General features: G+C 47.3%; 1 long non-coding RNA gene across 1 annotated transcript; it reads left to right on the top strand.

The window, feature by feature from the left end:
• Nucleotides 1-33031: 33031 nt before the first annotated feature.
• Nucleotides 33032-39653, top strand: LOC141112184 (uncharacterized). The gene is made up of 2 exons (XR_012236538.1): nt 33032-33599; nt 37466-39653. It is a non-coding gene; the product is annotated as an uncharacterized lncRNA (long non-coding RNA).
• The last annotated feature ends 32436 nt before the right edge of the window (nt 39654-72089 follow it).

The raw sequence follows: 72089 nt of genomic DNA, 5'->3' as shown, positions 1-72089 counted from the left end.
GGTGATACCTCACATGCATGGTGCAATTGCTGTTTACATTTGACGCCAGACCGACGCTTGCGTTTGCCTTTGCGCGAGAGCAGGGGGGACAGGGGTGCTTTTTTTTTTTCTTTATTATTTTTTTGCTTTTTTATCTTATTTTTAAACTGTGCTTTCATTTTTTTTTTAATCATTTTTATGATCTCAGGGAATGTAAATATCCCCTATGATAGCAATAGGTAGTGACAGGTACTCTTTTTTGAAAAAATTGGGGTCTTTTAGACCGTAGATCTCTCCTTTGCCCTCAAAGCATCTGACCACACCAAGATCGGTGTGATAAAATGCTTTCCCAATTTCTCCATGGCGCTGTTTACATCCGGCGAAATCTCAGTCATGAAATGCTCATAGCTTCCAGTTTCTTAGGCCATAGAGAAGTTTGGAGCCACTCTGGTCTCTGATCAGCTCTGTGGTCAGCTGGCTGAATCACCGGCTGCATTCTCAGGTTCCCTGTTGGGACAGGAGAGCCAAAGAAAAACATGGAAGACGGTGGGGGAGGGGGGGCATTCCCTCCCACTGCTTGTAAAAGCAGTCTAGAGGCTAATTAGCCGCTAGGATTGCTTTTATATGAAAGCCGACCGCTGGCTGAAAAGAATGATACCAAGATGTTACCTAAACCTGCAGGCATCACTCTGGTATAACCACTCAAAGTCCAGCAAAATACCAGTACGTTGCTGGTCCTTGTTGGGCATATATTGAAAACTTTTTTTTTCATGCAGCCTGTGGGCTGAATGAAAAAAAGAGATTGATCGGTGGGTATGCCCACCATTAGAATACCTCCCTTCATCCACCCACTTCTAATGATGGGCATACATGCACCGTATATATATGCCGAAGCATGGGGGCATCCTTCCGCAAAAGTTAGGAGCAAATCGCTGCTCCGCCCTCTACTGCCCCCACGCTTCGGCATATATTCTGAAGTATGTAACTGTGGTGGTGAAATCACCTCCGACAGCGCTGGAGTCACGGCTTTATGTATCGTGGGAGCAAACGCTGTTGCTGTTAAGATAAACAACTCCGCGCTGCAACTGAATGGCGTACCTGCTAAGCAAATGATGGTTAACAATAAAACAAAGTAACATTACAGTATAACAGTAAGACTTACCATACCTGCAAAGCAAATACAAAAAAAAAACAGTAAAAAATAAAACATTTAACGCAACCTGTGCCTAAAATATATATATGCCGAAGCATGGGGGCATCCTCCCGCAAAAGGTAGGAGGAAATCGCTCCTCCACCCACTGCTGCCCCCACGCTTCGGCATATATGCTGAAGTATGTAACTGTGTTGGTGAAATCACCTCTGACAGCGCTGGAGTCACGGCTTTATGTATCGTGGGAGCAAACGCTGTTGCTGTCAAGATAAATAAATCCGCTCTGCAGCTGAATGGCCTACCTGAAAACAAAAAAATGGTTAACAATAAAAACACAGTAAACAGTAAAGTATAAAAAAATTGCATATCTGAAAAGCAAACATGGTAAAACATAATAACAATAAAACATTGCAGAATAGAATACAGTAAAAAAGAGCAGAACAATAGAGAGAGAGAGAACAATAAAACGACAACTATTTTTGTTTTTTTTTATTTTATATTTTTTTGTGTTTTTATTTTTTTTACTTTTTTTTTTAACACTTTTTTTTTGTAACTATAACTTTTGTAACTGGTACCAGGTTCGGGTCTCTCAAAATGCGATGGCATCTTGGGAGACCCTGTGTTAGTGTGCCTAGTCTGTGCAGTGCTGTACCCTACGCTAATACTCAACTAGTGAATGGTAGCGTTCAAAACATTCACCAATGCAAAGACCAGGATTGTCAGGACAGGAGGGACAATAATACCGGGTGTCACGCCTATATCCGCGCTTGCTGCAGACACGACATCTTCTTTGGGGGGCTCGTTGGGTAGGGGTACTCGGGAGGACAAGCGGAAAATGCCTCTCATGCAGCCGGCTTACTGCATTTGGTTGGGGAAGGTGAGGTGGAGCACCATCTGGAAACAGAAGGGCTCTGACGATTTCTTCCTGGAATTTAAGGAAGGATCCAGTCCGTCCTGAAGCTCTGTATAGCACATGAGCATTCAGCAAAGCCAATTGAAATAAACAGACACTTTTTTTGTACCAGCATCTGGCCTTAGGGGCAACTAGGTACAGCACCAACAACTGGTCATTGAGGTCCACCCCTCCCATGTTAAGGTTATATTCGTGGACACAGAGGGGTTTCTCCACAACACCAGTCGCCATAGCAATTTGGACCGTCGTGTCTGCATGAAGGGAGGTAAGAACGAAAACATTCTTATTATCCCTCCACTTCATAGCGAGCAAGTTATTACACTTAGAGCAAGCTCTCTCCCCCAGCCTAAGATGGGAATCTACAAGCCGCTGGAGAAAGCCCCGGCGATTAGGTCTCCCGGTGCCACATGCTCTAATCTGTTGATAAAGTGGCACGCTCGTGTAATAATTGTCCACATACAAGTGGTACCCCTTTCCGAATAAGGGTGACACCAAGTCCCACAAAATCTTGCCAGCGCTTCCTATGTAGTCAGGGCAATTTGTCGGCTCTACGTGACTATATTTGCCCTCAAAACCATAAAACTACATGTATAGCCTGTGGCCCTGTCACAGAGCTTATACATCTTGACCCCGTATCTGGCACGCTTGCTGGGAAGGTACTGTTTGAATGACAAGCGGCCAGAAAACTTAATCAGGGACTCATTAACGCAGACAACTTGATGGGGAGTAAACAAGTCTGCAAAACGTTGGTTGAAGTGGTTTACGAGGGGCCGAATTTTGTAGAGCCGATCGTATCCAGGGTCTCCATGAGGACAACAGAGTTCATTGTTGTTGAAGTGCATGAACCGCAAAATCTGCTCGTATCGTGCCCTGGTCATGGAGGCAGAGAACAAGGGCATATGGTGAATTGGGTCAGTGGACTAATATGACCGCAACTCACTCTTTTTAGTTATGCCCATGTTGAGGGAAAGGCCCAGAAAGATCTTAAATTCGGAAACCGTAATTGGTTTCCAATCTCTGGCAAGGGAGGACTGGGGAATAGTGGCAATGTGTTGACCAGCGTACAAATTGCTTTGGTCCACAATAGATCTATAGAGATCTTCGGTGAAAAACAGTGAATAAAAATCAAGTGACGTAAAATCAACTGTTTCCACCTGAATGCCGGGTTGGTGAATGGGGGAAGTACGGGTGCTGCAGAAGTGGTGGGTTCCAAATTAGGATTGGTGAATGCAGCAGGAAGGGCACTATGGGCACGACGGGCCTGTGTTCGTCTTCTTGGTGGCAGCGGGACACTACTTGTGCTTGCCACCTCACCAGCTTGAACTGCACTTATGGGACTCACCATGTCACCAAGTGTTACTGCGTTGCTGGATGTACGACCAGGGTGTACTAGGCCGCTGGTTCTTGCCAGTTCACCAGAAGGAATAGCGGCACTAGTACTGCTCTGCTCCATACAAGGGACCTGCGATTCTTGCACCTCAACAACAGCAGAAGAAGATCGGGTTCCGGTACGCCTGACCTTGGCAGGGACCACAACTCCGTCGTCAGAGCTATCGGTCATGGAGCCGCTGTCCTCTACAGGATCGTATTCTGAGCCTGAATCTGACAGATGAGTGACTTCCTCTTCACTATCTGTCATGCTCAGAAACGTGTAGGCCTCTTCATTGTGTACCTTCGATTTGCCATTTTGGGCTCTAAATTTAGTGGTACACTAGTGAGACTCACAGGCAAAAAAGCTCCTGACTGTTAGCGACTGTATCAAAATGCTGCCAACAAAAACTGTTAGCGATCGCAGGGATCATGCCTGACTCTGCGAACGCTGCAGTTATGTGTGTTTAGTGTTTTGTAAGTGACAGTGATCTATCGATACTGCACTTGGGTGGGCTGGGCTGGGCCGAGGAGCAAAATGCAGGTGCTAGCAGGTATCTGGGCTGATCCCGCTAACACTGCGTTTTTGGGAACCCTAAACTGATGGGGACGCTAGTATAGATCTGATCAGATCAGATATTGATCCGTTCAGATACTATACCACTAAAGGAGGTGTATGCTACGTGCGTGGGTGTTAGCGGTACTGGCGTTAACCTGACGCTGCCTGGGGCTACGCAGACCTTATCTGGCCCTAAAACTTAACTTATATCACCGCCGGGCAATCAGGGGGTTAAACCTTTATTAGGTAATAAACGGCGGGTGCCCTGAAACTATAAAAGATAAACTAAACTAACCAGCGTCACCCGTAACAGTTATACGGTGATCACTGGTGAAAGGGTTAACTAGGGGGAAATCAGGGGTTTAAAACCTTTATTAGGTAGTATATGGGGGTCCCTGACGCTATAAAAAGCTGACGGCGAACCTATATACTTACCTCTCTAACTAGCGTCACCTGTGACACTAATACAGCGATCAGAAAAACGATCGCTTAGTGACACTGGCGACGGGGGGTGATCAAGGGGTTAACCTTTATTAGGGGGGGTTAGGGGGGTATCCTAGACCTAAAGGGGGCTACCACTAACTGTCCTACCACTTATAACTGTCACAAACTGAAACCAATGCAATAATCAGGAAAAAAAAAAAATTGCTATTGGTGTCACTGTGACAGGGAGTACAGGGGGGTGATGGGGGTTGAAATGTGTGCCTAGAATGTTCTACTGTTAGTGTAGTGTTTGGTGCAAACTTACTTGATGTCTTCTCTCCTCGGCGCCGGAACGAAAAGACCGGCTCGAGGAGAGATGACATCACTTCCTCTGCCGCTGTTTACATTACAGCAGCAGAGGAAGATTGTCATTGGCTGGGAGCGATCGCAAGGGGGTGGCTACGAATGGATGGCCTCCCCCTCACCTCTGATCGCTCGGGGACAGATGCCGACCGCCCGCGGGAGGCAAGTAACGTACCCATACGTTACTTTGCCTGCCCGTGCCATTCTGCCGCAATATATCTACGTGAGGCGGTGGGCAAGTGGTTAAACCATTGCTGGAAGTGTTACAAGATAGATGCTCACGTGATCTATCGCTGGGGATTCCCCTTCAGCCTTTCCGTTACTAAAGGAGGTCAGCAGGTTACTTTAAGGAACAAGTCGGATCTAGGCCATTTTCTTGCCCGCCTTGGCCTCCCCAAGATGGACATCCCAGAGTGGCGTTCTTCCCCGGTGATCCCAGCATTGACTCGCCCTGAACCTTGGCAACAAGCACGTCGCAGGCGCCGCAACAAGCAATGAAGAGACCCCACTGCCTCTGCCCAACAGGGTCCTCTCTCTTCCTCAAGTGTACGCTGAATGACTGTTCCAGTGCCTGAAGACTCTGCCCTCCCCTTTCCCCCATTTTTCCTAACTCTAACCTTTGTTTTCAGGATTGCTATTGCTGCTGTAGATCATCCAAATGCACATCCATACCATGGAAGTGCTCATTGACTGGAGCACCCCTCTTGATGGGTTCTCGCCTGATGCCACTCCATTTACCCCCCATAGGTGGACTCTTGGAAGTTATCCTCCTCGGACGAGGACATCCACGGTGCGTGGACCACCTGCACCTTATTGGGCTGACTAGACGTGAGGTGGACCTTGCACCGTTGATTTTAGGAATACTTACTCGCCTGATGGGCACCTTGTTCATTACTTGTTTTGTGTTATGTATGTGTTTTTTTTCTTTTTTTGGGTTGCACTCATATGTTTTCTCTTTTCAGCACCTCAGATCTTTTTTTTGGGTCAGTATGCTGCGGCGGAGTGGCGGTTGCGATACATAAACACTGCCCATTCATCTCCCTGGACCACTATGCAGATCCCAATGGCAGATTTGTCTTTCTGAAAGGCACTCTGTTCGGTCGCAGACTGACCCTCGTGGCGCTGTATGCACCAAATACCAGGCAACTGGCGTTCCTAGACAAGCTACTAGATTCCCTGTCCGTGTTTCGTGAGGGGCAGCTGGTGGTCGGTGGAGACTTTAATGTCTGTCCCGACCCACAAATGGACACCTCCTCCGGTCGCTCCACACACTCTTTCACATTTCTTAAACATGTCCACAAATCATTGCACACCCAACATCTGGTTGATTGCTGGAGAGTGCTCCATCCCACCACAAAAGACTTCAGCTACTACTCTGTAACTCACGACGTGTACACGCGCATAGATCTTTTATTGGTCGATCAGGGTTTTTTGGAGTCTCTCTCCAGTGTGTCGATTGGATCAATTGCGATCTCCGACCACGCACCCATCTCCGTCTCCCTAACCCCTCCATCTTCCGACACCCGTCAGTGATTTAGTGCTTAAACGAGAACCTGCTAGATGACACAGTAGCTCAGAAGCAGGTTTCAGAAACTATTTCCCTTTACTTTAAGGAAAACATGACGGGGGAGACGGGAATGGCATTCGTATGGGAGGGCCATAAAGCGGTGGTCTAGAAGCTTATCGCCCAGGGATCCAGATTGAAAAAGGCATGCACTGGGGAACTTCAGTCCCTTCTGGCCCAACTAAGAGCCGCGGAACTGAAACACAAACGCCAAATGACTCCACCCCTATACGCAGAGCTAGTGTCCCTTAGAGAGAAGCTTTCGCTTCTGTTGGAAACACGCACACGGGAAAGATTTGTTTCTCATAGATTTTATGAGTTTTGGAAAACAAATTTGTTAGACTCTTGGCTAGAGCCCTTAAACGTGGCGCATCCGGCCACGTCCACAAGCTACAAACCCCCGTAGGACCCCAAACTGTGTTGTCCTCCAAAATCGCTGACTTCTTTAAAGAATATTATGCCCAACTTTACCAACTCCCCCCTACACTCACAGGTCACTCTCCCTTACAGAAATCAGAATGCATTTCAAAATACCTAGAAGAAGCACTGGCCCCCCAACTATCGACGTGACTTAGTGAACAACTAGACCAGTCTATAACTGTAACGGAGATTGAGTCGGTAATCAAGGACCTTCCACAGGGGAAGAGTCCTGGCCCTGATGGGTTTACTAATGCATATTACCGCAAATTTTCCTCACTCTTGTCCGACCGCATGCGCACTTATTTTAATGCACTTGCCCCAGGCACTTCCCTCCCGAAAGAGGCACTGTTGGCGCACATTACGGTCCTCCCGAAGGAGGGGAAAGACCCCTCTGTCCCCAGCAGTCATAGAACGATTTCGTTAAACACTGACTTTAAAATCTTTGCAAAAATTTTGGCGAATCGTCTAAAACCCATCCTACCGACAGTAATTCTTGCGGATCAAACGGGTTTCATAACAGGGAGGGAGGCTAGGGATAATTCCAACCGAGCGATACAACTAATTATTTGGGCGAACTTGCAGCGGTCCAGTCCTCCGTCTTCTGCTATCCACGGATGCCGAAAAGGCGTTTGACCAGGTGGACTGGACCTATCTGCAGGCAGTACTGTCTAGATTGGGCTTGGGCCACAACATGCTCAGGTGGATAGGCTCTTTATACAGCTCCCTAGAGGCACGGGTTAGGGTCAATGAGACGCTCTCTAACTCCTTTTCCATACAGAACGGGACAAGGCAGGGGTGCCCCCTGTCCCCACTAATATTCGCTCTCACCCTAGAACCACTGCTCAACATGATACGGCTAAATCCTAACATTTCGAGGTTCATGGTGGGGACGACGGAACGTAAATTATCGGCTTATGCCGATGACGTATTGTTTTATGTCAAAGACCCGTTGATTTCCCTCCCCAACATCATGGCGGAGTTGCGGAGATTCCATTCCCTTTCTAACTTTAAGATCAACTATAGTAAGTCGGAGATCCTCCCCCTTGCTATTCCCCCTGCGATGCGATCCCAACTGCAAGCCTCATTCTCCTTCACATGTTGTAGTCCCTCCTTAAAATACCTGGGCATTTATCTCCCTGCTACATTCACACAACTATATACATTTAACTATGCCCCTTTACTTAACACGATTAAAGCTGATCTTTTGCACTGGGATCGCGACAACTTTTCATGGATGGGCCGGGTCAGTGTCTTGAAAATGAATGTACTGCCAAGAATTCTCTTTTACCTGCAGATGGTGATTTTATCCCTTCCCAAGTCCTTTTTCTCAGCCATCAACATTCTGTTCTTGAAATTTATCTGGCAGGGACGCACACCCCGCTTGGCCCTCCGCAGCACCCTAAGAGTCTGGGGGGGTTGGGGGTCCCCTCCATAAGAAGGTACTACGAGGCGACTGCCCTGTAAGGATTTTAGACTGGCACCATCACACCGCCACTAAATCCTGGGTTCCCCTTGAGAAATTTTTAGCCGGCCGTAACTTGTCTCAGGCTCCATGGCTCCCCCAGGAATGCTCGGGCCTCTCGGTCTTTGTGTCGCCGGTCTCTGTACACGTGCTGAGGTTGTGGGATACACTTAATCACAGCCTGTGTCTCCACTTACACCCCTAGGGGGCTTCCCCTGGTTTGGTCCGGGGGAACACCTGTCCTACTTCCGCACATGGGCAGGGGACGAAGAGATGAGGTGTGGAAGGTTTGTGCATAAGAGGGACCTGGTCTCCTTGGACTGGCTCCGCACTCAATTCGGTCGCTTCTCAATGGACAAGTGGCGCTACAGACAACTACATCACTTTATCCGAGGTCTGCCACACCCCATACGACCTCCATCCTCACTAACCCCATTTGAGAAGCTATGTAAGTCCATGGACCCCATTCCTCACTCTATTTCTGTGCTCTACGGGTTGTTGCAGTCTGCGGAGTCCCAGAGTAAGCCGATTTATCTACGAGAATGGGAAAGAGACCTGCAGCATACATTCACAGAGACTCAGTTGAGTCATCTGTATCATCTTACCCATATAAGTTCAGTAGATACTAAGATGCAGGAAAATAGTTTTAAATTGCTGACTCGCTGGTACAGGGTCCCAGCCACATTGGCCAAAATATACCCAATGGCCTCTGCCGCCTGCTGGAGGGGATGTGGGCTTCAAGGGACATTCCTACATGTTTGGTGGGAGTGCCCGAGGCTCTGGCCCTTCTGGCAGGATGTGAGGGCCCAGATAAAAGTTATTTTAGATATTGAAATGCAGGATTCCCCTATGGAGTTCTTGCTTCATGTGCCATCCACTCCTCTTAGCCGCTACCGTAAATCGATTCTACTACACCTCCTAAACGCCGCTTGGTCCCCATTCATTGGAAGTCGAGCCATGTTCCGGGGTGACCCGATTGGGTATGACTGGTCAATACTATAATGGAGGCGGAGAAGTGGATGGCAAAATGCAGAGACAAATATGATACATTTTACAATATATGGGCCACTTGGATAAATTACACCACTACCACAGTACAGACGCCGAGTACTGCTCCCCCTGGGCCTGCAGATTAATGTACTGTTTTTGAAGATGAGACCGACATGCCGGGGACCCTTAACCCCCCATAGCAAATACAAATCTCTATATACAGTTGTGCTGACTGTTCGCTTGTTAAATGCTCCCAATTGTGTTTTTCCTTTCCTTCTTTCCTCTCCTTGCCCTTTCCCCTCCCCATTTTATTCAGAGTTGTGAAGGGCATGATGCTCATTGAGCTGTCTCTGATATGTGGAAACACAATCCGGACTTGATACCATGGTTTAAATACACACATGCCCCCCTTTGTTGTTGGGTATAAGTTGATGATGTCATAGGATGCTGGCTATTGAAGGTTTTCTAGGCCTCTTTGAACTTGCGACCGGGTGCCCGACCCCAACCCTTTATGTACCCTCCCTTGTTCTTGTACGTACTGGCTTTTTTATGTTCTTCTCTCTACTGTATGTTATATTGAAAAATAAAATAAAGATTATATAAAAAAAAAAATAGATGACAGGTCCATTACCAAGTGGGTGTGCATTGATCTTCACTGAAACATAAGGTCATCGTTTAGTGTTGCAAAAAAAAAATCCGGCCTCCTCCACCCCTATAGCTGGATAATGCCTCTCATTTTTCGGTGGTAATGGTCTGAGAGCCTTCACCTGAGAGTTAGAGGCTGGGTGTCATGAAGATCCTGCCAGTAATCGGCGATCCAGACGCACGGGAACACGGCCACGGGTTCTACCACGCATGCGCGCACATTCACGGGTGCTGTCACGCACGGGCACGCACGCACTCCCGCTGGTGTCAGGCGGGCTATTTAAACCGGCCTGTCACATTCAATCCCCGCTGTCTGCTCTACAGCGTTCCGTGTGCCAAAACCTGATCTGGCCTGTGTACTCTGTTATCTGACCCGGCTTCCTGTTAGACCATCCTGCTATCCGCCTGCACCAGACCCTCTTGGCTTGCCTGACCATCCTTCTGTGTATTCCCTGGTACCTCTGCTGCTCGACCGATACTGACCACCGGCTTGTTTGACCATCCCTCTGCCTGATACCAGTATCCAGTCTGTTTACCTGCTGCTTGTTCCTGGTTCCAGCCCAGCGTTCCAGGCTACTACCTGCTGCTTTGTTCCTGGTTCCAGCCAGTGTTCCAGACTACTACCTGCTGCTTGTTCCTGGTTCCAGCCCAGCGTTCCAGGCTACTACCTGCTGCTTTGTTCCTGGTTCCAGCCAGCGTTCCAGACTACTACCTGCTGCTTGTTCCTGGTCCCAGGCCAGCATTCCAGGCTACTACCTGATGTTTGTTCCTGGTTCCAGTCCAGCGTTCCAGTCTACTACCTGCTGCTTGTTCCTGGTTCCAGTCCAGCGTTCCAGTCTACTACCTGCTGCTTGTTCCTGGTTCCAGCCCAGCATTCCAGTCTACTACCTACTGCTTGTTCCTGGTTCCAGTCCAGCTCTTCAGTTCCTGCCTACTTACCTGCTGTGGTTCCTGGTCCACTCTGCATTCCAGTCTCCAGTCTCCTCTTCAGCTTCAGGTTCCAGAGGGTGCCACCACTCCTGAACTTCTGGTGACTGTTAATCCTGCCAGGCACCCATACCACTCCTCACTCCTGGGCCCTCTGTCTCCATTCCAGAGGAACAGGAGTGGGAGCTGTAAGGGAGGTCTTTCGCTGCACTTCAGGCTCAAAACCTACCAGGTACGTGACAGTAGCAGACAGCCACGTCTGAGCTTGAGCAGGGAACCTCTCCCATGGAGGAACTTTGTGCACACCTGGCAGGATTGACTGAAGCAGTCAAGAATCTGTAGCAAGGATACACTAGGCTGGAGGAACGAGTGCTAACCTTGTCTAATCCCATTGGGGTCCAGGGAGTTCCTCCTGCTTCTGCTCCTTCGGTCGGGCCTTCCTCAACGGTGGTGATGCTCCCTCCAGAACCCAAAGTCCCGACGCCTGAACGATTCTCCGGGGATCGCCATAAATTCAGGGCCTTCCGCAACTCCTGTGAATTGTTCTTTGCTCTTCAGCCACGTACCTTTTCCCTGGAGGCTACCAAGGTGGGCTACGTAATTTCTCTGCTTTCTGGTGACCCCCAAACCTGGGCCCATCGCCTCTTGGAGCAAAAGGACTTATCCCTGACCAATCTCTCCACCTTCTTTGGCGCATTGGGTCAGTTATACGATGACCCCCAGCTGTCCGTGACTGCAGAGGCGGCTCTGCACACCCTTCAACAGGGTCGCAGGGCAGCAGAGGACTATGTGGCTGAATTCAGAAGGTGGAGTGCGGACACAAATTGGAATGATGCGGCTCTCCGCTATCAGTTTCGAATGGGACTCTCTGAAGGATGAATTGGCCAGGGTGGGTACACCACAGACTTTAAATGCCTTGATCGATCTAGCCATTCAGATCGATCGATGCCTAAGAGAGCGTAGGACTGAGAGAGCTATGGGATCTTCTCGCCCAACTTGGGTTACCCCTAAAGTTTTTCATCATACGTCACCAACACCACCCACCTCCACGTTTAACCCACCTGAGCCAATGTAATTAGGGGTCCTGCGGCCTTCTCTTACCCAGGAGGAACAACAACGTCGTCGAGTGAATAATTTGTGCCTGTACTGCGGGGAACCTGGGCACTATGTCAGGAACTGTCCCCTTAAACTCCGTAAGTGCCTATCCCTGTCCACTGACTATGTTGCATCTCTGGCCAAGAATACTACTCACCTTGCTCTCTCTATCCTGTTACTGCTTCCAGGAGAGACTCTGCAAATAACTGCCATTATTGACTCTGGAGCTTGCAGTTGTTTCATGGATTCTCTTTTTGCTACTCAACACCAGATACCTTTGTTGCCTAAGGCCCATGGACTTTCCATTCATCTAGCTGATGGAACCGCCATCAAATCTGGACCTGTTACCCAAGAGACTGTTCCAATACCCGTTTCTATCTCCAATTCTCATCAAGAACTGCTACGCCTGGATATCATCGCCTCACCCGTTTCCCATAATCCTCAGCATGCCCTGGTTACAGTCTCACAATCCTGACATTAATTGGATCACAGGTGAGGTTACCTTTTCTTCTTCATATTGCCAACAGTCTTGCAGAATTCAGAACGCTCAGGAGAACCCTACATTGCTCTGCCTAGATACAGATCCCAGTCTACATCTCTCCATCCCTTCAGCCTATCATGATTTCTTAGATGTATTCAGCAAGCAGGGGGCAGAAGTCTTACCTCCTCACCGGGCCTATGACTGTCCTATCGAATTACTTCCCGGTGCTGAGATTCCCTTTAGAAGAATCTTCCCTTTGACTGAAGTAGAACAAGGGGCTTTAAAGGAATATATCGATGAGAACCTAAAGAAAGGCTTCATTTGTCCGTCCACGTCTCCAGCAGGTGCAGGCATCTTCTTTGTACAGAAGAAAGATAAAACCCTCAGACCATGTGTGGATTACCGCAAACTAAATAAAATCACTGTAAAAAAACGTTACCCTCTTCCTCTGGTACCAGAGTTGTTCCAAAGACTTGGGACGGCCATCATATTTACTAAGCTTGACCTCCGCGGAGCCTACAATTTAGTTCGTATTAGGGACGGAGACGAATGGAAGACCGCCTTTCGTACCCGTTATGGACATTTTGAGTACCTAGTGATGCCTTTCGGTCTGTGCAATGCCCCTGCTACATTTCAATATTTCATCAATGATGTTTTACAAGACTTTCTAGATCTGTTCGTTATCGTCTATTTAGACGACATATTCATTTTTTCTTGTTCCCTTGAATCTCACCGCAGGCACGTCAGAAGTGTGTTGGGCCGGCTTCGACAACACGGCTTATATGCAAAAGCTGAGAAGTGTGAATTTGAACAGGAAAGTATTCCATTTTTGGGGTTAATCATTTCCAGTAAAGGCATTAAGATGGACCCTCAAAAGGTCGCTGCAGTTTTAGATTGGCCAGTCCCGACAGACAAGAAGGGAATCCAGTGATTCGTTGGATTCGCTAATTTTTACCGTAAATTTATTAAGGGATTCTCAGCCATCATTACACCCATCACACAGCTAACTAAACAAGGTACACGCTTCCACTGGTCTGCTGAAGCCCAAAAGGCTTTTGAGACCCTCAAGGGCCTTTTTACTTCCGCCTCCGTACTAAAGCATCCAGATTCCTCTCTGCCGTTTTTACTAGAGGTGGACGCATCTGAAATTGCAGTAGGGGCAGTGTTGTCCCAAAGACAGGGAACTAAGGCCCTGTTATATCCTGTGGCCTTCTTCTCTCGTAAACTATCCACGGCATAGAGAAATTATGATGTAGGTGACAGAGAGTTGTTGGCAATCAAATCAGCATTAGAGGAGTGGCGCTATCTGCTGGAAGGTGCCGCTCACCCAGTCTTAATTTTTACAGATCATAAGAACCTGGAGTATTTGAGATCTGCAAAAAGGTTGAAGCCACGTCAGGCCAGGTGGGCTCTCTTTTCCTCCAGGTTCTCCTTTCATGTCACTTACCGCCCTGGCTCCAAAAATACCAAACCTGATGCCCTATCCAGGATGTTTCACAAGACACCATTCTGTCCCCGGGGAATTTTCTTTTGCTTCAGGGAAACCTGCTTTTCCAGATTAAGCAGGCTTCTGCGGAATTGAGATCTTCCATTAGGTCAGAACTCCAAGTTAAGCATGGGTTACTGTGGCACGAGAATAGGATTTTTATACCTGAAACACTACGAGTTCCAGTACATGTCATGATCATGCATTGGCTGGGCATTTTGGCATGGCTAAGACCACTGATCTGGTACAGCGTACCTTCTGGTGGCCTCAGTTACGCGAAGATTGTAGGAAATTTGTTGAGTCCTGTACCACCTGTATTAGGAACAAGGGGCACAGAACCAAGGCATGGGGATTGCTAAAACCATTGCCTGTCCCAGACAGGCCATGGAAAATGCTTTCTATAGACTTTATTGTGGAATTACCTCTGGCCAGGGACTTCACCTCGATTTTTGTCATAGTGGACCGGCTGTCAAAAATGGCCCACTTTGTCCCAATGAAGGGCACTCCCTCAGCTACAGAAACGGCACAGGCATTCATTAAAGAAGTCATCAGGCTCCATGGGGTACCAGTCAATATTGTTTCAGATCGGGGGGTACAGTTTACCTCCCGATTCTGGAGGTCTCTGTGCAAAACACTGAACATTGAGCTTTCATTTTCATCTGCTTATCATCCCCAGACTAATGGGCAAACAGAGAGAACAAACCAGAGAACAATATTTACGCTGCTTTTCTTCTTTTGCCCAAGATGATTGGATTTCTGTTCTCCCATTGGCTGAATTCGCCTACAACAATTCTATTCATTCCGCTATCAAACAAACTCCATTTTTTGCGAATTATGGTTTCCACCCTTCATTTTTGCCTAATTCTCTTCCAGAGTGTACAGTACCCGCAGTTCAGGAGAGGTTGAATTTCTTTACTTCCAACAACCAAGTTTTACAGGAGACCATGACCAGGACCCAGGAATATAATAAAGCAATCTTCGATAAGAAGAGGCGAGGTGAGCTGTTACTTACACCCGGGGACCAGGTATGGTTATCTACAGTAAATCTCAGGATGGCTTGCCCTTCAAAGAAATTGGGTCCCAAGTTTCTAGGACCATTCCCTGTCAAGCGGAGAATTAATGAGGTGGCATACAAACTTGAACTCCCGGATTCACTAAAAGTGCATCCAGTATTTCATGTGTCTCTGCTCAAACCCTCTATTTCTAATCCATTTCCAGGCCGAAGTATGGATCCTCCTGATCCAATTTTGGTAGATGGGGAGGAGGAATTCGAGGTGGAGGCTATCATGGACCATAGGAAAAGAGGTAACCAAAATCAATTTCTGATAAAATGGAAGGGGTTCGGCCCAGAAGAAAATTCTTGGGAACCTGAGGACAATATTCATGCTGAAGATCTGTTGCAATCTTTTAACCACTTCAAGACCACCGCACGACGATGTACGTCCAAACTTTGAACGGGGATATCGTTGTTATGGCAGCAGCTAGCTGCCATAACCCCGGTATCTCCGTTTTCGTGCGGCGGCCGGCTGTCAGATAAAAGTGGTCCCTGCAACGGATTCGCCGCGACATCACTTTTATCGGTGGCAGGAGAGGGCCCCCCCCTCCCGCCGCGATCCGGTGCCCTCCGCCGCTTACCGGAGCCGTCGGTAGCGGCGGAGGCGATCGCGTCGTCCTCTGTAGTTTGTCTGGAGACGAGTTAAGCCAAGATGGCGCTCACTCGTCTCTATAACACTGCTGGGCGGAAGCGACGTCAAAACGTCACTTCTGCCCACGCCTCTTTCTTTTCTTTTATTGCATTTTAGTATAAATATGAGATCTGAGGTCTTTTTGACCCCAGATCTCATATTTAAGAGGTCCTGCCATGCTTTTTTCTATTACAAGGGATGTTTACATTCCTTGTAATAGGAATAAAAGTGACAATAAAAGCGAATGACAATAAAAGCGAATGCATACGCGAGTAGCGCCCGCATATGAAAACAGTGGTCAAACCACACATGTGAGGTATCGCAGCGACCGGTAGAGCGAGAGCAATAATTCTAGCCCTAGACCTCCTCTGTACCGCAAAGCAACCTGTAGAATTTTTTAAACGTCGCCTATGGAGATTTTTGAGGGTAAATGTTTGACGCCATTCCACAAGCGGGCGCAATTTTCAAGCGTGACATATTGGGTATCAATTTACTTGGCGTAACATTATATTTCACAATATAAAAAAAAAATTGGGCTAACTTTACTGTTGTCTTATTTTTTTATTCAAAAAAGTGAATTTTTTCCAAAAAAAGTGCGCTTTTAAGACCGCTGCGCAAATACGGTGCAAAAAAAAGTATTGCAATGACCGCCATTTTATTCTATAGGGTGTTAGAAGAAAAACCATATATAATGTTTGGGGGTTCTAAGTAATTTTCTAGCAGAAAAACCTGTTTTAAACATGTAAACACCTAAAATCCAAATCGAGGCTGGTCCTTAAGTGGTTAAAAGGTCCCATCCAGAGAAATTTCTCCAAAGGGGCATCCGGAGGCTGCCCCTTGGGGGCGGGGCAATGTCATGAAGATCCTGCCAGTATTCGGCGATCCAGACGCACGGGAACACGGCCACGGGTTCTACCGCGCATGCGCGCACATTCACGGGTGCTGTCACACACGGGCACGCGCGCTCGCACTCCCGCTGGTGTCAGGCGGGCTATTTAAACCGGCCTGTCACATTCAATCCCCGCTGTCTGCTCTACAGCGTTCCGTGTGCCAAAACCTGATCTGACCTGTGTACTCTGTTATCTGACCCGGCTTCCTGTTAGACCATCCTGCTATCCGCCTGCACCAGACCCTCTTGGCTTGCCTGACCATCCTTCTGTGTATTCCCTGGTACCTCTGCTGCTCGACCGATACTGACCACCGGCTTGTTTGACCATCCCTCTGCCTGATACCAGTATCCAGTCTGTTTACCTGCTGCTTGTTCCTGGTTCCAGCCCAGCGTTCCAGGCTACTACCTGCTGCTTTGTTCCTGGTTCCAGCCAGCGTTCCAGACTACTACCTGCTGCTTGTTCCTGGTTCCAGCCAGCGTTCCAGACTACTACCTGCTGCTTGTTCCTGGTTCCAGCCAGCGTTCCAGACTACTACCTGCTGCTTGTTCCTGGTTCCAGCCCAGCGTTCCAGTCTACTACCTACTGCTTGTTCCTGGTTCCAGTCCAGCTCTGCAGTTCCTGCCTACTTACCTGCTGTGGTTCCTGGTCCACTCTGCATTCCAGTCTCCTCTTCAGCTTCAGGTTCCAGAGGGTGCCACCACTCCTGAACTGCTGATGATTGTTGATCCTGCCAGGCACCCATACCACTCCTTACTCCTGGGCCCTCTGTCTCCATTCCAGAGGAACGGGAGTGGGAGCTGTAAGGGAGGTCTTTCTCTGCACTTCAGGCTCAAAACCTACCAGGTACGTGACACTGGGTCAGAATGAAGGGACTCCTTTTTGGTGGTAATGGTCTAGGAGCCTCCACCCACGAGCTCGAGGCTGCGTCAGGGCGAAGGGACTCCTTTTCGGTTGTAATGGTCTAGGAGCCTCCACCCGCGAGCTCGAGGCTAGGTCAGGGTGAAGGGACTGCTTTTCGGTGTTAATGGTCTAGGAGCCTCCACCCGCGAGCTCAAGGCTACGTCAGGGTGAAGGGACTCCTTTTCGGTGTTAATGGTCTAGGAGCCTCCACCCACGAGCTCGAGGCTGCGTCAGGGTGAAGGGACTCCTTTTCGGTTGTAATGGTCTAGGAGCCTCCACCCACGAGCTCGAGGCTACGTCAGGGTGAAGGGACTCCTTTTCGGTGGTAATTGTCTGAAGTATATTTTTTTTCCTGGCATTATATACTATAAGCAGGATATATAAAAAAAACATACATATCGGTATACTGTACATTGCCCCACGATGTTCTTGAGGCATGTAAAAGAAGAAAGGTGATACATTACTGGACATTCAGATTCCTCCATTTCGATGAAACCTCAGGAAAGCATGAATATTCAAGACAAGGTCTTCGGATGGTGAAGCAAATGCCCGACACAATGGGCAAGTAGGGCTCTGCCGAAGCCATCTGTTGATACATTCAGAATGAAATGTATGAGAACATGATAATAATCGGGTGTCCTCTGCATTATACTCACCAAGGCAGATAGAGCAGGTAGGCTGCTCCATTGCCGGTGGTCTCTGTGGCGCTGGGTGTTGCTCAGCATCCCTGTCTCCGGGAGAACGGCTCCTGGTTGCTGCCTCCTCCCGTCTCCTCCGACGCTGTCTTCTTGTCCTCCTGCGAGCAACTGGATCCTGTCCGCCCTCCTGACAGGATCGCCTTCCACAGGACCGACGTCGTGAAGCTCGTGGCATGGTTGGTGGTGACTGATGCCGGTATACCTGAAAAAAAACCTAAAAAGGTTTAATATTACTAATATATACAATAATAGTACAATAGCAATATATTTGAATGAAAAACGCTAATAATCCCAGGAGACACAATCTGACAATGTGACTCGGTCAGCTTCCAGTGCAGCAATGTTTTGAAACAACATTAGTCCGGTTTGAACCAGTTTGCAGCCCACTGTGACATCACACACCTCATACCAGCTGCCACTTTTCAGGCCTGGAAACTTTGACCGGAAATACCTCGGCCATGTAACACTGTAGCCAAATACATTTTATATCATTTCATAGATTTTACATATAATTAAACTGTACTATGGTCATTTTAATGGCTGGGTATGCTGGGCATAATTCTCATTATCTGTTCTTATTTTGTATGTGTGAACCCTGCACAGTACCACTTCTATTTTCCCCTATGCTGTGTATAATTCTCAATATCTCTTCTTATTCTGTATGTATGGACTCTCCACAGTACCACTTCTCTTGTCCCTTATGCTGGGTGTCATTCTAAGTATCTGTTCTCATTCTTTATGGATGGACTCTCCACAGTACCACTTCTCTTGTCCCCTATGCTGGGTGTCATTCTCAGTATCTGTTCTCATTCTTTATGGATGGACTCTCCACAGTACCACTTCTCTTGTCCCCTATGCTGGGTGTCATTCTCAGTATCTGTTCTCATTCTTTATGGATGGACTCTCCACAGTACTACTTCTCTTGTCCCGTATGCTAGGTGTTTTTTCCAGTATCATACTTACCTAGGTGGATTCTGCATCCGTCCCCCGGCCCCTCTACATGGAGAACCAATCGATCGAAAACTGTTGATGCCTCGGTTCTGACAGCTTCGTGAGCAGAGAGCTGCCGACTGTCAGTCACAGCTCTCTGTTCTGCCCCCTCCTCACTCACTGGAGTGCTGGGCTGTGGAGGGGGTGGCCAGCTCAGGCTCTCAGCGGCTCACTGAAAGGCTGATCCGGGTGTTGGTCCAGGGATCTGGCAGATCCCGACTTCCATTGTGATGACATGGACCCTGAACTGACTTCTGTGACGTCAGAGAGCGGACTTCAGTCCGCTCTCCACTGAAAACGTGTCACAAGAGTGCAAAACGAGCTTTGGCTGTACTTCTCCTTTAAAGCCGATTTCTCCCCTCTCCTACCCACCAGCTTTCAGCTGCTGGAGGGAGAGACATAGACATGGCCGCATCCAGGGGGGTGCTGATTTCCAGACAGATTTTAGTTGTTCCCCCCTCTCCAGGCCAGCCTTCCCTTTGATGTGATGTCTGAGTGGCCGCTGATCTCCCCCCCACCATTGCCCACGCCCAGAGCCGGGAAAAGGGATCCTGGAGCAGTGAGAGGAGAAGTGGCAGAGTGGAGAGATGGCATCGGACTGACTACACACACACACAGTTTGATTACCGCCCCCTATCTCCTCCAAGGGCTGCTCATCTCCCAGCAGCAGGAAGTGTGGATAGGGGGCGGTAATCACACTGTAATTGTGTACAGTCGGATGCCATCTAAGAGCGATCCTGTCTCATGTCCTGGAGGAGCGCTGTAGTGACAGGAGAGGATGAAGGAGGGAAGGCTACAGGGAAATTGTATACAATGAGGTGTGGGGGGGGGGTAATTGTATGAGCTTTGGATGTTTGTGGAGAAGGGGGGATGGGCAGCTATCTGTGCTGAGAAGTGTAATCAGGATTGGGGGGGGGGGTTTGCAAGAAGGAGGACTGGGGAAGGATATGTGCTAGGAGAAGAGTTGGGGGGGGGGGAATTTGAGTCAGGAGGAGGCATTGGGTGAATGTATGTACTAGGAGGGGGGGGTGCAAATTTCTGATGGGGGGGGGGCTTGAGGTGGGAGTAATTGGGTGGCATTTGTGCTGGGAGGGGGATTGAGGAGGGGGATCTGTGCTAGAAGTGATTGAGAGGATTTGTGCTAGGAGGAGGGATTGGGGGGGGCTGTATTAGGAGGGATTTGTGCTGAGATGGGGAATTTGGGGGAGTAGATTTTTGTTAGGAGGGGGAATTGTGGTGGGATGTGAGTTTGGAGGCGGTACTGGGGAGCAAAGATTTAAGCTGGGAGGAGGGGGGCCCTGTCAGGTAGGCCCCGTGATTTCTATGCCCCCCACTCTTAGGTAACACCAGACCCCTCTATACCCCCTACTCCTAGATAACACCATAACCACTATAACCTCTACTCCTAGATAACAACAGAACGATTATACCTCCCACAATTGAATAACATACCCCCCTATACCCCCCACTCTTGGAAAACACCAGAACCACTATACCCCTCCCCCTACACACACACATACTATACTACCAACTATGGGCAATGTATGCCCCCCTGGCAGGGATCTCTGAGCCCCCACTTGGTAGTTTGTGCCCCCTGGCAGGGATCTGTGCCCCCAATGGGTAGTGTGTGTGCCCCCCGGCAGGGATCTCTGTGCCCCCACTGGGTAGTGTGCGTCCCCCAGCAGGGATATCTTTGTGCCCCACTGGGTTGTGTGCGCCCCCTGGCACACATCTCTGTGCCCCCCTGGCAGGGATCGCTGTGCCCCCACTGGGTAGTGTGTGCCCCCCTGGCTGGGATCTCTGTGCCCCCGCTGGGTAGTGTGTGCCTCCTGGCTGGGATCTCTGTGTCCCCACTAGGTAGTGTGTGCGCCCAGGCGGGGATCTCTTTGCCCCCACTGGGTAGTTTTTCCCCCCGTCAGGGATCTCTCTGCCCCCACTGGGTAGTGTGTGCCCCCTGGTGGGGATCTCTCTGCCCCCACTGGGTAGTGTGTGCCCCTGTCAGTGATCTCTCTGCCCCCACTTGGAAGTGTGTGCCCCCAGGTGGGGATCTCAGTGCCCCCACTTGGTAGTGTGTGCCCCCAGGCAGAGATTTCGATGCCCCCACCGGGTAGTGTGAGTCCACTGGCGGAGATCTCTGTGCCCTCACTGGGTAGTGTGCGTGACTGTGCCCCCCTGGCGGGGATCTCTGTGCCCCCATTGGGTAGTGTGCGCCCCCTGGCGGGGGGGGGGATCTCTGCGCCCCCACTGGGTAGTGTGCTCCCCCTGGCGGGGATACCTGTGCCCTCATTGGGTAGTATGCGCCCCCTGGTGGGGATCTCTGTGCCCCCACTGAGTGGTGTTTGCCCCCTGGCTGGGATCTCTGTGCCCCTACTGGGTGGTGTGTGCCCCCTGGCTGGGATCTCTTTGCCCCCATTGGGTAGTGTGTGCCCCCGTCAGGGATCTCTCAGTCCCCACTGGATAGTGTGTGCCCCCTGGTGGGGATCTCAGTGCCCCCACTGGGCAGAGCCACAGTCTGGATCACCACAGGAGGTAAGCACTTGAGCCCGGGGGGTTAAATAGTGTTCCTTCTCCTGGCCCCCAGCTGAGCAGAAGTTTTTGGAATTGTTGCAGACAAAAGGTTACTCCACAGAATATACTGGCATGGCTGAACAGCCTCAGCCTGGGATCACACTTGTGCGAACACAGACATCGCATGTGATTCGCAATCGTATTGCTGTGCCGATCGCATGCGATGTCTGTGCAGTGCAAGTTCAGCCATACAGTTGTATACAGTTGTATGACTGAACTTGCATTAGATTTGCAGGAAAATAGTGCAGGGACTTTTTTCCCCCCACACTGGAATCGGATCGGATGGGTGTTCTCACCTATGCATTCTGATTCCTGTGCGAGTTCACAGTTCGCACTGCGATCTGTAAACCAATCTGGGGGTGTCATTAACATTGTAATGACACCCGCAGCGGTTCGCAGAGGGCAGTGTGAACTGCCTGCGGGAGAGATGTGATGCAGGAACCGGCGCTGGAATTGCACTGGTTCCCACATCGCATATGTGTAAACCTAGGCTCAGGGGGTCGTTTACACATGTGGTGCCCTCTGAAGAGCAATCCATGTTTGGATTGCTCTTCAGAGGGACTTTGACAGGCAGTGAGGAGGTGTTATATCACCTCCTCACCACCTGTTTAAACCCCACAGCAGCACCCCGCAACTGAATGCATTGCACACGGATGCAGGAAACCCCCATTCACATGGATGGGCCACATTCAGCAGGCATTACTGTTCGCTGAACCCAAAAGTACAGATAATTTTTGCCACACTGTGATGCAAAGCATTTTGGCTATTGTGTGTGCAGATCCCCCCTCTGCTGCCTTTGCAGCTTAAGAGGAACAGTTGGGTAGCAGTAAAAACACAGCTCAACCTCTATTTTTTTTACTGTCCCCCAACCACAAGTGTAAACGAAGTTGCAGAGCACTCTGAAGAGTAATCCACAGTGGATGATTTTTTTTTAAGTATTTGACAGGTGGTGAAGAAGCGTTATGTTTTCTCCTCACCACCTGTTTTTAGCCCCTAAAATCTCATGTCACTGTGCTCTAGCCATGTGCATTGCACACAGTTACTGCCCATTGACCCATTCAGTTGAATGGCATAGCTGCCAACTGTCCCGGATTTCCCGGGACATTCTCGGGACTTGGACTTCGTTCCCGGATTTGTGGTGTCCCGGGAAATGTCCCGAAAAATCCGGTTCCCGTTTTGAATCCGCCGCCGCCGCCGCTAGAGGTTGGCGGCCGGCGGAGACATTGTCTCCGCCGGCCGCCATTTTGTTGAAGTTCAGGAAGACGGCTGGGGGGGGCTAGACGAAGCTTCTGCGTCGCCGCCCACCCCCTGCCCCGCTCCGCCTCGGCCCGCCCCGCTCCTGATGTGAGTGGGGGGGGGCACTGGGGACACCTGATGTGAGGGGGGGGGGCACTGGGGACACCTGATGTGAGTGGGGGGGGCACAGGGGACACCTGATGTGAGTGGGGGGGCACTGGGGACTCCTGATGTGAGTGGGGGGGGCACTGGGGACACCTGATGTGAGGGGGGGCACTGGGGACACCTGATGTGAGGGGGGGGCACTGGGGACACCTGATGTGAGGGGGGGGCACTGGGGACACCTGATGTGAGGGGGGGCACTGGGGACTCCTAATGTGAGGGGGAGCTCCGCCGGGGACACCTGATGTGAGGGGGGGCTCCGCCGGGGACTCCTGATGTGAGGGGGGCTCCGCCGGGGACTCCTGATGTGAGGGGGGCTCCGCCGGGGACTCCTGATGTGAGGGGGGCTCCGCCGGGGACTCCTGATGTGAGGGGGGCTCCGCCGGGGACTCCTGATGTGAGGGGGGGCTCCGCCGGGGACTCCTGGTATGAGGGGGAGCTCCGCCGGGGACTCCTGGTATGAGGGGGAGCTCCGCCGGGGACTCCTGGTGTGAGGGGGGGCTCCGCCGTGGACTCCTGGTGTGAGGGGGGGCTCCGCTGGGGACATCTAATGTGAGGGGGGGCTCCGCCAGGGACTCCTGATGTGAGGGGGGGCTCCGCCGGGGACTCCTGATGTGAGGGGGGCTCCGCCGGGGACTCCTGGTATGAGGGGGGGCTCCGCCGGGGACTCCTGGTATGAGGGGGAGCTCCGCCGGGGACTCCTGGTGTGAGGGGGGGCTCCGCCGGGGACTCCTGGTGTGAGGGGGGGCTCCGCGGGGGACTCCTGGTGTGAGGGGGGCTCCGCCGGGGACTCCTGATGTGAGGGGGGGCTCCGCCGGGGACTCCTGGTGTGAGGGGGAGCTCCGCCGGGGACTCCTGGTGTGAGGGGGGGCTCCGCCGGGGACTCCTGGTGTGAGGGGGGGCTCCGCCGGGGACTCCTGATGTGAGGGGGGGCTCCGCTGGGGACATCTGATGCAAGGACGGACTCTGCTCGGACATCTGAAGCAAGGACGGACGGCTGGTGGCAGGCGACGTGGCTGGTGACACGCTCAGGGATCCCACTGATTCTGCATTATGGTGAGTTGAATGATTTCATTTTATATTACAATATAATAATAGAAATAATGCGCTTCAATCATCCTGACACCATAACAACCATGGTGCCGGATTGATTGAAGTGCTAACACCAGGTGTTTGGAGTATCTTTATCTGCTGATTGTTAAACTTTCTAGAATACACATATTTCTATTGTGTAGGATCTGGGGCTGCTGTCCCGTCATTTCCCTCTCTCTCCCCCTCTCTCCCCCTCTCCATCCCTCATTCATTTCAGACTCTAACCACACCCTCTAGAGCCACGCCCATTTAAGCCACACCCACAATTTCACGTAAACCACGCCCATTGTTCGCCGCGCCACACTTGTCTATTTTTGCTAGGCCACGCCTGCTGACGAATGCCCCGCCCCCTAATTATTGGACAGCTCCGCCTACAGCCACAAAAGTGTCCCACATTTTTTTTTTACAATGTTGGCAACTATGGAATGGGTGGAGTTAAACAAGCGCAGTGCCATAGGCTAGTGGGCTCTTTCACATGGGCGATCCTGCTGGCGGACTCCACTTTGCTCAGCGGGCGATCGATCTGCTGATACCCGCTGAGCAGGCGGATGACAGGTCTGTCTCCACTCACTGTGCAGAGACGGACCTGTCAGAGCGCCGTTCTCCATTCTCATCCGATCCGCCAGACAGATGGAAAATAGGGTCACCATCCGTCTGGATTTCACGGATCGGATCGCAGCGGACATGTCACCGCTCACATCCACCGCTCCATAGAGGTGAATGGAGGCTGCGATCAGGTCCACCTGTAATAGGGGCTTTAGTGTTCAGGTTTGGCTTGAAGAAAAGGTGACAACCCCGAGAGAAAACACTGACAGATCATTACAGCACAAGCCGGGTCCAGCTCTCTATTAACCCCCCACACCAGGGCTGGAGCAAGGATTTTTGACACCCTAGGCAAAACCTAATTTTGCCCCCCCCCCCCCCCCCCCCCTTTGCCCTGCCCATGTATACAGTGGCAGTGTATATGTTCATCCTCAGATCACAGAGGGGATTCCCAATTATAAAGCACAATAAGTCCTAAAGTGTGCCCCTCATTACAAGGTGTATAAAACCTCCACCCCCAGGACATATAGGACCTGGGGATGGTTAGAAGATGTACTGAGGTCCCCATTATAAGTACAGTGCCCCCCATCCTTTAGGATACACAGGGGTTTCTCAATATGAGCGCAGCCCCCCTAATCCACATGACAGGGGGCCCCCATTATGAGTACACTGTCTCTGCTCAGGACACACAGAGGCCCCCCATTATATGAAGTACAGTGCCCCCCCACCTCTACCCCCCATGTTCCATCACTGTACTTTCCTGTACACATAATCCATCACTGCACACACGTTACATTCCTGTACTCTCTACTACACACATGTTACATTGCTGTACTCTCTACTACACACACGTTACATTGCTGTACTCTCTACTACACACACGTTACATTGCTGTACTCTCTACTACACACGTGTTACATTGCTGTACTCTCTACTACACACATGTTACATTGCTGTACTCTCTACTACACACGTGTTACATTGCTGTACTCTCTACTACACACACGTTACATTGCTGTACTCTCTACTACACACATGTTACATTGCTGTACTCTCTACTACACACGTGTTACATTGCTGTACTCTCTACTACACACATTACATTTCTGTACCCTCTACTGCACACACGTTACATTGCTGTACTCTCTACTACACACGTTTTACATTGCTGTACTCTCTACTACACACACATTACATTGCTGTACTCTCTACTACACACATGTTACATTGCTGTACTCTCTACTACACATGTGTTACATTGCTGTACTCTCCCTACTACACACGTTACATTGCTGTACTCTCTCTACTGCACACACGTTACATTGCTGTACTCTCTCCTGCACACATATGTTACATTGCTGTACTCTCTCCTGCACACATATGTTACATTGCTGTACTCTCTCCTGCACACATATGTTACATTGCTGTACTCTCTCCTGCACACATATGTTACATTGCTGTACTCTCTCCTGCACACATATGTTACATTGCTGTACTCTCTCCTGCACACACATGTTACATTGCTGTACTCTCTCCTGCACACACATGTTACATTGCTGTACTCTCTCCTGCACACACATGTTACATTGCTGTACTCTCTCCTGCACACACATGTTACATTGCTGTACTCTCTCCTGCACACACATGTTACATTGCTGTACTCTCTCCTGCACACACATGTTACATTGCTGTACTCTCTCCTGCACACACATGTTACATTGCTGTACTCTCTCCTGCACACACATGTTACATTGCTGTACTCTTTCCTGCACACATATGTTACATTGCTGTACTCTCTCCTGCACACACACGTTACATTGCTGTACTCTCTCCTGCACACACATGTTACATTGCTGTACTCTCTCCTGCACACACATGTTACATTGCTGTACTCTCTCCTGCACACACATGTTACATTGCTGTACTCTCTCCTGCACACACATGTTACATTGCTGTACTCTCTCCTGCACACACATGTTACATTGCTGTACTCTCTCCTGCACACACATGTTACATTGCTGTACTCTCTCCTGCACACACATGTTACATTGCTGTACTCTCTCCTGCACACATATGTTACATTGCTGTACTCTCTCCTGCACACACATGTTACATTGCTGTACTCTCTCCTGCACACACATGTTACATTGCTGTACTCTCTCCTGCACACACATGTTACATTGCTGTACTCACTCTCTCCTGCACACACATGTTACATTGCTGTACTCTCTCTCTCCTGCACATATTCCCTATTGATGGTAATCCGGGTTCTGTGTACATTTTGTACAACTGTGACAAGAGGGGGCTCTGACTCCTCCCACTCTTGCTCCAGCACACATTTCATTCTCCAAGCTGCACATTGGTGTCCTTTTATGAAACTGCGGTAAAATAGCGCTATTCAGTTCTCAGGTATTCTCAGAGGAGATCGCTCTCCTCTGAGTGCCTGTTTATGAAGGTCTGTAGATCGCTTCTCATGTTGAGTTGAGAAGTGATCTACAAACGCCGGGAACTCCTGAGAACGGCTCCTCTCACTGTAATCTCGCGTGATGTAGCGGGATTACAGTATGAGGAAGTGTAAAATACAAAAAGTTCAACACGAATCAGCACACATTATTCCCCAACATATTAATAAAATAATAATGTTAAATTTCCCTACACAATATACATTAACCTAATTATAAAAAAAACATTGTTTTTATCAATATTTAAAGATCATATATGTCCCTATTTAAATGTGAATGGTGTATAGTAAATGAATGTAATCCACATATGTAATGCAGCTATACACCATTCATATAAATGCAAAATACATTTATAATCATTAAAAAATAATTTTAATAAAGTATACAAGTATAAATATTTATTAATAAATTAAAATAAAATATATTTCATAATTGATAAACACCCGTATAACTGTAATAAAACATGCCATGGGTACAATCATATTTCAGGGTTTACAAAATTTTACCTAATTAAAAATTATATAAAAATGATATTAATAATAGCATTTAAATGCAGGTAGAATAATATATATACATATATATTTATAAATATGTATATATAAAGAACCGTTAACAGTTATTTACAATAAATATATATGTTATGTCAAACACCCCCCCCCCCCCCCCCCCCATAGCTCACATTTTTGTAAATATTTTATCATATCTTTTCATGTGAGAACACTGAAGAAATGACAATTTGCTACAATGTAAAGTAGTGAGTGTACAGCTTGTATAACAGTGTAAATTTGCTGTCCCCTCAAAATACCTCAATACACAGCCATTAATGTCTAAACCGCTGAAAACAAAAGTGAGCACACCCCTAAGTGAAAATGTCCAAATTTGGCCCAAAGTGTCAATTATTTTCCATTATTTTCCAGCACTGCCTTAACCCTCTTGGGCATGAAGTTCACCAGAGCTTCACAGGTTGCCACTGGAGTCCTCTTCCACTCCTCCATGACTACATCACGGAGCTGGTGGATGTTAGAGACCTTGCGCTCCTCCACCTTCCCTTTGAGGATACCCCAAAGATGCTCAATAGGGTTTAGGTCTGGAGACATGCTTGGCCAGTCAATGACCTTTACCCTCAGCTTCTTTAGCAAGACAGTGTTCGTGTTGGAGGAGTGTTTGGGGTTGTTATCATGTTGGAATACTGCCCTGCGGCCCAGTCTTTGAAAGGAGGGGATCATGTCACAGTACATGTTGGCATTCATGGTTGTCTCAATGAACTGTAGCTCCCCAGTGCCAGAAGCACTCACGAAGCCCCAGACTATGACACTCCCGCCACCATAATTGACTGTAGGCAAGACACACTTGTCTTTGTACTCCTCACCTGGTTGCCGACACACACGCTTGACACCATCTGAACCAAATAAGTTTAACTTGGTCTCATCAGACCACAGGACATGGTTCCAGTAATCCATGTCCTTAGTCTACTTGCCTTCAGTAAACTGTTTGCAGGCTTTCTTGTGCATCATCTTTAGAAGAGGCTTCCTTCTGGGATGACAGCCATGCAGACCAATTTGATGCAGTGTGCGGCGTATGGTCTGGGGCTGAGCACTGACAGGCTGACCCCTACCCCTTCAACCTCTGCAGAAATGCTGGCAGCACTCATACGTCTATTTCCCAAAGACAACCTCTGGATATGACACTGAGCACGTGCACTCAACTTCTTTGGTCGACCATAGCGAGGCCAGCTCTGATTGAAACCTGTCCTGTTAAACCGCTGTATGCAGTGCCGGGACATGGTCATACGGTGCCCAGGGTGAAGATGGCAAACTGCGCCCCCTGGGTGTAAAAAAAGGGCAGTGTTATTTCAAAACAAGAAAATGCTTAAAGTGGGGTTCCACCCAAAAAAACAAAAATACATGAAAAATCCTAAAAAAAAAAAAAAACAAAAAAAATTTGGATATTTTTTTTTTTTTAACTTACCTCTAAATGCCTGTTGCTAGGGGGTCCCTCGTAGTCTGCCCCTTCCAGTGCCTGGGCTGGTGACATCACTTCCCCCTCAGCACAGGAAGGGCTCCGCTCTGCTCCCTCCCTCCTGTCAATCATCTGGGACCCATTACAGGTCCCAGGCGACTGAGCGGCCAATCACGGCGCGCAGCGCCGCTCGCGCATGCGCAGTGGGTGCCAGGCTGTGAAGCCACAGCCCGGCGCCCACAGATGCAATGCTGGCGCCACTGAACGGAGGGGGAGACGAGCGGGGCTTCAATCCCCTGCATCGCTGGACCCAGGGACAGGTAAGTGTCCAATTAAAAGTCAGCAGCTGCAGTATTTGTAGCTGCTGACTTTTAATTTTTTTTTTTTTTTTTTTACTGGACCCCCTGGGTGGAACTCCTCTTTAAGGCAATACACACATTTTAACTATATGTATTTTTAGAGGCACTTAAAGTGCTTTGGAATAATAATGCAGAAAATGTGCTTGTAGAAAGGCCTGCTAACTGTTTTTTCTGTCAGAGCCCGTGTGAACATACTAAGTTTTCAGCTTTGCATTATTTTTTCGTAAGGTAGTGCCCAAATATTCACAAAAAAAGGGAAATACATTTTCTTATACTAGTAATGGCAGCGATCAGCAACTTATAGTGGATGTTAACTATGTTTCCTGTGTATGCTGCTTTTTACTCTGTAAAGTGCCCTGTATTGATTATCAACACAGAGCTGTGGGCTGTGATTTGTCACAGACGTTCAGCAGGTCCCAGCCATGAATCATTTGGTTGGGATCTGCTGACAGTCTCCTGCTGTGTCAAATCACAGGGGTGTAGGCGGGTGGGAGCATACGCCCGACACCCTAAAACTGGCAGCGTCATACGCCTGTAGCTGCCACCCCGTAGCAGTATATGTACTGTGACGGGTTGTCTTTTCAAGTGGTTAAATGCCAATGGTATTTGTAATTTGCAGCATGGGCGGGGTTAATGTACTGCCACTGCTGGTCCACTGATGCATCAGTGTCTGACCAGCGGCAATTAAAGCGGAGCTCCACCTTAAACAAAAAATATCAAAAGCCAGCAGCTACAAATACTGCAGCTGCTGACTTTTAATAAATGGACACTTACCTGTCCCAGGGTCCAGCGATGTCGGCAGCCGAAGCCGATCAATCGCTTGTCTCTCGGCTGCCCCCAACGCCATCCTCGATCAGGGAATCAGGAAGTGAAGCGTTGCGGCTTCACTGCCCGGTTCCCTACTGCGCATGCGCGAGTCACGCTGCGCGTCTACACTGGTCCCCGTTGTGTTGTGGGAACTGTGTGTTTCTCACAACACAATGGGGGGGAGGGCAGTTGCAGCTAGCTGCGGCTAGCTATTCCCGGAAGTGGGTACAGATACCGGGTATTATACAGGTATCTGCACCCCCCTCCCCCCTGAAAGGTGCCAATTGAGGGGGGGAGGAATCCGATGAGCGGAAGTTCCACTTTAGGGTGGAACTCCGCTTTAATTAACCCCTTTGTGCTGCATTAGTGGCACCAGTGTCAGAGTTAATTAACCCCCCCCCCCATGCTGCAAATTACAGAAATTAAAAATAACATTGGTAATTAACCTCCCCTCAGCCTCATTTCCTCCCCCAATCGGATCCAGGCAGTTTATTTATGAATCTGCAGCAGATTCATTAATGAACTGTCTGGATCCGATTGGGGGAGGGGAGGAGGCTGAGGGGACATTAATTACCAATGTTATTTTTAATTTCTCTAATATGCAGCATGGGGGGGGGGTTAATGGCATGCCATTTGGCAATCATTAGCAGTGTTTAGATCTTATTTTTGTGTGATATACACAGTTTGTTGGTTCCTCCTTGGTGGCTCCTCTAGGTTGCACGCGCAGCTTCAGCAGCAGCTCTCTACGCTCCTCCCATCTCGCCTCTGGCCGTGAGTGACGTCACGCCGCCGGGACGGGCCTACGAAGCAGCACCTTCATAGGGACAGTGAAGCGCTGACAGGGAAGGGCGTGTGCGGTGACTATCTGTCTAGGCTTGTGCCGGGTGCAGGAGCGCACTCGGCACATTACAGTAAAAGGTACAGAGACGATTAGCGGCGCCGGCTAGTGTGTACTGTGAAGCACACTGCCGGAACTTCACCTGCGCCCCCCCCCCCCCCCCTCCAGAAAATTGTACCGCCCAGGGCATCCGCCCCTTCCTTGTACCGGCCCTGGCTGTATGGTCTTGGCCACCATGCTGCAGCTGAGTTTAAGGGTCTTGGCAATCTTCTTATAGCCTAGGCCATCTTTATGTAGAGAAACAATTCCTTTTTTTCACATCCTCAGAAAGTTTGTTGCCATGAGGTGCCATGTTGAACTTCCAGTGACCAGTATGAAAGAGTGAGAGCGATAACACCAAATTTAACACACCTGCTCCCCATTCACACCTGAGACCTTGTAACACCAAGGAGTCACATGACACCGGGGAGGGAAAATGGCCAATTGGGCCCAATTTGGACATTATCACTTAGGGGTGTACTCACTTTTGTTGCCAGCGGTTAAAACATCATTGGCTGTGTGTTGAGTTATTTTGAGGGGACAGCAAATTTACACTGTTATACAAGCTGTACACTCACTATTTGACATCATAGCAAAGTGTAATTTCTTCAGTGTTGTCACATGAAAAGATATAATAAAATATTTACAATAATGTGAGGGGTGTACTTACTTTTGTGAGATACTGTACATAGATAGAGAGAGAAAGAGGCTGGCATCACAATTGTGCAATCACAGATATTGCATGTGACGCATTGCTGTGCATATCACATGCAATGTTTGTGTGATGCAAATTGAAATCATATTGCATTTGCACCAAAATGGTACAGGACCCTTTATTTGGTCTGCACTGGAATGGGATCACATCGGTGTGAAGACTCATGCGATCCGATTCCTGCACCATTACATAGTTGGCACTGCGAAATGATCTGGGGGTGTCATTAACTTTACATTGACACCCGCAGTGGTGCGCAGATGTCTATGCAGGTGTGATGTGGAAACCCGCACAGGAATCACGCTGGTTCCAGCATCATGCTTGACAAAGGAGCGCTGCTATGTTTTCCATCCATAGTGTGAATACTGGGAAACGTGTCGCACATTTGTGACATCACGGCCCCGCGCCACGCTTTGCTGTGCTTGCCAAGCCTCGTTGTGGCTCCCCTCTTACGGCCGTGTCATCTTTACACCTCGGATGGCAGACGGACTGAACACATATGGTGGCACAGCCTGTGACAGGACTGGACGTCCCATTTCCCCTTCTCCCGGAACCCACACCTGGTCACATGATCTGAGCAGTCATCTCATCTCTGCTCCGTCTGTCACTTTTACCAGGAGAAACCGCTGTGCCCCCCAAACCTCACACCATCCGCATCGCATTTCATGTGCTACCAGCCGGTTCTGGACTTGCTGAGACCTGCAGTCCCCCTCCTCTCTTCCCATCCACAGACATGAACACAGATGTGCCGTCTTCCATGTCACTGGATATTGGTTTTTATAAGAAATACTATATTGATACAGAGGCGCCCCTTTCCTTGTTTCTCCTAAGTTACATACACTGCTAATGACCTGAGATCAGCGGTGACACTCGGGATCGCCGCTCATCTCAGTGTCATAAAAGGACACCATTGTACTTCTCACACAGCTTGGAGAATGAAGAGAAGGCGGGTGCAGAGCTGAGTGACAGAGCAGCAGACCAATCGGCAGCCAGAGCTCATGCTGAGAGGCGGGGCTATGCAGATAGGAGTGTAGGAGAGGCTTCAGCGTCCCTCTTGTCACTGACACAAGGCGGGGACAGAAGTAAAAACAATCCCACATGGTGCCTATGTGTCAGAGGTGCTGCTGATCCGATGCTGAGCCCCTCCCCTGAGTTCTCTCTTTGGTTCCCAAAGTCTCCTCCCCTCTGGGCTCTCTCTCCTCATTGGACCGCGCCGCTCACTCTGTCCATCCTGCCCCTCCCCACCGGGATCCCTTCCCCAGATCTGCATCCCATTCCCCGCAAACTAAACCTTCCTCTTCTATGGGGCGCAGGGTGGAGGGACAGGCAGTTATTGGATCCGGATTTTACCTCCCCCCCTACCCTGGCGTGACCTGCCCCACACATCCCGACACTGGACCCGATCTCATTGTAAGGTGATAATGACACTTACTATATCACCGATGGAAAGGCTGGGGTGTAATCACCGATAAATGCGCTGTAGGGCGCTGTTCTTCTTCTGTGACGAGAGCCGCTAGGAGACACGTCCTGTCGCTGCCAACGCACGTAAGAAAATGGCGCCGCTCAGCCCTCTCGTGCCGGTATAACCGTTATCCGTCCGCCCCCCCGTGACCCCCCCGCACGGGACACGCGCTGCCTCTGACTTCGTTCAGTCATAATGTCCTGTGACGGGAGAAGACGGATTGCTGGAGAGGATTCGGTGCTCTTCACCCTCCAGCCTGCAGGTGGCAATAGAGAGCGCCGCTGTACAGTGAGGAAAGGCTGTGCACGTTCTCACTTATTCTATCCCCTTGTCAGGTGACTGGAGGAGGAAGAAGAACATGTTTATCAGTCTGTAAGTAGAGGGAGGAGCGGGGACAACTTACCACAGACCTTCCATCTCTACTCCTCACACAGAACCCTCATCTTCCTCACCCCCCCTCTCTCTTCCTCATTCCCCCCCCTCTCTTCCTCATTCCCCCCTCTCTCTTCCTCATCCCCCCCCTCTCTCTTCCTCATCCCCCCCCTCCTCTCTTCCTCATTCCCCCCCCTCCCTCCTCTCTTCCTCATTCCCCCCCCTCTCTCTTCCTCATTCCCCCCCCTCTCTCTTTCTCATTCCCCCCCCCTCTCTCTCTCTTCCTCATCCCCCCCCTCTCTCTCTCTTCCTCATCCCCCCCTCTCTCTCTCTTCCTTATTCCCCCCCCTCTCTCTTCCTCATCCCCCCCCCTCTCTCTCTTCCTCATCCCCCCTTCTCTCTCTCTCTTCCTCATCCCCCCTCTCTCTCTTCCTCATCCCCCCTTCTCTCTCTCTCTCTTCCTCATTCCCCCCCTTCTCTCTCTCTCTTCCTCATTCCCCCCCTCTCTCTCTCTCTTCCTCATTCCCCCCCTCTCTCTCTCTTCCTCATTCCCCCCCCTCTCTCTCTTCCTCATTCCCCCCCCCCCCTCTCTCTCTTCCTCATCCCCCCTTCTCTCTCTCTCTCTTCCTCATTCCCCCCCTCTCTCTCTCTTCCTCATTCCCCCCCCTCTCTCTCTTCCTCATTCCCCCCCCCCCCTCTCTCTCTTCCTCATCCCCCCTTCTCTCTCTCTCTCTTCCTCATCCCCCCTTCTCTCTCTCTCTCTTCCTCATTCCCCCCCTTCTCTCTCTCTCTCTTCCTCATTCCCCCCCTTCTCTCTCTCTCTTCCTCATTCCCCCCCTTCTCTCTCTCTCCCCCCTCAGGGCTCACTATAACACATGGAGGTCTCACTACTAGATTGTTCTGTGTGATAAGAGACTCATTCTATGCTCTGCACTGTCTGTATTTCTCCACAGTAAAGCTTCTTCCATCCATGTAGATCTCTACCTTATCATTACTAGAATGTTATTAAAAATCATCCTCAGTGATATAACAGAACATGAAACCGAGATTAACCTCTTCAGCCCCAGAAGATTTACCCCCCTTCATGACCAGGCCATTTTTTGCGATACTTTTACTAACAATTGCGCAGTCGTGCGACGTTGTACCCAAATACAATTTATGTCCATTTTCCCCACAAATAGAGATTTCTTTTGGTGGTATTTGATCACCTCTGCGGCTTTTTTTTTTTTTTTTGCGCCATAAACAAAAAGACAATTTAACCCCTTGCCACCCAGGCCAATTCTGACATTTCTCTCCTACATGTAAAAATCATCATTTTTTTTGCTAGAAAATTACACAGAACCCCCAAACATTATATATGTTTTTTTTAGCAAAGATCCTAGAGAATACAATGGCGGTTGTTGCAACTTTTTATCTCGCACGGTATTTGCGCAGCAATTTTTCTAATACGATTTTTCTTTTAGGAAAAAAAACAGTTTTGTGCTTTAAAAAAAAAAAAAAAAAAAAACAGTAAAGTTAGCCCAATGTTTTTGCATATTGTGAAAGATGAAGTTATGCCGCGTAAATAGATACCTAACGTGACGCTTCAAAATTGCACACACTCGTGGAATGGCACCAAAGTTCAGTACTTAAAAATCTCCATAGGCAATGCTTGAAATTTTTTTACTGGTTACATGTTTTGAGCTACAGAGGAAGTCTAGGGACAAAATTATTGCTCTCGCTCCAACGTTCACATCGATACCTCACATGTGTGGTTTGAACACCATTTTCATATGTGGGCGGGACTTACGTATGCGTTCGCTTCTGCGTGCGAGCTCACGGGGACAGGGGCGCCTTAAAATTTTTTATTTTTTTTTATTGTTAATTTTACTTTCTTTTTTTTAGTTTGCAACTTTTTGGGAAAAAAATGTTTTTGATCATTTTTATTCCTATTACAGGGAATGTAAACATCCCTTGTAATAGGAATATGGCACGATCAGTCCTCTTTACAGTGAGATATGAGGTCAATAAGACCCCACATCTCACCACTAGGCTGGGAAGTCTGAAATAAAAGAAATAAACCAATCACGGCTTCCCAGCCGAGGCGGCGCCGTTTTTTTTTTTTTTAATGCAGAGGCCGGGCGTAACATCATAATATCGCGCCCAGCCTCCGATGATCATAGAGACTCCGCCGACCATCTGGTCTGCCGGAATTCTCTATGATCGACATCTGGGGCCAGCGAATCCTGTCCCCGACTCACCGATCGTAGTGGTGAGTCGGTAGAAGTACCGGAGGGAGGGGACGTCCCCTCTCGCTTCTCATAAGAACGATCAAATGGTGGAACAGCCGCTATGATCGTTCTTATGGTGTAGGGAATCACCGGCTGAAAACGGCAGCTACAGGCATCATTTAGATTTCACCGATCAAATTCCATCACGTCATGTGACGGTGGGAGGGCGGCAACAGGTAAAAAAAAAATGTATAATTTTTTTACTTGTTGTAAACGGTGTTCAAACCACACATGTGAGGTATCGCCATGATTGTGAGAGCGGGAGCAATTATTCTAGCACAAGACCTCCTCTGGAACTCTAAACGGGGAACCATAAAATTATTATTAAAGCGTTGCCTATGGAGATTTTTAAGTGCCAAAGTTAGGCGCCATTCCACGTGTTTGCGCAATTTCAAAGTTTGACATGTTATCTATTTACTCAGCGCAACATCATCTTTCACATTATACAAAAAAAAATTGGGCTAACTTTACTGTTTTTTTTTTTTTTTTTTTTTTTTTTAATTATTTATTGAAGTGTATTTTTCCCCAAAAAATTGTGTTTGAAAGGCCGTTGCGCAAATAGAGTGACATATATGAATGACATATTGCGACCACCATTTTATTCTTTAGGGTCTCTGCTAACAAAATATATATATATATATATATATATATATATATATGTTTGGGGATTGTATGTAATTTGCTAGCAAAAAATACAGATTTTAACTTGTAAGCAACAAGTGTCAGAAAAAGGCCTGGTCTTGAAGAGGTTAAATCCCTGTACTGTTATTTGAATACATTACTGACTCTGCAGCCTGGACAGTGGTGCTGCTTTGTCCCTCTGCATGATGGGTCGTCACACACAGCTTACCCTGCACACTCTCTACTTCTCCCTGCCAGAGCTGCTGGGCTAGAGAAGAGGAGAAAGAGGACCCTGCGGCTGCTGGGTGGCGGTCCCACCTACCACTCAGACAGCAGGAGGGCAAGGATTGGTGGCAGAATATCCCGGGGAGAGAAAGCCCACCCAGGGAGCTGCGAAGGGCTGCTGGGAACTGCAGGGATTTGTGGGGGATGTAGTCCCCATCTGGAGAATTTAAACTGAGATACTTGTTGGTACTATAAGTCCCAGGAGGAAGTTGTGCCAGATGGAGGAGGAAAACCCTGGGATTGATGGGGGGGGGGGGTGTGTGTAGTGCAGCGATCGCGGTCACTCCATGTCCCTAGGACGCAGTGCAACCCGGTCTCTGTAAAGAGCCAATGACGTGGCTCTTTAATCGCATCCAATCACATGTAAATACGGAAGTGAAGTTTATCGGCTCTCCTCGCCTCACAATGACAGAGTGCGAGGAGAGGAGAGCGGATCAGAGGCAACTCCTTGCAGGGGAGACCTGTACAGATAATCGGGGCACTAATTATCAGTGCAGCCCTAGCAGTGCCCATCAGTGCCGCCTCATCAGCACACATCATTCTTTTTCTGTCTGTATGTATGGACACCGCACAGTACCACTTCTCTTGTCCTGTATGCTGGGTGTCATTATAATGCTGTAATTCTTTCTGGACTCTACAAACATTGGTGTGGCACTAACTGGTTATCTTATGTTTTTGGATTTCTTCCAGGACACTCATAGAAGCGGGATTGATGTGCCATATGAGACCATCCCCTCTGAAGCTAGTTGGCAGGATTACACTTGCGATATTTGATATTAAAAACAAAAGATCTACTACATCTTACACAAGTACATAGATTGTAAGCTGTGTGGTATGGGGAAATGATGGGTCACATTACAGGGCCATCATTATGGTGGTGGGGTGCATATATTGCAGAGTGCCCCTTATGATGGGGAATCCTAGATTGCAGGTTGTTGGGTACAGGTGTAGATGGAAGAGGGCGTCAGTTTGCAGGGTGATCCCTAACTGCTTAGCGCCAACCGTACGCACATATGCGGCCTCGGCTTTAAGGGGTTATACCGGGGGAATGATGCCTGCACCATTTTTTTAGAGCGGGCGGTCGGCTCTTCAGGGATAACAACTAATGTGGCTAAAAGCTGCTCGGCTGTTATCCCAAAGGAAACAGAGGGGACATTCCGCCGCTCTTCCCGGACCTCCCGTCCCACCAGGAGACCCGATCCACGATCTGCCACTTCCGCCGGCTAGAGTAATGCCCCATACACACGGTCGGATTTTCCGATGGAAAATGTCCGATCGGAGCGTGTTGTCGGAAATTCCGACCATGTGTGGGCTCCATCGGACATTTTCCATCGGATTTTCCGACACACAACGTTGGAGAGCAGGAGATAAAATTTTCCGACAACAAAATCCGTTATCGGAAATTCCGATCGTGTGTACACAAATCCGACGGACAAAGTGCCACGCATGCTCAGAATAAATAAAGAGATGAAAGCTATTGGCCACTGCCCCGTTTATAGTCCCGACGTACATGTTTTACGTCACCACGTTTAGAACGATCAGATTTTCCGACAACTTTGTGTGACCGTGTGTATGCAAGACAAGTTTGAGCCAACATCCGTCGGAAAAAATCCTAGGATTTTGTTGTCGAAATGTCCGAACAAAGTCCGACCGTGTGTACGCCCTATAAGACTGGAAGGAAGCCGTTTCTGGCTTCCTTCCAGTCTTCTTTCTGTAAACACGGAAGGAACGTCACAACGTCACTTCCCGTTTACTTGGCTGCCAATGGTGCCGTTTAAAAAGAAAAAAAAGACAGTATTCACAATCGCCGTTTTGGGACTTTAAAGTGCATAGGAGGGATTTGGGGTCTTGTAGACCCCCGATCCCTCCATAAAGAGTACCTGTCACCACCTATTACTGTCACAAGGGATGTTTACATTCCTTGTGACAGCAATAAAAGTGATGACATTTTTTTTTTTTAAAGTGACAATGTAAAAAAAGAAAAATAAATAAGAATTCTTTTTTTAAAGCGCCCCCGTCCATGCGAGCTTGCGCAGCAAAGAAAACGCACACGTAATTCGCACTTGCATATGTAAACAGTGTTTAAATCACACATGTGAGGTATCGCCACGATTGTTAGAGTGAGAGCAATAATTATAGCACTAGACCTCTAACTCTAACCTGGTAACCGTTAATTTTTATTAAAGCGCCGCCTATGGAGATTTTTAGGTACCGTAGTTTGTCGCCATTCCACGAATGTGTGCAATTTCAAAGCATGACATGTTAGGTATCTATTTACTCGGCATAACATCATCTTTCACATTATACAACAAAATTGGGCTAACTTTACTGTTTAGTTTTTTTTTAATTCATGAAAGTGTCTTTTTTCCCAACGTTTGAAAGAGCGCTGCGCAAATACGGTGTGACATAAAATATTGCAACAATCGCTATTTTATTCTCCAGGGCAGGGATATGCAATTAGCGGACCTCCAGCTGTTGCAGAACTACAAGTCACTTGAGGCATAGCAAGACTCTGACAGCCACAAGCATGACACCCAGAGGCATGATGGGACTTGTAGTTTTTGCAATAGCTAGAGGTCCGCTAATTGCATATCCCTGTTCTAGGGTCTATGCTAAAAAAATATATAAAATGTTTAGGGGTTCTAAGTAATTTTCAAAAAATACGTATTTTAACTTGTAAGCAACAAATATCAGAAATAGGCTTAGGCATGAAAGGGTTAAGAAAGGTAAGGAGGTGAACATCACCGATCATTACTAGGTACATAAAAAGGTGACGGCAGGCCTTTACCCTTCTTGATAGCTTCAGTAATGTAAAAATGCTTACAAAAAATTGTATTACTGTTTTTTGTAAAACAAATAAAGACGATTGAAACAGAAAGACCGAGTAGCCCATCCTCCTTTTTTTTTTTTTTTTTTTTTTTTTTTTTGTTAAGCTTATTGTCTAAGTATAGATCTAGGTTTGTCTCAAGCATGTTTGAAGCCATTTACTGTTGTCTGTCTCACTACCTCTGCTGGTAGTTTATTCCAAGTATCAACTACCCTGTCAGTAAAATAATAGTTTTTAAGATTAGTTTTGAACTTTCCTCCAGTTAGTTTGAGGTCATGTCCCATGTTCTTGATTTTGGTTTTATATTGAAAAAACTGCCCTTCCAAACCTTGTTCACCCCCTTGATGTATTTAACCACTTCCAGACAGGGCCATCTTAAGAGCATTATAGGCCCCCGGGCAATACTGTGCACTGGGGCCCTGTCTACAAAATCATGCATGAGAATAAAAATGCAAATGATCAAAAAGGCTATATTTATTGGTACTTCCAACAAAATCAGTGTTTAAACATTAACACAACGTTTGGACAATATAACACGAGTTTGATGGGCACAGTGGCTGCGTTTGATGGGCACAGTGGCAGCTTTTGAGGGGCACAGACAGTGGCTGTGTGTGATGCACAACTTGAATGTACTTCGGTAGACATCGTTAGACTTACTTGAGGCCGCCAGCCTGGTGCAGTACAGTGTGTCACTCACAGCAGCAAGGAAGTGCCAGCTATCAAGGGCCGTCTTTCCGCTCCGCTCCCTCTCCACGCTGTCTGAAGAACATGGCAGAGGTGGGCGGAGCTTGTTCACTAGCAGCTGGGGCAGCCGCGGCGTGCTATGAATGCTGGGGCAGCCGCGGCCTCTGACTGACGTCACTGGTTGCTAGCTAGACGCATCTGACACAAGGAAAATGATGACCCAATCCAATGGGCTCATGGACGTATGTGCAGGCATACACTATAAAATACATCTGCATTTGTGGTGCCTGGGAGCCCCAGATGCTGCGTGATTCTGCCCATATGAATGAATTACAAGATACGCTGTACAAATACAAATGTACATATACATATACAAACTGTACATATACAAATGTAAACACCACTACTTGTGTTTACAGGAACATATGTATGGGCCAATGCATGTCCATCTGTAAATGCAAAAACCAGTACTTATACACCCGAGTACAGCATCATTTTTAATTCATTCCTATGGGCAGAATTAAGCGAACAACTGGGGCTCCTAGTCGCCACAATAACAGACGCACTTAAAGTGGAGCAATCCTCCTCCAATCAACATTGATTACTTTTAATCCTCATGCTGCTAGCATTAGTAAATAGATAGGAAAGTATACAGAATATCTACTTTTTTTTTTTTACATTTCTTCAGGGACTTCCTGGTTTCTTGCCTGGGCAAATGATGTCATACATCCCAGGAGTCTTAGGAGGGGAGGAGAGGAGGAGGGGTTTTCTTAGCTAAGCACACCCTCCTGCCTGCATGCTTGAGCTAAGGGCAGATGGATTCCAAGAAGTAAATGCTACATGAATCATTTGACCTTACTCAAGATGGTCACAGCCAGAAATGCTAGGAGGTGTTTTTCAAAGTAATTTCTTAACAAAAAAAAAAAAGCAGAGACATGGATGGACTGGGGAGTTTGCGTTGAATATCAAAAAATAATTAAAGTGATTGTAAACTCTCGTATTTTTAAAAAAAAAATACAAATAACAAACATGTTATTTTTGCCTGCTCTGTTGCAGTGGTTTTACACAGAGCAGCCCCGATCCTCTTCTCGGGTCCCTCTTCGGCTCTCCTGGCCCCTTCCTCTTGTCAAGCAGCTTGCTATGGGGGCACCCGAGCCGAGTCACAGCTCTCTGTGTCCATTCAGACATGGAGCTGCGGCCCAGCCATTCCCCCTCTCTCTCCTGATTGGCTGACTGACTAACTTTGATTGACAGCAGCGGGGCCCAATGGCGCCACTGCTGTGTTTCAGCCAAACAGCAGGGAGAGTCTCGGATGGCAGAGACTTTCGCAGATATCGCTGGCCAGAGATGGGGCTCTGGTAAGCATTAGAGGGCTGCTACACACAGAAGGCTTTTTATCTTAGATAAAAAAAAAACCTCTGCCTTTACAACTTCTTTAAATGGTGTTTTGGTTTGTGGTGCTCAGATGCAGTGAAGATCCGCTGTACGCATATACATCTGGAAATACGCGTGTTCATGAGCCAAATAGCCTCATCACTACTAGACCCCCCCATAAAAATGGTTCTACATATTCATGAAAGGGCTATTAGTAATGAACTATCATGTATGAATATACTGTATCTGTTCCCAGTGATTCTATGAGCCAGCTCTCTGAACACTTTTTTTTTTTTAGGCATTAGGTTACCAGGTCTTTCCTGAACCCTGCCCAATTGCTTGGCTTGGGACTGAAACGTAGAATGTGACAACAAATGTACATAGTCAATCTATAGACCAGGGTAGGCAACCTGGGGCTCTCCAGCTGTTGTGGAACTACATTTCCCATGAGGCATTGCAAGGCTGGCAGTTACAATTATTCCCAGAGGCATGATGGGACTTGTAGTTCCGCAACAGCTGGAGAACCCAGGTTGCCTACCCCTGCTATAGGTACATACTGTACTAGGACCAATTTAGACAGCAGCCAATTAACCTACCAGCATGTCTGGAGTGTGGGAAGAAGACCAAGTACCCCTGTGCTATGAGGCATAAGTGCTTAATACTAATTGCTCAATTAACTGACTGAACCCCGCATAAAAACCAACTTGCTTCTCCAATTCATATTTTTGCATGACAGCCATGGTAGGAAGGAAAATTAACTCCTGCACATGGGTGTTACTGTAAGAGCCATTATGACATCATGAAAAGTATGTGCTTTTTCTTAGAAAAAATACATACTTTTTTTTTATGATGTTTTTTTTTCTGCAGTTCTATCTGGGTTGGGTTGGGTTGGGTTGTGTGGTCAGCTTAGTGGCGTCTATAGTTAAACATGCTACATCCACCTGCTTCACTTCTTTACTATGCAGTGCTCAGGCACTAAATATAGAGCAGATCAAGAGACAGCACATATATAAGATGACAGCTCAGAGGAAAAGGTCACAGGTCCCCACATATACACAGCATGTCATGGAGCACTAGCCTGCTCCTGTGTTTATTACATAACTTTAGGAACCACTACAGGTCTTATACAAACTGTAATACCTTGCTACAAGGAATAAGAATCCAGCTTTCAGCAGCTTACGATGGTCAGATTAATTAAAGCTCATGGTTGCCTGGGACAATGCTCAAACAATACTGCAAATCTACTGCTAGTAACATGAGAGTAGAACGTCACTCAGGATATAGCACTATGCCATGGCATGGATTGCTTCTATCTGCTGAACTAACAGACAAAACCTAGCCACTACCCACAAACGCACATATCCAATAAGTGAGATACATAGAAGTGTTTTTGTTATATCTGTACTGTTCTTAAGGCACATATGAAGCCACAAATGTTTAAACACTCATCAGGTACCAACAATGAACATACTCTTTTTTTGTTTCTTGAATATCTGCAGATTAAAGTGTAATTCCAGCTTAAACCTAACATACCTTCAAACTGTCCCCTCCCTCCTCCTAACATCTGTGCTAAGTAGCTTGTGTAAGAAAGGTGTATATACTTACATATTTTCAGGCCGCTCCAGTCTGGCCATGTGATCAGCTTCCCTGTGTCAGCTAGTGCAGCTGCAGAGGAGAGGAGGGACCACCAACACTGGATGGGCCATTGAAGTTTATGGGCGACGTCACGTCTCAAGGCTTTATTAGCCGCTGTCGGGCACTCAGAATACACATCTTTCTTACACAGGTTTGTTACCATGTGTGTTAGGAAGGGGGAGGAGACAGTTTAAAAGGTTAGTTAGCATAGTGCATGTGACCAGACCTGAGTTTGTAGCTCTCCTCCGACTGGGTCTGTCTGCCGCATATTAGCACTATATGTCCATTAAACTATGACATAAGCAAGAAGCATTTGGCATTCTGCACAGTAATGTAGGGTCTGGCCAGAGAGGAACTACTTTGACACAGTTAGCCAGCTTGAACATGTATTTCACTTTATGCAATCCGAAAATCCCTGCTTTTCTGCAAAAGTTTGCTACAAATAGGTAAAGCTTTATAGCAGTATGCAGAGGGTAATTCAGAATTTCCAGTGTTTACAGGAGCCTATATATCAGCCCATAGCTAATGACAGAACATATCCCCTCCTCCTGCACCGCAAATGAGATCATCTGCAGCCTGTCACCATTCTACTATGGACCCCACATAACCCATCATTATCCTTCATATAACCCATTACACTGATAGTTCACCTCTACATCTGCTAGTTAGCACCTATGTAACAAATGACCTCTGCCCCTGGATCCTCTGTAAAACACCAGATAAACTATGACGGTCATATCTGCCCCACACTTATTATCTTGTCCTTCATGGCTCTAGCCAGCACCTGCTCATTAGCTGGCTGTCACCCTTCATATGTGCACCTATACTCTCACCTGTGTCACTGACATCTGCACCCACTGCCATCTGTAATAATCCCCAGGACACCAGGCATACCCAACCCTTCAGGCTAACCCCCTGTCCACCATCTCACCCCCCCCCCCCCCCCCCAAGTCCCAATAACTTTTCATTTTAATTAATCGCCTGTGTGTTATCACATCCATTGTGTCAGATCCCTCTGCTCCCTACTAGCCTTTCCCCTCCTTATCACTGCAATTTATTCCTACAGCTGGCATGTCAACCCCTGTCCCTGTCAGTCCTGTGCCCGTCTTCTGATCAACCCACCTGTCACTGTAACACCTATAGGTCTCATTGTCCTTGTGTGTCATCACCTCCCTCGTGTCAGATCACCCAGCTCCCTATGTTATCTCTTCTCTATTGGTCACTGTGGCTCATCCATACAGTTTGCAAGTAAACCATTTCCACTATCTGGTCACCTGTCACTACTCCCACTGCACCCATCACAACATGTCACTGTAACCTCTACAGGTCAGATGTCCCATTGCATCCTGTGAGATCTCCCTGCTTCCTATGAAACCTCTCCAAATAAACCCCTGTCCCTGTTGACAGCCCCCACCCTTCTGCTTGTCACTGCTGGACCTTTCACTGTAACCTCAACAGGTATTATTCCCCATTTCCCCCTGTGTCAGATCCCTCCGCTCCCTATGTATCCTATCCTTATCACAATGCACTATACAAAACACATATCATCTCCTGTTCATGATGACAGTCCTGCCCCCCATCTCATCACTCCACCTGTCACCGAGTCCCCCAATAATCTCTCCCTCATGTTGTCCCTATAGCAGGTCATATGCCCCTGTGTGTTATACTGTGTCAGATCCCTCTGCTCCCCGTCTATCCTCTCCTCTCCTTATTGAGATTCACCCATAGAGTCCTCATATCTCCTCCTGTCCCTGGTGACAGCCCTGACAACTTCTAATCCCCCTCATGATTTCTCACTGTGACCCCTACAAGTCTTATTTGCCATTGCCCCCTGTGTGTCACCCCATGCCCTGTCAGCCCCCTCTGCTCCTTGTCATTGTGTTTCATTCATACAGCCCACATGTCCTCCCATACTGCCCTTTGGAGGCCCTCTCACCTCTGTGCCCCTTGCCCTTCATCTTGTCCTGCACTGTCCCAGCTTATCATCCTGCTGTCACCCTTCATGCCCTGTCACTTCACCTTTCAGCCCTCACTCTACCCGCCTCCCCTCCGGCTTACCCCATAAGCCACTCCATGTCTGCCGCCCCCTCCGGCTCAGCTCATCCTCGGGGTCTCCCGCTCCCCGGCTTCAGCTCCGGTGTTCTGCCGAGAAAGTTCCCCTCCTCGGATAAGGACCCCCCTGTACTGCACAGGCGCATCGCTTGCGCAGTACGAGCCGGCGGAAATAGCCGAAGGTGAATAGTTGTAAATCAGCTGTACACGACGCCTGTAAGAGGGCCCCTCGCGGGCTCGCTCCGCTTGCCACGCTTCGGGCACGGCCTCGTTACGCTCGGCACTTTTTCATTCTACCTCTAGGTCCACTTGGATGGTGGGGCTTGAACCTGGACTCAGGGCGCAGGCGCCGTGTACAGCTGATTGAAGGTTTTCAGCTTCGGCTATTTTCGGTGGCTCCTTAGTCGTTCTTACTGCGCAAGCGCTGCGCCTGCGCAGTACAGGGGGGTCCTTATCCGCCGGGGGAACTTTCTCGGCAAGACACCGGCTCCGGCGGAAGTAAACACAGCACCGCCCACAGCAAGCACACTTCCGGGTCTGACGTCACCCGGCGGAGAGCAGCATGGGAGGAGGAGGAGGGTGCACAGTGCATTGTGGGGGGAGGGGGCGGGGACAGCTGTACAAGCTGCAATGTGCAGTGTCATGGGGAGCTGTCAGCTTATATGTGCTGATCAGCCTGAACCCTGAGCTGTCCTGTGTGCTCTCCTGAGCAGTCACCACACACATACAATCATGACCGTGGAATAAATATGACATTTATCAGTGCACATGTGAAAAAGTAAACCCTCAGCTGGATTCACACCTATGCCTATTTATTAAAATCTATGGAAATGCATTAAAACACGTCAACGCAGAGTACTTTTAGGATCTGTTCGCACCTGTGCACTTTAAATGCATGCAAAATTGTGCGTTTTAAAAATGCTCTAAAAACACGTCACGTTTGATGTGTCATTAAATGTTAATCACACCCTAAATGCGGCAAGAAAATGCATGTTTTGCTGCACAGGAAAGGCACAACAAATGCAGCAAAACAATATAAAAAACATGAAAGTAGATATGGCGCTGTTCCGTTAATATATATATTCCTAATAACAGGTGCTTTTTGGAGGATTAAAAAGAGGTGCTAGTAAACCCACTGCCACTAACCAATTAGTGGGAAAGGTCAGTGAGAGAAAAAAAATTGAATACAAATAATGCTGCTGGTAGGTGCTATTAATTAAACCCCAGTTAAGGATGAACAAAAATGTCTGAAAACAGTGTGAAAAATATAAACTATAAATAATAAATAAATCAAACCAATATGATGATTCTGATGTGTTGAATAAAAAACTAAGTGTATATAATACAAATCCATGAAATGAAAAGGTGGTGTTTAGGTATATTTAAATACTTTACATACTGAGAACATATTCACCTTTCTCTATTTGTCACCATAAAATACAATCTGAAACAAATAATTATGTGAAAAATATATAAAGCTGGATAGATCCCCCAACATATAAAACTACCAATTTATCAATAATGGCTAATCTATCACAATAGTGCAAAGATATATGAGCTCAATAAAGTGCTAATTGTGCCATTGAAAAACCAACTATTAATCTTATACTCCTTAAAACAATAGTCCAAAATCCATTTGAAATCAATAAAGTGCTCTTGTGCCAGTGAGGAAATCCATTTTCTAATCTACCGTATTTATCGGCATATAACACGCACTTTTTTCCCCTGAAAATCAGGGGAAAATCGTGGGTGCGTGTTATAGGCCGAGCCCCCCCCAATTGTGTGTGATCGGAGCGATCGCGGCTATTGCCGCGATCGCCGCCGACATACACAGCCGTGTGGAAATTCAAATACGGCGCCGAGACTGCAGGGACTCGGCGGAGCGGAGCTACACATAGCCGAGAGTCCTCGGGTTTTCTCGGCGCTGCTTACAGTCCCGCCCATAGGGCGGAACTGGGCGGGACTGTAAGCGGCGCCGAGAAAACCCGAGGACTCTCGGCTATGTGTATCAGCGCTCCGCCGAGTCCCTGCAGTCTTGGCGCCATATTTAAATTTACACAGGGCTGTGTATGACGGCAGGGATCGCGGCGATCCCACAAAGCTGCACGGGGGCAAGGCTGCACGGGGGGGCAAGGCTGCACTGGGGCAAGGCTGCACTGGAGAAAAGCTGCACTGACATGGCTGCACTGACATTGCTGCACTGACAAGGCTGCACTGACATGGCTGCACTGACATGGCTGCACTGACAAGGCTGCACTGGGGCAAAGCTGCACTGACAAGGCTGCAATGGACACTGGGGCAAGGCTGCACTGACAATTCTGCACTGGGGCAAAGCTGCACTGACAAGGCTGCACTGACAAGGCTGCAATGGACACTGGGGCAAGGCTGCACTGACACTGACAAGGCTGCAGATGGACACTGATAACGCTGCATTGATGGGCATTTTAATGTAAGTTTTTCTTCCTTAAACTTTACTCCTAAAAGTTTTTTTCCTTAAAATTCCCTCCTTAACTTGGGTGCGTGTTATACGCCGGCGCGTGTTATACGCTGATAAATACGGTAATTAACTTCTCAATGGGTGATCACACCGTGCGTGCCTTATTCGTGCTCCTATTACGGCTGCACTCACCAGATCCTTCTCCCACTCCTGGGGTCTAAGGCGGCATCCACAGTATATGCCACTGTGGACCTCTAGCGGCGGTGGCGAAAAAGCGTGGAAAAAACGGATTTCTCAGGACGTTTCCCAGGAAGCAATAAATTCGGGAAATAGTCTAAATCCCGAAAATGTCCCGGGAAATTCGGGACAGTTGGTAAGTATGCAAAGGCTGTTGGTAGTTGTAATTTCCCATTCAAAGAATACTGTGAATGAGTGACGCGGACGGGTGGACGGAGCCCTGCCCAGGATGCGTCTTTTTTTTTAATTGTGGCAGCAGACATGGGGCGAAGATCCCCAGTCTGCTGTCAAGGCGGGGATCAGGGGGAGGGGGGTGCAGGGGCAGCTGCAGCACTAACATGTTACACCCTGAATATGGGTTTAACATGTAACATGTTAGAAAAGGTGAACTTATCCTTTGCTTGTAGCTTGTTCACTTGGTTACCCATAGCAACTACTCTCATCTTCTCTGTCTTGCTGAATTAACCTTGTGTAGAAGTGTTACTTCATACCCCACATGTACTTAAAGTAGTTGTAACCCTAAAAAAAAGAGCTTTTGTTCCCTTATAGCAGATTAAACAGCACAGTGCTTGCGCTGTCCAATCTGTCCAGTTCTAAGCTGTAAAAAACCTGGATGATCCTTCCTGTTCCTGTGTCCTACTCTGTGCGCTGACCACGGTAATCATGGCTGCTGATCCATGATTTCCGTGGTCAGTTTACGTCATCTGCTGCTCTCCTCTCGCCCCTCCCTGCCTGTCAGCTCCTGTGTGTCTCTCCCTCTCTCCATCCTCCCTCCTGTCGCTATTAGTAGCTGGCAGCAAAAGTAAAGAAACATTACTGCCAGCCCCTCTGTTCTATCGATCTATCCCACACTGTGTAAATGTTTTTTTAAACAATGCCTGTAATTACCTTATCTCTGATCTGTTCTGGCTGGTCGTGTGACCTGCAGCCGCTCTCCTTCCCCATCTAAGGGCTACAGCAGGAGCTGAGCGGCCAGCACAGTGGTTACATGACCTCCCCGGCTGAGGTCAGAGGGGAATCTCCGCCCCCTCCTGCTGTGGCCCAAGGATTGGAGGAGGAGAGCGGCCGGAGGTCAAGTGATTGGAGATAAGGTATTTACAGGTATCCTTTTATCAAAACAGTTCCATGGTGTAAGATGGATTAATAGAACAGAGGGGCTGGTTGTAATGTTTCTTTACCTTTACAACCACTTTAACAGACCTAAGTTCTTTGGAATATGCCAGAACCAACATGCCCTCCTTTGATGATGCAGCTTACAGTTCAATATGAACACTCTCCTTTGCTTGATCTAACTAGAATAATGGACTGGCCCAGGCATATCTCCATGAGGTGAGAGTCCATTAAATGGATAATAAAGTATTTTTTAAAAATAAACATGACATACTTACCTGCTATCGGAGGACCTGTCATCTCACCAGGTCCCATGCTTAAAGGATAAGTTCATGTTTTCCAAAAAAATAAAAAATGCACATCTTTTAGCAGGTAAAAGAAATGTGCATTTATTATTATTTTTTTATCGGGAGCCTGCAAAGCATTGCATCCATGATCATGGGTGCTATACAGGGCTTTTACAGACTCTGTGTTTAAGCTGTGTGCTTGTACCTCGTACGAGCATTCAGTTACAAACTGTCAGGAACCCCGATCCTCCTCTTTTCAGGTCCCCCGCCAATGCTTCTGGCCCCTTCTCTTCTGCCGAGTGCCTCCATAGCAAGCAGCATGCTATGGGGGCACCTGAGCAGGCTCCCTCCTGAGCCGCTGCTCTATGTATCCATTTACACACAGAGCACGGCTCAACCTTGCACCTGCTCTCTACTCATTGGTCCACTGGCTGTGATTGACAGTAACAGGAGCAAATGGCTCTCTCAGCAAAATGAGGAGAGGGAGACCCAGGAGAGCCAAGGCTCCTGTGCACAGTACTGGAGGAAGTTCGGGCTCAGGTGTTGGGGGGGGGCTACTGCACACAAAAGGTTTTTTACCTTCATGCATAGAATGCAAGAAAAATTGAACCTTTACAACCACTTTAAGGCATTGTCTATGGCTTCCCGCTCCAGCAACCTCAAACCTTAGCTGTTTCCACTTTTCCTAGCGCAGGTGGGCCAGCTAGGACCAAAAGCCTGGGAAAAGAGCTACACTCAACCACTTCACCAGCCTGGCCGGCTGTTGCCTGACCAGACTGTGCACACATTTCAAGCTGCCTACAAAGGCTAAGAAACCCCCTGATGGCAGTATACACAGGGGTAACAGGTCTTTTTATATGGAGACATCAGGGTCCAAAATGAAGAGGTGATTGTGAGGAGTTAGGACCCCTAACCCCAACTTCCTGTTGTATCTACAGGACAGGAAGTGAAAGGAAATCTCTTGAATCGGAGATGGCAAATAAAAGAAAAAAATGATGGGCGTTTTAAAGAAGAGCAGAACTCTGAAAGCTTGCACGTGTGCTGAGCAAGAAACCTCCTTTGTTCAAAACGCAGAAGAGAAGCTGCTCGGCACAGAACAGGGAAGCAAGTAGAGATCACCTAGTAGCGATGTTTCCTTCAGTGATTATTAGCTTCCACGGGGATCCCACAGGTATAACACATACGTAATTACTTTGGCCCAAGCTGGACCAATGTAACTATGCAAAGGTTGCCATACCTTGAATCCATCTTTAGTACCTTTAATGACAATATTTATTATAAAAATCCTTTTTAATTTTTCACTTGACTTTATATAGATGTTTTTCTACATTGGCATGCAGACCAAGTTATCTAGAAAAAGTTAGTCATGCCAAACCACATTATATTGGCGGGGATGCTTACAACAGTCGGCTTTTATTCATGAGGTTTAAAAGAAAAAAAATTGTTGCTGTAAAGCTATGTTTACACTTGCAGCTGGTGGGCAGTAAAATACATAGTTGAGCCATGTTTTTACCTCCCCCAGCCATCTCTCATTAAAGAGGAGCTATAGCCAGATTTCCAAAAATTAAAGGCTGCAGCAACAAAAACAGTAGCTGCTTTGCCTTTTAACAATCTGTCCAGGGAATCCAACGGAATCCTTAATTGGACCAGTTCTTCGGCAGTCTTCCGGTCCCTAGCACTGGCATGTTACTTACCTGTGGGAAACTGGCTGGGACTCCTTACAGCTTCACAGCCAGCTTCCCACTGTGCATGCGCGAGCTGCACTGCACCCTGTGGATGGTCCAGCAGCCTCCTGGGATGTGTTCAAGAAGGTTGTGGGCAGGGAGGGAGTGGGGCTCAATTCGTCTAGGAGATCCAAGCAGAAGTAGAAGAAGGTACCTGTCAAAACTAGGTACCTGCACCCCCCCCCCAAAAAAAACAAAGAGGAAGAGTGGAACTTCTTATTTTGGATAAAGTTCTGCTTTAAGCTGCAAAGGCAGCAGACAGGGGTGTATACATGCCATGACCATAATGCTTTGCTTTGTGGACAACAAAAATGATATTCCCATCGCATTCAGTGGGCAGTACCACTCGCTGAACCCAAGCCATTCAACTGAATGAGGCTGTGCCCCAACTTCCCTGCAACTGAGTGCAATGCATGTGCTTCTGGTGGTGTTGGTTTTTATGAGTTAAAACAGGCATTAAGGAGGCAACATCACCTCCTCAATGCCTATCAATTGCCTCTGAAAAGCGCTCTGTCATGCATCTCTCTTCAAGCCCTGTTAAAATATCTTAGCTGGATTTAGGCTTTAACTTGTTTATCTGCCACTTAAATGGGTTGTAAAGTCTTCAGGTTTTTTACCTTAATGCATTCTATGCATTAAGGTGTAGTAAGGTCCTGGGGCCCCAGAGGCCTAATGATGGCCTCAAGGGATAGGGAGAGCTGACATCCTTCCTTGTAGAGTGGGTTACCAGGCATGGTGGGTTTGATGCAAGAAGAAATTATGGGTGCCAGTCACTTTTTGAATGCGGACAATAGATTTATTTTCTCTTAACAGAACTGTAGGAGAGAGGGTTAGGGCCAGAACACCCTTGAGTAGATACAATGGTAATTGGCAGACTCCGAGACTTCTATAGGTAGACAGATATACAGTGGAAGGCCTCCAGCTGGATAACACTTCTGTATAGATAGGACCGCTGTCTCCTATGGCAACTAATCTTGCACCAGTCACTAATAGTAATTGTACATAACTCTTGGTAACAAAGAACAGTTCTTTACTTATCTCACAGTATCCCACTGTAGATCTTTACTCACTGAACTCCCAGTCTCTAACTAGACTTCCAGATCCCAGTCGTCACTGGATCCCCTGAGCTCTTCCGCAGCTATCCCGCTGTATACTCCTTAAGCGTCACCCCCTCTATCCTGCTGGGTCCCTGCTTGGCACTTGCTGATGCTTTCCCACTTCTTCACCGTCCCCGGCTGGTGAGAAGACTGCTCTGGTACTTGCTTCAGCTTACTCACAGTAGTCTCTGGTAACAAGGTGGATGGACCATTAGTGGCGACAGCTTCCCCTCTACCTCTGACCACAACTGGTTCCCCGTCTGGCTGAAAATTCGCAACTCAGTTGGACTCCAATTCTGCAGTCCCAACCCTACGCTGCTTCTCTTGCTCCTGGATAGGCCTCAGGCAGCCTAGCAGCCAGGTGTCCCCGGGATAGGCCTCAGCTTCCGGCCTAGCAGAAAATCAGTGGATCTCCTAACAATTAGCCAGGACAAATACTACCTGGCAAACTAAATTTGTTAGCAACCCTGCCTAAACATCAGGGTGCTACAAAAACCTTCTGTACCGCAGCTGCCCCCTTCTCTTAATCTAATCCAGTGACTAGGTAGCGGGGGCTGGGCCGAGTCCTGCTGTCTGTGTTAATTGATGCATCAGCGGGACTCGTGAGTGTGCCCGCACCGGTGTCTCAATGGAAAGCGACTCTCCGTAGGGGAACCGGATGAAGAGGAGGAGCCAGGAGCACTCCTGGGGCACCTCAGAAGAGGAGGATTGGGGCTGCTCTGTGCAGAAACCTTGCACAGAGCAGGTAAGTATAACATGTTTGTAATTAAAAAAAAAAAACCTTTACAATCATTTTAAGGTTTTTCTAAGGTGGGTTTTGCATTCCCATACAAATCGTTGGGAATGTAAACCCTGCTGAAAAAGGTCAGGCTGATGTCAACTGAAGATCACATGCACCTGTCAATGAATTGAGAATGATCTCCAAAACATCGAAAACTGATGTCAAATGGATGCCATTGACACTTGCCAAAACTTGACACTGGCCCCAAAAAAAAAATTGCTCATGTAAGACTAGGCTGTCCAGAGAGTGACAACACTGCTGTTAAAGGAAACGGGAAAATAGCAGATTTACTGGCAAGTAATAAAGCTATGTTACTGGGGGATTCAGGAAAACAAAAACTGCCATGTTATTACTACCGGAGCTTCTTGAGAACGCCCAGGCTATTGGGAGAAATGTGTTGAGGTGGGGATTGGGACTACATCATTTCTGGTTCTGGCAGAAGTCACCTCCAGTTTCGGGCTCTCCTCCCGTGGAACGCAGGCTGCCTTCTGGAAGGTTGGAGCGGCGGCAACAGGTTGCTTAGTACATGCTGAACATACTAGGTGCCGGAGTAGACACATTCCCATGTGACTTTTTTACCACTGTGTATTATACGTTTTCTTCTTCTGTAATAAATGTGTTTCCCAATGAGGATTGTTTTTTGTATTGTCTTTATGTTTATCTACACATGGTGAGATTACCGGCTAGAGGAGGCTTAAAGGGAAGGACCCACCCTCATGTAAGGGCCTAATCTGCAGGGAGGTCTGAAACTATAAAAAAATCTGAATCACCCCTAAGGACAGGACACAAGGAGATGAAACGTGGCGCTACCCCCCTAATCTGAGCTTGAGGTGAGTAATCACACCCCCTCTAATACAGTGAAAAAAATTTTAAGGTCTTCTATTTATCTGCCCTTGTGTGAACTGCCACTTGCCTATGTACATAAGCAAAGTATACCTATTTCATGTGGTACGCCACATGTATTGTTATTTTTATTTATCTTGCCCTGTTACCCCACCTATCCCAGTACCTATCCCAGGACATTCACTCTCAGGCTTGAGAGTTCAAATTTTTTTCTTTGCAAAATCCGAGACGTAGTTTCCTAGGCAGGGGGAGGATGTAGCACCCTGGTGTTTAGACACCTGCACTTTTGGAACTTTTCTCTTCATTATCTCACATTTATGTGGACTTGTTTTGGTTTTTCACATTTTTTTCAATTTTTCTCATTTTTGAACCACTTTTCCAATATTCATTCAATTTATTTATCAATTCTTTTTTGAAGGGTTTTTGTTTCTGGCATTACAATACTGGATTGATTCACTTTTCACGGGGTGTCACTAGGAGTTATTATAGTAATTTATACAGTACTCCTATTTATGTCATGCTTGAGCATATTTGATATGCATTAGTTCATATATATGTGTACTGCACTAGCAATTGATGCTCATTTATGTGGTCATTATCACTGACCTTCCAAGTTTTTTGCAGCACTTTGACTGTATGTTCTGTTTGTATTTTTCATTTTAAAAAATTTTCACTGTATTAGAGGGGGTGTGATTACTCACCTCAAGCTCACATTAGGGGGGTAGCGCCACTTTTCATCTCCTTGTGTCCTGTCCTTAGGGGTGATTCAGATTTTTTATATATAATTTTTTAAAGTGGCAGCTAGCATCAGCTTACTATTCACCATAGAGAGCGCAGCGGTGGTAGGACGGGATTGGGCGGCTCTTTTTCTTGTCCACTCACAGGTCTGAAACTATGGTGAGTTTTTTATCTGTGTTGAGCACAGGTAGCTTTTTATTGGCTAAATAGGAAGAGCGCTTCTATTTGGAAGGTGGAAGGCAATGTGTATTAACACTGAAGAGTGAACAAAGACACTTGACACTTAATACTGTGGCACAGACTGTTTATATGAGAAGGATCACCGAGTGTTTTAAGGTTCACACTGTGTTTGTGGCACTTCTTTTTTTTTGTTGGATTTACCTTACACATTAATATGATGTACACACTGTGTCTGAGAGTTTTTATGTAGAATTTATGACATTAGATTGGAGGAGATAGCGCAGCTCTCAGGTATACCAGTCACTTTATTAGATACACCTTTTCAATTGTGAAAAAAAGGACAGAAACCTCCTAAGACCCTGGACCAACAAATATATAATACTAGATAAATACAAAAGTTAATACAGTGAATAACACAAATATCAATACAAATTGTGTAAATTGAGAGCTGCTCGTAGTGGGACCCAAGGTCTATAGATAAAAAGAAATTACTGAACTAAATTTCATACCACGCTCTAACATAAAATATGCACTAATCAATCATTTAGGTCCATAAACTGCCACCAAAGAATCTCCACGCAGGTGATGTGAAGGTCCTTTAAAATGTAAACAAAGTGCCGTCTTCCACCGTAGATGTGAGCAAACATCCTACTCACCACATAGACATGACACTCATTACAGGTAGTCAAATTGAGCCTGAGTGACACAGAGATGAATCCTCCAATGGAAGAGAAGGCCCAACGATGTTATCAGCCAACGCAATTATGATTCATATGTCTAAGAGAGAAAAAAAGCTCCTCATGGTATAGCATGTAACAATTTATTTCATAAAAACATCAGCACTTACAGTGAAGTAAACTCCAAGCGGCTCGTGGGCAACAGCAGGTACGCCGATCGCGTTCCACCTGCGTTCCAGGTTCCAGGAGTAGGATGTTTGCTCACATCTACGGTGGAAATCGGCACATTGTTTACATTTTAAAGGACATTCACATCACCTGAGTGGAGATTCTTTGGTGGCAGTTTATGGACTTAAATTATTGATCAGTGCATATTTTATGTTAGAGCGCTAACTTAATTAGCGTTATTGCTAATCAGACAATCACATGGCAGCAACTCAATGCATTTAGGCATCTAGACATGGTGAAGACAACTTGCTGAAGTTCAAACTGAGCATCAGAATGGGGAAAAATGGGGATTTAAGTGACTTTGAACATGGCATGGTTGTTGGTGCCAGACGGGCTGGTCTGAGTATTTTAAAAACTGTTGATCTACTGAGATTTTCCCACATAACCATCTCTAGGGTTTACAGAGAATGGTCAGAATAAGAGAAAATATCCAGTGAGCGGCAGTTGTGTGGACAAATATGCCTTGTTGATGTCAGAGGTCAGAGGAGAATGGGCAGACTGGTTCTAGATGATAGAAAGGCAACAGTTACTCAAATAACCACCTCATTACAACCAAGGTATGCAGAATACCATCTCTGAATGTATAACATATCGAACCTTGAAGCAGATGGGCTACAGCAGCAGAAGACTACACAGGGTGTCATTCCTGTCAGCTAAGATCAGGAAACTAAGGCTACAATTGGTGAGCACTGCCTGGTCTGATGAGTCTCGATTTTAGCTGCGACATTCAAATGGTAGGGTCAGAATTCGGCGTAAACAGCATGAAAGCATTGATCCATCCTGTCTTGTATTGACGGTTCAGGCTGGTGGTGGTGGTATAATGGTGGTGGGGGATATTTTCTTGGCACACTTTGGGCCCCTTAGCACCAACTGAGCATCATTTAAAAGCTACGGCCTACCTGAGTATTGTTGCTGAGCATGTCCATCCCTTTATGACTACAGTGTACACATCTTCTGATGGCTACTCCCAGCAGGATAATGCACCATGTCACAAAGATCAAATCATCTCACCACTGCTTTCTTGAACATGACAATGAGATCACTGTACTCCAATGGCCTCGCGAGTCACCAGATCTCAATCCAATAGAGGATCTTTGGGATGTGGTAGAATGGGAGATTTGCATCATGGATGTGCAGCCGACAAATCTGCAGCAACTGTGTGATGCTATCCTGTTAATATGGACCAAAATCTCTGAAAAATGTTTCCAACACCTTGTTGAATCTATGCCATGAAGAATTAAGGCAGTTCTGAAGGCAAAATGGGGTCAAATCCAGTACTAGCAAGGTGTACCTAATGAAGTGGTTGGTAAGTGTATATCTATATAGAGTTCCTCCTGTAAAATAGCAATGTGTCTCAGATGTGAGTGTGCCTAGGCTCTCCTATGCTTTCAGCCTAATTACTGTATATCTGCAGCATGAGTTCTAAGGCATTGTTGCCTCTGACTTCTGGTCTAAGGAGATTTAGAGTGAGACTTGGTAATGCTCTGCCTCTACCAAGATGGCTACCTCCATACAGAGACACTGTGCAGAACAAGACAGTGTTAGTAGTAATGAGGAAAAGATCAGCAGATCCAACAGGCAATACTGGTGACTAATTTGCCCTCTACTTTTTTCCAGGATTCCTATTTGACCACTTGCTGACCAGCTGCTGTTGTTATACGGCGGCAGGTCGGCTCTCCTGCGCAAATCGCCAAAGCTGTACGGTGGCTCGCACAGGTGCGATAGCACTGCGGGAGCGATGTCTGCCGGCAACCAGCGATCACCTATTACAGAGGCAGAACGGGGAACTGCCTTTGTAAACAAGGCGATTCCCCATTCTGACAGGTGACATGACAGTGATCTACTGTTCCCAGTGATCGGGAACAGTGATCTCTGTCATGTTCCAGTAAGCCCATCCCCCGTACAGTTAGAACGCCTAGGGAACACATTTAACCCCTTGATCGCCCCCTAGTGTTAACCCCTTCCCTGCCAGTGACATTTACACAGTAAGCAGTGGCTATTTATAGCACTGATCGCTGTATAAATGTCAATGGTCCCACAAAAGTGTCCGATCTGTCCGCCGCAATCTCATAGTCCCGCTAAAAATCACAGATCGCCGCTATTACTAGTAAAAAAAAAAATGTATAATAAAAATGCCATAAATCTATCCCCTATTTTTTAGACGCTATAACTTTTGCGCAAACCAGTCAATATACGCCTATTGAGATTTTTTTACCAAAAATATGTAGAAGAATATATATCGGCCTAACCTGATGAAAAAAATTGTTTTTTTAAATTTTTTTTGGGATATGTATTATAGCAAAAAGTAAAAAAAAAAATATTTGTTTTCAAAATTGCCGCTCTTTGTTTATAGCGCAAAAAAGAAAAGCTGCAGAGGTGATCAAATACCACCAAAAGAAAGCTCTATTTGTGGGGAAAAAAGGACGTCAATTTTGTTTGGGTACAGCGTCGCACGACTGCGCAATTGTCAGTTAAAGCAATGCAGTGCAGTATCGCAAAAAATGCTCTGGTCATTAAGGGGGCAGATCGTTCCGGGGCTGAAGTGGTTAACCGTCCACATTAGTAAATCAGACTTGGATTCACATCGCATTTTGTTATGCCTTGCAAAGCCCTATATATCAAGCCCTTCAGTATTTGTGCCATAAAACCTCTGAGTAATACTTCCAGTTTGGTTTGTGTCTTTCCTGTATATTTTCTTTGCATTACATCCACAGGCCTCTCAACATGCAGAAAACTGAACATGTAATTACCTTGGCAATTTCCATTAAAGCCATTCACAATATAATGACTCTGAGCAGTACCATTCCAAATGTTTTCTGCAATGTTATGAGTGATGTAAACTCACAGCACTTGTTTGTTGATATGCTTTGCATTGTATTTCAATATAATTTGTCAATTTAAAAAAACTTGCATCAGTGTATTTAAAGTGAGCCTAATGTTAAAAATGGATGGTTACCTACTTCCTGAGAACAATAATAATAACAGTAATGAGAGATAATAACAATAATATACTGTATGTCAGTGCAGCAGTCTGCCTGGGGGTTCTGATCAAACTATTCAAACTGATAATGGTGATTATTTGTGGCTGTCAGGGGACAGGATTATTGAGAGTCCGAGGCATTGACTGGTATCGAAGTGAGCCTGTGCTTTGCTCATGCATGGCAAACCAAAAGGCCCCCTTTTAGAAAAACTCCAATCCCCTTTCATTTGGTTCCATCTCTGTCTCTCCAGCGAAGCCATCTTTGTTATTCTGCCGTATGCGCAGATGTGCCAAGGGCTCTCCCCGGCCTTCAGGGTCCTAGCAGGGCCTTTCATTACATCTGCACACACACCAAGCTTTGGGATTTCTGCAACATTTGCATCTTGATGCATGGCAGGATAACCTGTGCATGCGCAGAAATGCCAGAAACCTTCACAGATGTGCTGCAGCGCTCACCTGGGAATAATATTCAGCTTGTAGCAGCCTTGGTGTTCCTCCAAGTATCAGTGGGCTAGTGCTTTCCAGACAGAACTGGGTATGAGATAGTATCTATATGCAAACAGAGGCAATGATTGTATCTAGGTCAGGTGTCAGGCTCAGAGACCAGTAGCGGTAGAGCAGTTCACCCCGGCCAGCAGGATAAGTACATGAGCAATTAACCTTGGACGGTGACGTGGGCTCACCCGAGGCTCGAGGTCTAACCTGTCATCACCAGAGTGTCAAAAACCATGAACCAGACCGAGACAGAAGTACAGTAAAATCACACTTGTTTATTAATAAAAATAAAAAGGTAAATAGAGTAAGCATAGTCAAAGCATAGCCAGTGTCCAGTAACCAGATCGGGTAGTCAGCCAAGCCAGAGTTCAGTAACCAGATCGGGTAATCAGCCAGGCCAGAGTTCAGTAAGCAGATCGGGTAATCAGCCAGGCCAGAAGTCAGGGACCCAAGTAGAGGAACAGCGAGCAGGATAAGGAGCTAGAAGGGATGTCAGCAAACCTAGTCTTTAAACAGGAACGCAGGAGATGGTTTCTTGTGATGTGACCAAGGCGAAGGCAGAGATCAAGTGAGCTGGATGGCTTTAAGTAGGCAGGACTGACGAGCAGAATCAACAACAGCTGGGTAACTGTGGAGAGAGATGGGAGCTGGCAATTAGCTGACAGCTGAGTAGCCAGCTCAGAGAAGGAAGGGCTGAGCCCAGCCCTGACACAGAGCTTCTGATGGTGGAGATGGGTTTTCCTGCATGCTAGTGCCAGGTCACAGTCCTCAGAATCGCCCCACCAGGAGGTGAGCAAGCCTGGGTCCAGTAACAGATGTAGCAGCTATGGATTAAGCAGAAGCGTAGTCAGTTAAACAAGCCAAAGGTCGGTAACAAGTGGCTGCAGACTGGGATCAAATGGAAGCGTAGTCAAGAAACAAGCCAAAGGTCGGTAACAAGTGGCTGCAGACTGGGATCAAATGGAAGCGCAGTTGAGGAAGAAGCCAAAGGTTGGTAACAAATGGTAGCGAAAATAAGGGCAGCTACAGGTGCACAAAGGAGCAAGATATCGGCTGGAGAGAGCACAACAATCTAGCAAACAGAAAATGCAGAGACATGTGTAGCGCTGGTAGATTTTTCAATCTACCGCTTATAGGTAAATTAAGTGGATCATCTGTTCTGTACATAGTTCAGATTCAATTTATAGTCAGATTTAGCCTCTATTCCAGTTTGGCTGTGTTGCTTGCAGTTCCACATTGTGCCTGTGGGTGTCGTTGTCGCCATGGGTCGGTGTTGGAAAGCAACAGGCTGAAGTGTATGGATGCTCTTCTGTCCCGGAGATAACTCGGCGGAGGTGGTCCTCCGGGTTGCATTCTGGGAGAGGGTATTTATGGGACAGACGCCATGTGTTAGGAGTCTTTTTACCTCGTGGCCCTCCTGGCCTAGAGGTATGTGTTAGTGAGTTCTACCTCGCGGCCCTCCAGGATGGAGGGTTGCGTTGCTGCAGCCGTGCGGGTAGACCCAGAAACCTGTCTGGGGCCTGCTATCGCTGGGATGGTCCTGTGCTGTCTGTCCTGCGGGAAAAAGCCGGACAATCGGGAAGATCCAGGGGAGGACCCATCTTGGAAGGGACCATGCAAGGCTGGTCGTAAGAAGGGCCTGGTGACTCGATTGGAGGACACATCTTAAACTACTCTATTGCACAAGTACTGCTGGGTCGGCTTAAAGGTTCTGGTACTGTGTTTGCTGTTCATTGAAAACTACTATTCATTGAAAACTACTACATCCTGTGGCAGAGGATTGTACAGTTTTGTTTCACCCAAGTCTGTGGCAGAGACTTTTTGTTCGTGCTGCGTTCCGGCTGCTAGGTTAGTGAGAGAGACCTATCTTGGCGGGCAAAGATTTAATCCTGAACTGAGGATACATTCATCCCCGAGATTTCAATTCCTTAGTGCTACACCAAGAAAAGGTATCTGAACTTCCCTGCAACTCTTCTTCTACCTCTTTCCTGCTACTTCTTCCAGTTATCTCCCATTAAAGCATTGGAAAAGTACTCAAGTGATTGGTGCCTATATTGTCTGATGATAAGTTCAACGGGGACCCTAGACTCGGTATTGGTGAAATTACAGGTAAAAAGGTGACGGTAACAGTCCGCTTTAAATCAGCAGCTCCACCGTGAGTTATTGCTACACATGGCTTAAACCAGGAAGTTCATGGGAGGAGCAAAGAGTTCAAGGTTCACCAGAAACAAGATAAAGGCAAGGTTGTGCAGGTGATCAGGCAAGGAACTGTACAGCATCTTAGGTGGCACAGCAAGAAGAGCTACAGATAGACATTACTATGGTCCCACATTCAGATCTGGACCTTGAGAGATTGGCTGTTGTCTCCTAGAAGCATTGTCCCACCAGTACCTAGAGGAACAACAAGGCCGCAGCCAATTGAGTGTTCTAGTAGTCTTTATCATAGTAGAGATAGAGATTATGGCGCAGCATTGGGTGGATATAGTTTAGTGTTTTGTTTAGAAGTTTACATACTCTTTAAACACATGCAAAGCCACAGAAAAATGCTACAAAGCTGAAAAATTAGACTTTGTTTGGGCTTTTAAATATAGAAGTTCGACTGAGGCCCTATTGAAGTGTTTTCTGGCATAATGCCATAATTAAGAGAATCTACCTCTGTGTTGGGTAAATGGGTCCGACTGTTGAATAATTGATGGAGTCATAACGACGATACTAAAATCTGCCTTTCCAATCTACCTTAGAAAGCCCAGGAGCACACCATGCACAGCATTAACATTGGACCTGAAATACAACATACATTTGCTTTTTTAATTGTTAATTGTTCAAGAATAAGCAACTTCCTTAAAAAAACAGATCCACTTATATAAAACCAAATGTTCCCACAGACAAGTTTACCTATTGTTCAATTTCCTGTTCATGTTCCCTGTGAATAGTTCAATATATTGTTTTATTGAATGAAAACTTAACTACGGTACTTGTTTGACTTTCAGAATTATACAGCAAGTGAATTATTGCTCCATCCACAAACCTTAAGTGTATGGAAGAGTGGTATTAACCCTTTCATTGTCAGAGTAATTTTGTGCTTTTTACACAAATGTTTAAAAACAATTTTAGGCCTGAAGATTAGTAAAAAAAAAAAAAACAATCATGATATATTTTCTGAAAGAAGACATCATAGAGAATAAAATAATGCAAGCAATGGGATGGGGATAGGGATGGAAGCATGCGGCTTTTGTCTAGCAATCAGCTGACACAGAGACAAATGTGTCATGCTTTATTCCTTTCCTCTGGTCCCTGCAGCACTGCGGGACAAGACTCAGGATAGGTTTTCAGAGCATTTCTGACTCAATACCCAGTGCCAGAATTATTTTTCTTTTCCTACAATACTGTAGGTTAAATTTAGGAAATATCCCTTGTCTTGATATTGTTTATGCAATTTTTGATCCACCGTTACAGTCCCATTGTTTTCAATGGGTGTGGCATATGTGAGGGGCGTGGACCTTGTGGGTATGGTGATGTCAGTTGGGGTTTTGTCTGGCTCAGGGAGCTGCGATGCACATCGGGGGTCCTCCCCCTTCCCCCTTTGGGGGGGCGGGCGGTCGCCCCGCTTTGCATCAACACCACGCATCCGGCATAACACGTCTGACACCAACTGTTGTTGACGTCACCACATGGGTGCCGTGAATCCATCTGGCGTCTGACACGATGGAGAATAGTTTGGCACTACTCGCTGGCTGTTTGGCCTGGGGGGGCAGCGCCTCCTCTTCCTATATATTCGCCAACGTGACGTTGGCAGCTACATGCGGCTGTGGCAAGGCAAGCTTTTGTTCGTAGCACACGTATTCAACACACATACACAGAGGTCGCAGATTGGGAACACCATGCAATAAGTGCGGTGCACTTTCCACTCCACACATTCAGGTAACACACTCCTCTTTTCTTTCTTCACACTCTTGTGTTTCCTAGCTTTCCTACTCTCACCGTTATGCCCCATACACATGGTCGGATTTTCCGATGGAAAATGTCCGATCGGAGCGTGTTGTCGGAAATTCCGACCGTGTGTGGGCTCCATCGGACATTTTCCATCGGATTTTCCGACACACAAAGTTGGAGAGCAGGAGATAAAATTTTCCGACAACAAAATCCGTTGTCGGAAATTCCGATCGTGTGTACACAAATCCGACGGACAAAGTGCCAAGCATGCTCAGAATAAATGAAGAGATGAAAGCTATTGGCCACTGCCCCGTTTATAGTCCCGACGTACGTGTTTTACGTCACCGCGTTCAGAACGATCAGATTTTCCGACAACTTTGTGTGACCGTGTGTATGCAAGACAAGTTTGAGCCAACATCCGTCGGAAAAAATCCTAGGATTTTGTTGTTGGAATGTCCGAACAAAGTCTGACCGTGTGTACGGGGCATTAGTGTTCACTATGTTGGAACATCCCCATTGTTAGCTACACAATTTCACTATCACACAATTGAGTCATCTCACCTTCAAACTACAGCGTTTACCAGGTTGGAGCATTTCCATTGCTTCCAACATGAAGTCACTGTTACACATTATTTGTTTCTTCACATCTTCTTTCTCTTTCTTTTTCCTTCATGTCATCTTTATATAATTTTTTTTTTTATTATTATTTTTCATTTTCTTCTCCCATTTTTTCCTTTTTCTCTCCCCCATCCTTTATGTTAGTGCATTTCCCCTTTTTTCTCCCATCCTCAATGTTAGTGCTTACCACGTTGGAACATTCCCATTGTTCCCAACATAATCGCATTATCACAGATTTCCATCACTTTGTCCTCACATATATATTTTTTCACCATTTTTTTCATTTTTTACTCATTTTTGCATTTTCACCGTTACAGCACAGGGCTTGCTCTTCTGCTCGGCCGCTTGTGCCGTCTCAGCTCCCGTGTCAGATTCTGTCCCCGGCTGCCCACGTAACCACTGACACGCCCTTTCCATTGCCTCACCTGTAAGTATGGGCTGTTGATTCAAGCCAATTCCGTCTATTTTTTATTTTTCATATACAAGATTTACTTATTGTCTGACACAATACTTTCGCTTTATAGACATCCAGTTTACATCAGCTCCTGATGAGCGGCAAGTTTAGCCGCGAAACGCGTCGAGCTTCAGATGCCATAAATTGTACAATCATGCAGTTTTGTAACACATCCTGTACATACTGTTTCATCTATTTATCTGAATATTATCATTAATGTGCAATATGCCTCTGGATGTATCAATTAATCATGATGGAAGATGCAATATGTATCAATGTTTTTGATGTATTTTACTGTGCAATATTTAATAAAATCAACACTATCAGACTATACAGCTCATTTTTTTGCTCGCAAATCCGCATGCCTCATGTAAAGTCCCAACTTCTCATCTTGCTTCGTTTTTGATAGGGATGGAGGCAATTGTGATGTAACTGTCCTATGCCTCACACAAAGTCCCACCCCCCCTTTTTTTTTTCTTTAAAATAATGCAAAATGTCAGTAAAAAATACTGTAACGTTAAACAGTTTGTAAAGGCAGAAGGTTTTTTATCTTAATGCATTAAGGTAAAAAACCTTCTGTGTGCAGCAGCCCCCCTAATACTTACCTGAGGTCCCTCTAGATCCAGCGATGTTGTAGGATTGTCTCAGCTGCCCGGGACTCCCCTCCTCATTGGCTGAGACAGTCAGCCAATCAGTAGAGAAAGGGGGCGGGGCTGGGCCGCGGCTCCATGTCTGAATGGACACAGGATGCTGTGGCTCGGCTCAGGTGTCTTAAAAAAAAAAAACGAGACTTTACAATCACTTTAATTTTAGGGCACACAGTCAGGAGAATCATGTGCACAGGTGTGCACAAAGATGTGCGCATGCGCATAACACAGCTCTTGCACCAATAGACATAGTGAGAACTATATGTGCAATAATGTATGTAGGCTATGCGCATACACATTAGTGTGGATGAATATACTGACTTTTTGCTGATTTCGGCTTGTGGCCCAACCTTGTCTTATGTCTGCTGATTCAGTACCTTCTCTGCTCATTTGATACTAACCTTGGCCTGGCCCTGATTCCGCTTCTGCCTTTTGATTCTGCCTGTTTTTTGCTGACTTCTGTCTTCCCGACAATTCTTCCATATCCTGCACCTGCTAGCCCCTGGATTGCCTTCTGCGGGATTCTAGTCCTGCACTCTCTGCATCTTCTGAACTATCCAGTGCATCTTCTGGCCAGGACTTTTCATAGGCACCTGTGTCACTCTGTGCCCTGTTTTTTCCTGTCTTCAACTCCAGGTGAAACGGCACAGGAGGTGTAAGGGAAGCCCTCTCGTCAACTCGACCTCTAATAGGTACATGACACAGATGCAATATACTACCCAATTGTGGTAAAATATAAAAGGTGAGGTTGCACCAAGTAAATAGATACCTATTATATAAAGGTTTAAATTGCATGAGCAAATGGCAACAAACTTTGGTAACCTAAATTTTCTATAGGCAACACTTTAACCTCTTCGTGCTCGCGCTATAGCCGAAAGACGGTTACAGCGTGGCGCTCAATTGGCAGGAGGGCGCCTGGAAGTCCTCCTGTTTACATTCCCTGTGCGCGCCGCTGTGGACGCGCGTGGGGGGGAATCTGTGTTGGCCGTAAATGGCCAATCACAGCGGCTATTTAGCACTCGATCGGAGTATCCAATGAGAGATGATCTCATATGTAAACATAGAGACAGCGTGTGAGGAGGGAGAGCGGATGGCTGCAGCGGTGAGTGAGAAAAATTACTTACTAACACAACACAGTGCCATCTGTCCCCAGTGTCACCTATCAGTGCCATCTGTCCCCAGTGCCACCTATCAGTGCCATCTGTCCCCAGTGTCACCTATCAGTGCCATCTGTCCCCAGTGCCACCTGCCTCCAGTGCCACCTGCCCCCAGAGCCATGTATCAGTGCCATCTGTCATCAGTGCCACCTGTAAGTGTCACGTGCCATCTTTTATCAGTGTCACGTGTCATCAGTGCCACGTATCAGTGCCACATATCAGTGCCATCTGTCATCAGTGCCACGTATTAGTGCCATCTGTCATCAGTGCCACGTATTAGTGCCATCTGTCATCAGTGCCACGTATTAGTGCTATCTGTCATCAGTGTCACGTGTCATCAGTGCCACGTATTAGTGCCATCTGTCATCAGTGCCACGTATTAGTGTCACGTGTCATCAGTGCCACGTGTCATCAGTGCCACATATTAGTGCCATCTGTCATCAGTGTCACGTGTCAGTGCCACGTATCCATGCCATCTGTCATCAGTGTCACGTGCCATCAGTGCCACGTATCAGCGCCATCTGTCATCAGTGCCACATCAGTGTCACGTGTCATTGTCCTGGTGCTCCAGGGCCTTCAAAAGTGTAATAGGTAGTCAACAAGTTAGAAGTGTAATTTATGCTCCTAGAACACCTGACGGTGCTCCCTGCATGTTGGGCCTCTCTATGTGGCCAGGCTGTGAAAAAGTCCCACACATGTGGTATCGTAATACTCAGGAGGAGTAGCAGAATGTATTTTGGGATGTCATTTGTGGTATACACATGCCATGTGAGAGAAATAACCTATTACAATGACAATTTTGTGGAAAAAAACCTCTATAACTTTCACAAGGACCAAATAATATCCACTAATTTGGGTTATTTTTACCAAAGATATGTAGCAATATAACTTGTGGCCAAAATTTATGAAGAAAAATTAATAATTAGCAAAATTTTGTCACAGAAACTAAGAAAAAATTTTTTTTTCAAAATGTTCTGTTCTGATCTGTACTATATCGGACTCACTGTACAACCACACTGGAATGTTGTATATATATATATATATATATTGTCTCATACTATGGTGTGCTCTCTGCTGGGTCGCTTGGGGTGTGGCTGTATTCCATTGTCCATTGCGTCTGTCTGCCTTGGGAGAAAATTATTAGGGAATGTGTATTTGCTGTGAGGAGGGAGGGGGGAATTCCTCCAACAGCTCTCCTTGCTGATTGGACAGTCTACCTCGACCCTGAATGCAAAGGGAGGGGGGATTGTCCCGAGTGTTACCTCTGTGTACCTGTGTTTCAATAAACAGTTCATGTTCAGCAGCCAAAATGAGTACTGCCTAGTTCTTGGACAAGCTGGTCCAGCAGGAGATAGAGCTGGACAATTGTTATCAGGCTCTGCAATGGCACACAGAGCAAGAATGTTTAGGGGAGACAACAGAATGCTCTCTGGAGGGATCTGAATTTGGCGGCCCTGGATTGCTGTGGGAGAGCCTTACAGATCGTTTTGTGTTTGGCGCTTAAGGGGAACCTACCCTTGAGGACCTGCAAGAATACAGAGAGGCTATGCTCAGTCTTGAAGGGGTTTCAGAGCTTAAACCTAATCTGGACTATTTGCTAAGGAAAGAAAGCATCTGGAAAGGGCATACAGGAAACTGCTAGAACACATTTAGCAGCATGCCAGAGAATCAGCAGTGGAAACTCCGGAGATTGATGTCTCCAAAGCTGAAGTGCTGACAACAGGGCAGAGATCTGCTAACCTCTGCCCAGTACGGATAACATCTTCTGGGCTCTACGGACAGGAGATGGTGAACCTCTATCCCCAGACACCAGTTCCAGAGACTGGGGATTTAATAGACTTCTCTGCTGAGGAAGGACAACCTGGTGAGCCTCCAGCAGAAAAGCTGTCATCAGGGCCAAACATCACTGAGCTCTGCCCAGCACCAACAGCAGCTTCAGCCTCTCTGAGAGAAGAGGCATCTGTCTTTCTCCGACAATACTGACAGAGACATGGGATTTTCTGTTACCAGAAACTTCTCCAGCTGAAGCGCTGACAACTGGAATATGCTGTACTTAGAATGCAGTAGTCAGGAGTAAGAAATGTAAAACACAGTGAGGGGTATTTACCAAAACTGGTGCAGTCAGAATCTGAAACAGCTGTGCATGGCACCCAATCAGCTAATATCTTCAGCTTGTTTAACTTTGAAAATGAAAGCTATGAGCTGATTGGTTGCCATGCGCAGCTGCTCCAGATTCTGTCTGCTCTAGTTTTGATAAAATCCCCTAAGGCAGTGGTTCTCAACCTGGGGGTCCAATGACGATTTGCCAGGGGTCACCGAATCCTGGGCTGTTCCTGCATCCCGCACCGCTCTCCCAGCCTTTACGTGGCCGCCCAGCAGGGCAATTCCTGGAGCCCACGGCCATTCAGTTCACAGCATGACTGGGGGGCAGAGACTAGAGGTCAGCTGACTGGTGAGGAATGTGAAGTGGGAGGGGCTGGAGGAGACCCTATCTCTTGATTTCGGCATAGGTGTCACTGCTGCGAGTAACCACAAAGTCGGAGACACAGTGAACGCCGGGGACATAGTGAGTAACACAGCCTGTGATTATATTTGCCATTAAAAGTCCCCACTACAGGTGTCAGATCAGCAGATGACCTTGATCAAGAGCACTCAAGTTGGCTGATCAGAACCCCCCCCCCCAATCCCACCACCCACCAGCACTGCCACTCATTCAACTCCCTGCCAACACTGCCACTCATCCCATTCCCACCAAGGAGTAAGAGAAGGAATAAAAATAGAGAATACAGGGAAGGGAGAGGAAAAGAGTGTCAGGAACAAAGAAAAAGGTGGAGAAAGAATAAGAGAAAGAACAAGAAAGAGGGAAAGGGGAAAAAAAATAAATTGGGATAGAGATAAATAAAAGGGAAAGAAAGGAGAACAAAGAGAAAGAGTGGTACATCCTAAAATGTACCATAAGGGGTTTTAATACTGTACGAGTGGAAGGGACTCAGGGAGCGCTAAATGGCTGTGGGTTAGGGGTGCAAATCACTTGTCTTGCCTTAGGTGCTGACAACCCACGCTATGAAAATAATTTTACTGTTAGGGGTCCCCACAACTTAGGAAATTGTATCAAGGGGTCACGACACTAGAAAGGTTGAAACCTGTATGCAGAAACACTTTTGCTGCATCTGCATCCACCAGAGAGCTTCACCTACAGAAGTTGGTGCTTCACAATCCCCCTCTCATAGTCCAGGGCCTCCAGACATCTGCTGTCCTAGTCCAGGACAGCCATACATCTCCTCTCATAAGCTTGGACCTCCAGGCACCCCCTCACCTAGTCCAGTATCTTCCTTAAACCCCCCGCCCACCATCCAGGGGCCTTTGCCACACCAACCACCATTTCCTAGTCAGGGCCTCCTCTGCACCCCCTCCCCTCCTAGTCCAGGACCTTCTCTGCACTCCCGTCCTAGTCCAAGACCTCCTCTACAGCCCCCCCCCCCAGTTCAGAGCCTCCTCTGCACCCTGCCCTCCGAATCCAGGTCCTTTGCAACACCAACCCCCTTTTCAAATCCAGAGCGTCCTCTACACCCACCAGTCCAGGGCCTCTGGTGTACTCCCCTTCTAGTCCAGGGCCTCCTCTGCACTCCCTCTCCTAATCCAGGGTCTTTGCCACACCAACCTCTAGTCCAGGGCCATCTCTGCACCACTCCCCTAGCCCAGGGCCTCCTCTGCACCCCCCCCCCGGTCAGTGCATCCTCTGCACCCCCCCTCAGTCCAGGGCCTCCTCTGCACCCCCCCCAGTCGAGGGCCTCCTCTGCACCCCTTCCAGTCCCCCCCAATCCTTTGCCATACCCACCCTACCTTCCTACTCCAGGGTCTTCTGCACATAAACCCCTCTCCTTGTCCTAATAAATGCCTTCCAGTTCCAGGAAGGCTCTCCCATATAATTGTACTGCAGCTGGGATGCCTCACTTGGAAAAGACATTTGCTGTTTGGGCACTGGGCAGAACTAGGAGGGAGACCCCACAGCACTCCGCCGGGCCTCTGCTCTAAGGTGTCACTGCCGTCAGTTCAAGTGTAATGGACAGGCAGCGCCCATTGCATAGTTTGCCAAATAATCACTCCACTCCCGCCCGGCCGTTATATAGAAAAGCATTCCAGAGTGTCATACTCTTTCCATTTTCAGATGATGGCTTGAACAGTGCTCCGTGAGATGCTCAGAGTTTTGGATATTTTTTTATAACCTAACCCTGCTTTAAACTTCTCCACAACTTTATCCCTGACCTGTCTGGTGTGTTCCTTGGCCTTCATGATGCTGTTTGTTAACTAAGGTTCTCTAAAAAACCTCTAGGAGCTTCACAGAACAGCTATATTTATACTGAGATTAAATTACACACAGATGGACTCTGAAGGCAATTGGTTCCACTAGCTTTTAGTTAGGGGTATCAGGGTAAAGGGGGCTGAATACAAATGTACGCCACAGAACAAACCATTTACCATTTTCCTTCCACTTCACAATTATGTGTTGGTCTATCACATAAAATCCCAATAAAATATATTTAAGTTATTGGTTGTAATGTAGCCAAGTCCCGGGCCCCTTGAGACCTAAAAGTGAATTTCAGATTTGGGGGTAGCTGACATCCTTCTGTGTAGAGCGAGTTGCTAGACATAGGATACTTCTTGAATGCAAAGAGATTTATTGTCTACAGAACTGTGGGAGAGAGGGTTAGGGTCAGGACACCCTTTAGTAGATGCAATGTTAATTGGCAGAATCCGAGACTTCTATAGGCAGACAGTCATGCAGGGAAAGTCATCCAGCTAGACACCACGTCTGCATGAGTAGGACCACTGTCTCCTATGGCAACAATCTTGTAACAGTTTCTAACAACAGTTGCAATGAACTCCTCCACTTCTTCTACAACCTCCTATTGTAGAATTTCACTCAGCTGAGCTCCCAGTCTTTCACTAGACTAACATATCCACTTGTTACTGGATCTCCTGAGCTCTTCCAATCACATAAAATCCCAATAAAATATAATTAAGTTCTTGGTTGTAATGTAGCCAAGTCCCGGGCCCCTTGTAGCCAAGTCCCGGGCCCCTTGAGACCTAAAAGTGAATTTCAGATTTGGGGGTAGCTGACATCCTTCTGTGTAGAGCGAGTTGCTAGACATAGGATACTTCTTGAATGCAAAGAGATTTATTGTCTACAGAACTGTGGGAGAGAGGGTTAGGGTCAGGACACCCTTTAGTAGATGCAATGTTAATTGGCAGAATCCGAGACTTCTATAGGCAGACAGTCATGCAGGGAAAGTCATCCAGCTAGACACCACGTCTGCATGAGTAGGACCACTGTCTCCTATGGCAACAATCTTGTAACAGTTTCTAACAACGGTTGCAATGAACTCCTCCACTTCTTCTACAACCTCCTATTGTAGAATTTCACTCAGCTGAGCTCCCAGTCTTTCACTAGACTAACATATCCACTTGTTACTGGATCTCCTGAGCTCTTCCAATCACATAAAATCCCAATAAAATATAATTAAGTTCTTGGTTGTAATGTAGCCAAGTCCCGGGCCCCTTGAGACCTAATGGTGACCTTCAGAGTTAGGGACAGCTGACATCCTTCTGTGTAGAGTGGGTTGCAAGGCATAGTGGGTGTAATGTAAGGTAGATTGATTCTGACTCAGTATCTTCCTCAAGTGTCGACCCCGCATACCTGCTGGGTCCCTAGCTTGGCACTCACAGATACTCCTCAAGCATCACCCCGCTGGCCTGCTTGGTCCCTGGCTTGACACACAATAATGCTCTGCAAGTTTCACCTCCACTGGCTGGGTCCCTGGCTTGGCACCTGCTGAAGTTTTCCCAATTCTTCACTGTCTCCGGCTGGTAAGAATACTGCTCAGGTACTTGCTTCAGCTACTCAGAATGGTCTCCGGTAGCAAGGTGGATGGTCCCAGCCGGCAGAACCGTTGCTTTTGGTTGGACTGCAATCCGCAGTCTCAACCCTATGCTGCTCTCTTGCTTCTGGATAGGCCCAAACCAGATGTCCCCGGGATAGGCCCAAGGCTTATGGCCTAGCAGCCCGGGGCATTACAACACACGCCCATCCAGACAGCCGTCCAGGTGGCACAGAACCC

This window comes from Aquarana catesbeiana, linkage group LG11 (genome assembly GCF_042186555.1).
Source record: "Aquarana catesbeiana isolate 2022-GZ linkage group LG11, ASM4218655v1, whole genome shotgun sequence".
NCBI lineage: Eukaryota > Metazoa > Chordata > Amphibia > Anura > Ranidae > Aquarana > Aquarana catesbeiana.
Note: the sequence above shows the minus strand (reverse complement) of the source record. Positions and strands in the feature narration are given on the sequence as shown.